A 57,551-nucleotide genomic window follows, 5' to 3' on the forward strand; every position below is an offset into this window, starting at 1 on the left:
TAGGTTGACTTATTGAACGCAAGTTTAAAGGCTAGAGAAACAGGTAAGAACAAACATTTCATTGAACACTATTGATTTTAATTGCACACCGTTTGCTTTCTAGCTCGCGTTTAACGATCAGGCTGAAAGGGAGTAATGAACTTTAGTAGGTTAAAACAAAGAGTTGTTGAATTTCATTTTGTCATATCTCATACTCTGGGCAGTCTTATGTGATGTGAGAGATCATCATGGGTAATAAACATGTGCACAATTATTCTTATAAATGGAAAGGTGATCGAGGGGTGCAATTTCAACGCACTCGACTTAAAACTCAAATATCAGTTTGAATTTTGTGTGATACAATCCTCCTAGCATAGCTTCGGACAGGCACACATGGATCTTATTATAGTAACGGTTTCTTCAAGAGAACTCTAAACTGTGTCAATATTTGTGTCCTGCCTTTATCTTGCCCATCGGCAGGGCAAGATTTCAAGCGTCGCAAAAAGTGAGTTAAAGTTATTAGCTTCATCCTCAACAGTGTAGTGTAGCATAAGTAGAATACGGGGCTACATCACTGTAGCCCCATATTCTGTAGCATAAGTAGAATATGGGGCTACATTACTGTAGCCCCGTATCAGTACGTTCTCCAAACATCTTCAAAATCATCTCTTCAAGTCAGAGTTATGCTCTCGTGATTACTGTTGCTAGCTGCAATATAATGCTAATTCTAGTTCTTTTGCTTCAGAGTTTATCATCAACTAGTAGTTAGATCTTCAATGCTTGGTGTGGGTGGTACAAGTAGTGCTTCTCGTCATCAGCACCAAATCACTGTATTTAAGACTAAAAGCTAAATATTTAAATGTAATGCTCAACATGACATGGTACAGAACAGGTACATGACATGGTACAGAACAGGTACATGACATGGTACAGAACAGGTACATGACATGGTACAGAACAGGTACATGACATGGTACAGAACAGGTACATGACATGGTACAGAGCAGGTACATGACATGGTACAGAACAGGTACATGACATGGTACAGAACAGGTACATTACATGGTACAGAACAGGTACATGACATGGTACAGAACAGGTACATGACATGGTACAGAACAGGTACATGACATGGTACAGAACAGGTACATGACATGGTACAGAACAGGTACATGACATGGTACAGAACAGGTACATGACATGGTACAGAACAGGTACATGACATGGTACAGAACAGGTACATGACATGGTACAGAACAGGTACATGACATGGTACAGAACAGGTACATGACATGGTACAGAACAGGTACATGACATGGTACAGAACAGGTACATGACATGGTACAGAACAGGTACATGTCATGGTTCAGAACAGGTACATGACATGGTACAGAACAGGTACATGACATGGTACAAAACAGGTACATGACATGGTACAGAACAGGAACATTACATGGTACAGAACAGGTACATGATGTGGTACAGAACAGGTGAAGGAAGCTGTTCTATGTGTAACTATAATGCTTAGCTAATTTCATGTGAGATATGAATATATAAATATATATATAAATATATATATATATACATGTATGTATATATATATATATATATATATATATATATATATATATATATATATATATATATATATATATATATATATATATATATATATATATATATATATATATATATATATATATATATATAGACAGCAATCAACCAACAGCAATCAACTCAGGGGAGTTGCAAAAAAGTGCGCTATTGGGAACAGCTAAGATCTTGAGGCAAGTCCCAGGTCTCAAACTCCCAGGTCTCTGGTAGGAGATCCGAGTTAGAGCAGAAATTACCACCCATACGGGGTATCCGGGGTGAGGAAACCATTTTTTTGACATTGTGTTGGTGTTATGGTGTTATTTTATAATATAACAGTAACTTCTATTATCACTAATATAGTAATACTATAAATATTATCACTATATTAGTGATAATATACATATAAAATAACTTGATTGCAATCAACAAAATTAATCATTCTGTTAGTTCAGTGTGGATAAAATAACAGAATATTTTGATAAAAAGTAGCATTACTTTTGTTTAAAAACATAAAACTAAACAATGGAAAAATTTTGCTCGGTGTTGACAGATAAATAAGTTTAGACCTTCCAAAACAACAAAATATATTTATGGAATGTCTCTTCTGTCATTACTTTTCTATAGTGTAATTCTATAGCAGGCTTATAACATTTTTTCATTATGCAAAGATATATTATAAGATTATAATTATTATAATTATGTTATATATAATATATTTAATTATACAAGAGTCAGTCAATAAATAATGAGAATTTGGTCATAATTTCCGTTCTAGTTTATTTAGCAATTTTATATTTTCTAGACTTTTATAAATGAGAGTTGTCATTACATACCCGAAAAAATTTCCCATTTTAGCAATTCAACTTTTTCAGATTATTATAATAAAACCGGCCACCCAGCTGAGAATATGTTCTCTCATAGAGGAAGCGCTGGTATAAGATTTTTGATAGCTCAAGGTACAAAACCAATTGTCAAATATAGTGGAATGAATGAACAGCTGTATGGAGAAAGCTGTCACACCCTGCTATAGATAGTTGATGCATTAAAGAATGGGCGTGAAGACATCATTGATGAGCCAAGAAGTGGTAGACCATTGAATCTTTCAACACTCACAGTAGCTGAGGTGGAAAAGCTGACTAAGTCTTATAGAAGGTTCACTATAGATGATGTCGCTGAAACCATTGACATCTCACATGGAACTGCACACAATATTATCCATGATAAGTTCGCCTTCAACAGAGTCAGCTCACCCAAGATGCAGACTGACGATCACTAAGCGCAGCTGTTATGATTGCCATTTGAGTGCATAAGACTCAGGCTGAAAAGAGATTTTTCCTATCTAGCTATGTAACCACAGATGAAATTTGGGTAAAATATCACTACAAACCGGAATTAAAAAGGCCATCAATTGAGTGCAAGCAAGCAGACTCTCCTGTAAAGAAGATGTTCAAGTCTCAAAGGGCGACGTGAAAATTAATGCTCATGGTATTCTGTGATAGAAGAGGTCCTACAACTTTGGATTTCAAGAACCAATGTTACATTGTTAACTCTCGAAATTACAGTGAGCTCCTGACTGTGGAGAAGCATGACTTAAGAGGAACAAGAAAAGAGACCTCCTGGTAAAAGGTGTTCTACCAGCCTACATATGGCTGCCCATATGATGACCAAAATTGAGGAACCGGGCTATCTGGACTGCGCCCTCCTCGTATTTCAGATCTGACACCAACCGATTTCATTTGTTGAGCCACGTGAGAGGCAAGCACTTCACTGCTAATGCAGTCATTTAAGCAGTGCATAAATGGTTCAGCCACCAAAATTTTGTTCTGCAGGAATTGGAAACCTTGTAGGAAAGTGGAACAAGAAAAAAGAACCATGTCGGAAAGTGACTAAAATGTAAAGCTTTATCTTATTATAATAAAATGTTACGACACAACTTCCACTACTGATTCACTGATCGTCATATATAACAAAATAGAACATAGTATAGCACAATACAAATCAATATAATATAATATTGTATAGTCACAACAACTGTTATATAATAGCAATTATATAATAACAGTTACGCTGCAATAAATATCTTCATTGTATTCTATTTTGCTTGATATGAAATCAGAGAATTAATAGTATTGAGAACTTTATAGGCAGGCAGTAGGCTAAAGATTATTATCAAAGCTGAGCCCAACTGAGTGAAATATAGAATATGTATTTTTTGTAAATTTAGTGAGTGAACCTATATTTTGTTTGACCAGATTTGATTTTGGCAAATGCGAGAGACTTGATTTTTAAAACAATAGACAATAATTTACAGTTCAGATTCGATTCATAAAGTAATTAAGAAACATGTTTCCAAATGCATGTAATGCAACCTAATTTATTGGTTTTAGAATAAAGAAACAAGTAAGTCCAGCAATGAATAGAAAGAACTAATAATGATTTTATTTTTAGATTATCTACTTTGTTTCCTGGGTGTTTCTGTTCTCAATAATTAGTTATTTTTCCAAATTATTATTTGATAGTGCAGATAAAGTTCGGGAGTACATTCTACAAGCATTATTTAAAATGCACAGGTTATTTGTTTTTAGTCAAATCAAATCAATTAATTACATTCGCCCCACAAAGGGTGCATTAGAGCAATATCTTTATTAAGTAACATGAGTAGATTACTCTTAGTTTGGGTTTTTTATTTTTTTATTGCGATTTTTAAATTTGGTTGTTATCAATGTTGAGGGTAGAGATTATGTAGAGATTAGGGCAAGAACTTTCAATAAATATTGAAAGTTTTTGGTGGAGGTGCGTGAAAAAAAAGGGTTAGCTGTTAAGGGTCCGCACAAAAAAGGAGTGTTTTTTAACATTGGTGTTGATTGCACCTTTAGTGCTTTTGTGGCGTGTATTGTGTAGGTGGGCATTTGAGAAGAAATGGGTTGGTATTGCAATTTCTTCATTTATTATTTTGTTTTTTAGATTTTGGTCGGCCGTCCTTCGACGCTCTGCAAGGGTGGCCCATGACCACTCAGACATGAGGTCAGAAATCCTCTCTTTTTTTTAAGTTTAAACACCCACCTAAAAGCTTTTCCATTCACAAAATCGAGAGAGTCTATGCGCTTGGATAAAAAGGGAGATCAGACAGTTGATGAATGTTCAAGAACTGGCCGGCAGATGGTTTTAAAAGAAAGGGTTTTTGTTTTGGGGGAGCAACTTTTGAGGGATCTCATGAGCATGTATAGTGTTGATAAGGATTTGGTTATAGTCTTTTCTATGTGAAGGGTAAAGTTGATTTTAATGTCTACAATGACTTCGAAGTATTTAAAGCGATTGACATAAGTTAGTTGTTGCCCTTGCATAAGATATTTGTGAAAAAGGGGCTCTCATGAGACCTAAAAAAAAGAAGTTGTCTAACATTTTGCGATGTTAAATTTCATTTGCTATTTATCAGCCCAGTTTATGAGCAAATTAAGATCTGCTTAAAGATTTGCACAGTTGCTGGCTGACTCAATCTGAGAATAGAGGAGAGCATCATCAGAAAAAAGTCTGGTTCTGGAGGTCTTGATAGCCGCTGGAATATCATTTATGAAAATCAAAAAGAGCAGAGGGCCTAAAACAGATCTCTGGGGCACACCAGAGAAAACTGGACATAGTTTGGAGTATGTTTCATTAATAAAACTGGTCTGTGTGCGATCCTTCAACCAATCCTCGACCCAGGTGATAATTGTTCTGTCTAGATTAGTTTGGGTAAGTTTGAATAGAAGTTTGCTGTGGGACACTTTGTCAAAGGCCTTAGGAAAATCAAAAATAACTGCATCAGTTTGTATTCTAGTATCAAGTGATTCAATGAGTTCATGAGAAAAAGGATTAGCTTACTTTCACAGCTTCTCATCGAGCAAAAACCATGTTGGCAATCATAGAAAAAATCAATGAAGTCTAAAAAGTTGTGAATGGCGTGTGCAACTATGTGTTCTGTGGTTTTTGACAGTACACATGTCAGAGATATTAGCTGATAGTTAGTTGGCAGGAGCCTGCTACCTTTATTTTTAAAAATGGGTATGACAGTAGCTGTTTTCCAATCCTTAGGAATAGTATGGTTGTATAAAGAGTGTTGCATTATCTTGGTAAAAGTGGATGCAGTATAGGAGGCTAGATGTTTCAGCAACGAAGTGCTCAGCTCATTTGGGTCAGCAGCCTTAGAAGAGTTAAGTTGTTTTAAAAGTTTTAAGACACCATCGTTGGAAACAGTTATTGCTTTGGCCTTCTGTTTGGTGGAGTTTGCTACAGTTTCGTTTGTTGGGGAAATGAGATAAGCACTATTATCAACTGTGAAAATGGAAGAAAAAGTGTCAACAAAAGTGTTGGCTATATTATCAGTTGGTTTGCCAGTGTTGTCGTGCAAAATTTTGACTGCGTTACTGGATCCTCTTTTTGAAGATATGAATTTAAAAAGAGGTTTTTTGTTGCCTTCCGTCAATTCATAACAAATGAATATTTAGAAAGTTATTATAGTCTTGTCTATTTAGTTTGAATCTAATCAGTCTAGTCAAATCAGTTGTTGAAGAACTTTATTATAAATTACTAAAAAGCCATTTGCATAGAGCTCTGGTTCTTTCACTCAAGTGAATGTACTCAAGAGGGACTCAAGAGAAGTTTTTTAACATTGGATTTGACATACGTATGTGTATGCTGTACGCTTATGAAATGGAGTTGTTTTCTCGTGCGTTGCATTTAAAATCACGTGACAAGAATAGCCTGTTGTCGTGCAGATCAATTGTAGCAGATTCTTGCGGGACCTTATTAGCACAAGTAATAACCAGCTTTTCTTCAGAATTGATACGTCTACCGGCGTTTTAGCGTAATTTCATTTATTAAATTATTCCTTCTAGGATCAGTTGAAATTTGGCTACACAGGAAGTCAAATCTGTGAAAAGAGAAATTGGTGCGGCCAGTTTTCTACTAGAAAGTAGGCTCACGGTTCTCCACAGTGCTCACGGAAGCTGCTTGTCTATTGGTTCTACCATTTTCTATTTGGCAAGTTTTATATATGGTGGTAGACTGCTGAAAGTTATGTCAGCCTCTGGACAAAGCGTAACGGATAGGATTAACGCTGCTAAACACAGTTTGACTGGTCAAGGGTTAGCAAAAGCAGTATGTAAATCTACTACAGAGGAGGTGGCTGGTCCCAAAAGAAAACACCTCGATTGTGAGTCATTATTTATGAGCCATTAACCAATGTTTAAGTAGCTATTTGTTAGGTTTTAGTTTTTGTCGAAGTCTTTAAAAAGCAATTGTTTACAGAACGTATCAAAAGACTAAGGATGTTAGTTAATCACTTAGCTGCTGATCGTTTCACGATTGTTTAACTTTTCTTTTGTTTACTGCTGGGATTTGTTAAATTTATCTCATAAGCATTTTTTGCTGTAATTATGCAAACTATTAAAATGTTTAGTGAAAACTAATTGTTGAAGTAGGCGTCGATAAGCGACAAGTTAGTATTGATAGTGGTATTCCGGTAGTTCTATGAAAATCCCTGTTTATGCGAATATGACGATTTGCACATTACATAAAATAATATAACGTTGCACTTTTATCTTCAGCTTTATGAACCGTGGTAATTCGTGATTAATCATACTGATTCATGGAATAATGTGTGAGGTATCATACCAAGGTTTGCGTTGTGTCATGACACACGGGTATATACACTCAATACTAATCTGACACATTTTAAGGTATGCTGTTGTCATAGGTTTGGAATTTGCCTAGATAAATTGCTTTTGCAGCAGTATAGCATCTTGCTAGAGGTTAGAGATTACGAAGTTTGCACTGGTTATCTCAAAATGCATTATGCCCAAGTATGGCGAGTAAAAATAGACCATTTATTAAATCTTTAGACCTAATGATAACTTAGTTGCCATCTTGCAAAGTTTTTGCATAATGTGACTAAGCATGTCATAAAACTGTAAGGTTGACTCTAAAGGATGCTTCTAGAAAAGAATCTGCTCATAGATTTTCTTGACTGCTAAACTGAATGTCAAGATCAGTATATATATATGTATTCCACTATACATATGTACATGTATATATGTATAGTGGAATCTATGCAACCAGGTTAGATAGAATTGTTGATCATGCAATAATGGCGGTGAATTATAGTAGCTGTTACACTCTGGTTAACATAAAAGCAAAGAAGCTTATAACTGAACTCAACTGGTATGAGCTGTTAGTAACTGGCGTGACATTAGTTAAAAGAGCAGTTCTCGCTATAATGCATTTATTAGAAGCAATTGTCTATGCTCACTCGGATCAATACCCTCTGCTATTACTATTGATTGTAAGTTACTAGCACAAGCTTTATGATGCAAGCGCTCTGGTGCATATAACAATACCAAGTTCTATGCTCCAGATATGAAGAGAGATTTTCAAATACAGCTTATATTTGTGATAGAGTAATGGGTGGTCGGTCACACATTGTTTCCTATTTTTAAGCAGTTATCCAAAAAGTAAATCTGGGGCAAAATAACAGATGTCCTTTAGTAGCGAAGTTGTTACAGTGACCCTTAATAGGCTAATATTGGATTGGTCTATTTAGAAGAAGCCATCATTTTAACAGAATCAACTGCTGGGTTTTAAGTCTTATTTGATGTATTTTATTACTAACATGAGCTTCTTCCTCGCAAGCACTGAATCATGGATGTGTATTCAAAATACCGCTGACCAAAGGAAACGGTTAATATCTGACACTATTGCTACACATTTTCAATTACTTATATCATTGCTAGTGCCTCATAACACAAAGATCAATAGAGCACTCTAAGCTCTTGCAATTGGCTGTTAGATGGCTCTAGGCAGTTGCTTGTAGCAGAGTGTTAGAGTATAAGTAAACGGTCTAGTTGTTCATTAGATGGTAGGACACGCCCATCTGATAGTATATTAGATGGTAGGACACGCCCTTCTGATAGTATATTAGCTGGTAGGACACGCCCATCTGATAGTATATTAAATGGTAGGACACGCCCACCTGATAGTATATTAGCTGGTAGGACACGCCCATCTGATAGTATAATAGGTGGTAGGACACACCCATCTGAGAGTATATTAGGTGGTAGGACACGCCCATCTGATATTATAATAGATGGTAGGACACACTCATCTGAGAGTATATTAGCTGGTAGGACACGCCCATCTGATAGTATAATAGGTGGTAGGACACACCCATCTGAGAGTATATTAGGTGGTAGGACACGCCCATCTGATATTATAATAGATGGTAGGACACACTCATCTGATAGTATATTAGCTGGTAGGACACACCCATCTGAGAGTATATTAGGTGGTAGGACACACCCATCTGATAGTATATTAGGTGGTAGGACACGCCCATCTGATATTATAATAGATGGTAGGACACACTCATCTGATAGTATATTAGCTGGTAGGACACACCCATCTGAGAGTATATTAGGTGGTAGGACACACCCATCTGATAGTGTATTAGCTGGTAGGACACGCCCATCTGATAGTACCCTACAGGATGAAATTATTCGTTGGTCATAAAAATTCGCGATTTCGCGAACAGTCAATCCGCGAATTATTAAATTCAGTGTATAATTAGTTCTATTTTTAATCACAAGAGAGAATAACTACTGCATCAAATTGAAAAATAGTCGCTAGCCTAGTTTTTAATGTAAATACTAAACGTAATTGAATTCCAAAACATTTTTAAAATCATTGCCTGAGCTTTGAGCTAACACCATTGGCAATGCATCACATTTATTTACAAAATTATTCGAGGTTGTCACAAGATATGCAGAATGGCGTCATCGCGAAAATAGCCCATAGGCATAAGTACTAAACGTAGCCGAGTTCCAAAACTTCTTTAAAGTCATCGCCAGGCTTCGAGCTTTATTGCCATTGCGTCAAACTTTACAAAATTATTCAAAGTTTTTTGGCATGGCTTCAGCATAGCAAAAAAGCTCTCCTAGTCTTTCTACATTAGAATCAACTTCATCAATCTCAAATACCGAAGTCAAGGACGATCATGATTCTGATCTGGACATTATGGTATGTATTTGATTTGCAGTGCAGATACGTTTTTCCATTATCAACTGCATTAGTTAATTCTTTTGTTTAAAAACTGATTGCTTTCATCAAATACTTCAGCTATTGTTTTTGTACTTCCTCAACACTCGTTAATATTTTTTCTTTTTTGTGTTTACTGCAGATTGAGAATGAAACAACCTACTCCGATTACGAAAACTTGAGACAAGTAGTAATATTCATCAAGACAGGAATATCGGCAGAGAGGCAACCAGTCAACCTAGAAGTCAAGTTGCTTCATCGACAACAGCTCCTTGATATCGCTGTAGCAAACATGATTAAATTATATATTTTATTTCATGTATAGATATATTATAATTTATTACAAACTTTAGTGTACAAATAAAATATATCAAATACAAATAAAATTTTACAAACGATGAATGGAGTAAATATAAACAGTTTAGTCTACATGGCAGTTGTCTAGCAATAAAATTAAACTGGTACTCTTGATATGTGAATACTAGCGTGTAATGGTGCTTTCTGACTAGTTATTTTACTAATAGCAGATCTGTCGCTGTCAATGTTTTGGGTAGGTGTTGAAGGCGATTCTCTCGCTATTACATGGCTGGTAAGGAAGTTATCATCAGAACTCTCCTCGTGGCTTACTATTGCAAAGTTCTGCCGGTTGGCCAAAGATTTGTGCTCGTAAAGGCGTTTTTGTTCCTTTTTCAAAAACAGATATATTCTTTTCGTAAGTAGCTGCGGTCACTTCAACCTCAATTTCCAGACCTCCCTGAATGATTGGTGATCTTCTAAGAATGACATCTACCAACCGTGCAATCATTGTTCTTCGGTGTATGATGAAAGATCTCTCTCTCACACTAAAACAAAATATGAAGCAGTAGAGATGGAAAAAAAATACGGTAGTATTGCAGTTTACCGAAGAACCAGAGTAAAATTCAACTAATTTAGTAAATGTAAAAACTTATTACTTACCACAAGTTGTTGGCTTATCAAAGGCCTCTAAAGCGATGAATATTCGTGAAAACCTCTGGACGCAGCAAAAATTGTTTACCGTAGAATAGCATGATCGCCCCGCGGTTGTAAGCTGAATATAAACCGGAACACTCGGTGTGCGCATGCGTAGTAATAACTATTATTAGCCGCAATAGAGTTAACTTTTCCTAGAGAGCGGCAGTTTTCAGCCGCGAATAAATTCATCCGCGAATATGCATGAAAAGACAATTTTCGCGAAATATAACTCCGCGAATAAATTCATCCTGTAGGGTATAATATGTGGTAGGACACACCCATCTGATATTACAGTGCACCCTCGCGATATGATGTTAATCCGTTCCAAAGCTGGCATCGAATGGGGAAAAAATCGTATGTCCGGGTATAGAAACCATTGTAATTATACAATGAAAAAAAAGGTAAAAGTCGTCCAAAATTTTATAAAATCGCTGTACATATTGAAAATTAGTAACAAAATGGTATGTTAACTTTAGTAACTATAGTTACCTACAGTAGCTGCATTGTATTAAGTGCACCTAGTGATTATAATCTGCAATACCGTAAAATTGTAATCTGTGTACCAAATGCAGATAGGACGGTAACAAGTTCTTACTCTCAAAAGGTACGCATAACATAAACGTTGAATTCACTTAAAATAAGTTTAGCTTGCCAAACTCACCTATAAAACCAAGTTTTAGTATGTATTTTGAACTATTTTAATGAATTTCAACTGTTATCACGAAATTTTATCCTTCATAAGTTTCTGTCTTCACTTTCATTATAAAATTTAGCGTGTCTGGGTGAAACCTTTTTCAACTAAAATTCAATAAAAAAGGCCGAGCGATGCAGTTATCGAAAGCGGCCTCTCACACACTTGACCATTTAATGGCTACCGAAAAGAAAAATGAAATTTTATTTACTACACAGGACGTACATACCTTTAGAGCAACTTGACTTTAGCTGGTATATTGTAGTGAATAAAGCAGAGAGGAGGCAAAAACGTATCAATGATAATTATGTTGCTGTACACTTGAAGATTAATTTAATACGTAATAAAATGGAATTTTTAGCAGGCTAAAGAAGGTTGTCTAGTCCTGTCCAATTTTTTTTTCTGGTTTAAAAGAACAAATGCTGGTGCAATGCAGAAAACTGCTAGCTAGCTAAAGCTTGTAGAAGGATCCAGAGAAGGTGCTGCAGTAGTTTTTCTTGTATGAAATATGCACAAGAATCAATGTAACCATACGTACAAAGTTTGTACTTATTTATACCCTAGGGGAAAGGGCTTTAACAAGTTTCAGAAAGTAATGTAAATGCGTCAACTATCTTGAGTAGCTAGTTATATGAGTTACATACCTACGATGAATTGTATTCACGTAGGAAATAACAGGCCCACCTGCAAGGACATGGTTAAACAAGAAAATAAAACATAAAATCAAAAGGAAGCAAATAAAATATGAACAACATGCCACACAAAAGATAAATAAATATATTATACATGCATTATTTTAATGTACCAGTCCACATCAGTAAATTAAACACTTGAAATATTTCTGCCAATGTGGGGTTTTCTGTATCTTCTACTTCCTCGCCTTTACTAAATGGTTGCTCCTTTTGAATGCTGATCGTGTGCATGACCTAGCTCCTTCAAATCTTCAATCTGAAGCTCTTTCTTGTGCTTGCTTTAATGGAGTTCTTTTTTTAATAATAATTGCAAATGCTGATTGCTTGCGAACTTGCGATCATATTCCTTGATAAATAATACGTTGCCTTCTTATTTACGACATCCAACTTTGTTGACATAAAAATCATTTTTCCTTCGTTTTGTAACGTTTGTATCGGTCTCAGATTCTATAGCTAACGAATTAAATGTAGATACTTGTAGTTATATACGTATGCTGACCTAAAAGTTTATAGTAAAAGATATAATAACCCTACAAATGAATATTTGCTCTCGCTTGTGTATGTTACACGAAATTTTCCACGCGGAATGCTGACATGAGAAAAGTCGATCATCGTCTCTTCTAAACGTTCTGAAAATGTTTTCGGCAAACTATATTTCGGTGTCTGTTTTATTTCGACGTGCGTTATGAGCACACCGACCGCCAAATTTTAACTCGGGTGAAACTTTTCTCAAATTCGTATGGTGAAATAAAAATCGTATGGCGAGGTGAAGATATCACAATGTTTGACTTCGTAAGGTGAAAAATCGTTTATCAGGGTAATCGTATCTCCAGGGTGCACCGTATATTTGCTGGTAGGACACACCCATCTGATAGTATATTAGCTGGTAGGACACACCCACCTGATAGTATATTAGCTGGTAGGACACACCCATCTGATAGTATATTAGGTGGTAGGACACACCCACCTGATAGTATATTAGCTGGTAGGACACACCCACCTGATAGTATATTAGCTGGTAGGAGACACCCATCTGATAGTATATTAGGTGGTAGGACACACCCATCTGATAGTGTATTAGCTGGTAGGACACACCCATCTGATAGTATATTAGCTGGTAGGACACACCCACCTGATAGTATATTAGCTGGTAGGACACACCCATCTGATAGTGTATTAGCTGGTAAAACACACCCATCTGATATTATATTAAGTCATTTAACGCTGCTTCTTTAATCATATTGTGTGAAAAACAACCCAAAGCGGTGGCAGACATACAAGTCAAAGGCAATTTGTTCTACCTGCTATCCCTCTAAAGCCCGGTTGCCATATACGTCGCAGAGCACCGGCGACAGCACCGCAGGCTATTAGCGATGAAATGGGAACCTACGCGCCGGGTACCACCGGTAGTTGCCGGTGGCAATGCAATGTTTTAGCGCTGTTCAAATTTCGCCGCAAGCAAAACCTTCCCGCAATGCATTGTACGGGTGAAGGTCACCATTATAGAAACGGCATGGCGAGCGAACATTTTATTTGGTTACGCGATTATGTTTAGCGATGCAGCTTTTATGTGAACATATGCCGCCGAGCCTAGCGTCGCAAGCGTTTTGCTGCGCAAGTTACCGCCGGAGTCTCGCAATCGATATGGAAACCAGGCTTTACAAAGATGGTAGAGGCAGTTATTGGCCCTTTTTAGTCACTTATCTATAACAGAAACTCGATGAGCACATACACAATTATAGTCGAGTCATGTGTGGGAGGAGCTGTACAATTAGGTATCCGCAGTGCTATAATGCGCTGCCGGTACCTGGTGTTGCGGATTAATAAAAAATGCTTCTGTCCTAACAATTCGCCAGACTAACCATCTATGAGCTGACATAGTTTGAACCTTGTTACTCTGGTTTTGCTATTACATGTCTGTCTTCTTCCTTGTGATTTCAAAAACACTCGTTTACATTATCAAAGAATATATATTCACCACGCTTTATGTGACCTCTGATGCCTGCGAGGATGCTGCATTACACTTCTATTGAAGTATACATCTGGTGTTATATAGAGCCAGACATATCTGAATATGCTTTTGATGTTTACATTTCAGTATGAAGAAGAAGGTTCACATCACTTTGTTTTCAGACAAACTAATTTGGAATAGTCGTATTTTTTGTGGCGGCTTATCCTGACTAAACTGTCATTTTTAGGAAACTCATAGTTTTCTTGGCTTCTTTATTGGAACGTCTTTATGGAGACTCAGTAAAAATATCGCAATCTGTTGCATGAAGCAGGGTTGAAACAGATTTTCGTATTTGAATGTCTAATGATCTGTTGATGACGGATATCAGTTAGTTTTACTTTTGTCCAGTGTTTACAGGTGAGCCATAATAGTAGCAGCATGGTGAACACCGGTTTCTGGTTACAGATCTCCTGCAATGTACCCACGAAACAAACGTATCAGTGCCGCAAATGGCCGATCTGCTCATTCAGAGAACCCAGACTACCAACTGGGTCGTCGTTTTCAAGTCTCTTATCACAGTTCACAATGTGATGAACTATGGCAGCGAGGTAGGGGCAGCGGCGTAGTAACTTGTCTTTATCCTTCGTGTCACCTGTCATGTATATTTTTGATATTTGCTTGAAATTTGAAATGTTTCATGCTTTGAGTAGTTTCACTTTCTCACAACAATCTCTGTATTTGTCCACAAATTGCAATAAATGATATGTTTTGCAGCGCTACATGCAGTACATGGCATCCAATACTGTTTTCTCAAATTTGGACAGTTTTAATGATAGAACTACACCGCAGGGTAATTATATGTGCCACTGGTAGCGGTGTGGGGCTGATAACTCCTACATCAGGCTAATTGCTGAGACTTGCTATCTCTAATACCGCTCTATCTACACTGAACACGCGTGTCCATGTTCGATCGCTCATGTATGGTGTAGAGTGCTACCACCTCCTCCACTTTAAAAGTGGGAGTCATTGATCCTGCTGTTTCTGATTACTCGGTGTGAGTGAAGAACTTGGACACGTTTGGTTCGCGTCATTTTATACCGAGATCTAACAGTTTGCTGTAATCTCTAGACGGGGGTCTTCATGCCTCCCGCTAACTTCTGACTATCTCTGCTTGTTATAGCGTTTCTACCAGTATCTTGCCTCGAGCAACTGTTCCTTCCGCCTAGATAACTTTATAGACAAAGCGCATCCACAGGGTAAGCTCTACACCACCTATAACCTTTGATTTATCTTCCCTGATTTATCTCCCACGTAAAAAGATTTCCTATTAGCCAATCTATGTGTTATAATTAACTAAATGTGTGGGTTTTGTTGGTGAAAAAAATGTTTCTGATCATTATGACCAATACAGCGTAAGTAACATTATGCTATGTAGTAGGTGTTTAAAGGGAGATAACTCTTTTGTTATCTAGTATGTGTACATTTAAAATTGCCTAGTACACGCTTCTTTTTGTGTTCTTGCTGCCACCATCCTAAAGGCCTGTCTACATGCTGTAATTTTGCTTGAAGTTTATGCTTTTTTATCAAAAAAATGTATGATCATCATAACATTAAGACGTGTGGGTCAAAAATATTCAGCGTGTCTGATGTTTGTTTGTTTATAAAACTCACTCACTTATGGTTGACATATGGTGACATGTGCTTGTAACTGTAAATGTCACTGACTTTTGGTTGGCATATAGTGACAAACACTTGTAACTCTAAAACTCATTCATGGTTGACATGGTGACATGTGGTTGTAACTCTAAATGTCACTGACTTATGGTTGGCATATGCCATATAGTGACAGGTGCTTGTACAAATCTGGCTCTTGTTGAATTATAATATGCTGACTATCCAATATGTTTTATCAATTTATTTTAAATTAATTAGTTTTTATTAGTTATTGATAAATCCTCTGTGATAAATAATAATTTTATAGTTTACCAATAAAATTTACCAGCAATGTGGAAACATTCAGTTCCACATGTAAGTGTATGACCTCCATAGATCAAATGTGCTATCGTCATAACATAGCATTGAGAATGGAAGCAAATACTGCGAGGTGTAGACTGGCTTTCATCTCTCACTTCCTTTAAACTTTCTTTTGTTTCCTTGAATTGAATGTTTGACTCTCTCTGTCCAATCCAAAGTTGCGAACTAGGTGTGGTGTAGCAATACTATACTTATACTAGGTGTGGTGTAGCAATACTATACTTATACTAGGTGTGGTGTAGCAATACTATACTTATACTAGGTGTGGTGTAGCAATACTATACTTATACTAGGTGTAGTGTAGCAATACTATACTTATACTAGGTGTGGTGTAGCAATACTATACTTATACTAGGTGTGGTGTAGCATTACTATACTTATACTAGGTGTGGTGTAGCAATACTATACTTATTTTAGAGTCGGCATTTACCATCCTTTTTTCATAAAGTGCCTTTATATTGGAGGCTTTAATTAGGCTGCACATCCCTATTTCCATGTGTGATGTACGGTAGCCTATCAGAGAGGAAGAGAGAGATTGGTAGCCTATCAGAGAGGGAGAAATAGATTGGTAGCCTATCAGAGAGGGAGAGAGAGATTGGTAGCCTATCAGAGAGGGAGAGAGAGATTGGTAGCCTATCAGAGAGGGAGAGAGAGACATTGGTAGCCTATCAGAGAGGGAGAGAAAGAGATTGGTAGCTTAGCAGAGACGGAGAGAGAGAGATTAGTACCAAATAATGCTGGAGCTGTCTGCTCCTTGGCACACATAGATTTGTGTTTAATTATTTGATAATTATTCGACTTGCGTAATTTAGACCAGAGATTTGATTCTTTTTTATCAATAGATGGTCTTCACCTATTTTTAAGCGCCAAACATGTGACATTCTGCCAGATGTGACGGTCACCATGTTCGCATCGGCCTCCTTTCTTAGCCAATTTGTGGTTTGCACCATACGTCTCTTAAGAAATTCCGTAGTAGCATAATTTTCGCCACGTCTGTATTTAATTGTGTTGAAGGTTGGTTTTGGTATTCTATGTTATTAGCTGACACATGACCGGTACTATCGGCACATCTAACTCTTCGGAACTACTGTTGCATTCTTGCCAACTCGCAGCGCTTGGAGGGGTCAAAATACATGCCATCATATCATATGAATAGCGAGAACTGTGATGAACAGAAACTGCTAAAAATATGGCTGAGCTTTAAATAAAGATAGCTTCAGTCACTGGATGCATTTCAAAGGCATCATAACAGAAGCTGACAGGATTTGATTGTTAACATACGTAGTTTTAGTAGATGTATGCCTGTCTTACAAAAGAGACAGGAGGTTTGATGAATGACTTAACCAATGCTAACCCTCGGGACATCGAACACCGGACATCGGACAGATTTACCTTGTATTTAAAGAATTAAGGCTAAATATTCCACCCTCCTTGAAGCACTTATATACTGTAGCCGATGTTCTCTAAGTTGGATTTTCATCATTTTATAATGCGCCGAAACTCATCTGATTATGCAAATAGTTTTAATGTAAATATTGGCTGTGAGTCTATTATTCAACTTACTGACTCTTTTAAATTTGAGAATTCTACATAAAAAGTTCCACCCATCCGTCAGCAGAGTGTAAATCAATTCTGGTTGTGAATTCCAAAAATCTGTCTGTCGTGAGGAAATATTGTAGATTTGTACTAAGACTTGGCAGCCGTCAGCGAAGCTTCGCACGCTTGTATGTGGACAACCTTTATTGAATGTATAAAAAGTAACGTAGTTTGAAAGGTGTTAGTGCAATATTCAGTGTAAACGAAATGTAATGCCTTTGATAGGAAACGTTGTTGTTTGTAGTCCAAGTTTAGTCAATCCCTATGCTTGATTGTGAAATGCTGTAGTCCAAGTGTAGACAATCCCTATGCTTGATTGTGAAATGCTGTTTGGTTGCAGGAAGAGTAAATAAAAGTGATGTCAGGCACAGATTCATCCTTTTAGTGTCTGCCTCGAATAACTTAGCAGTTTACCATTTATATAACGTAGTAGCATTAGATTGGGCGTGGGGCGGAGACACTCACCCTCGACCCGACAGACCACCACTAGTGGTTTATCGCTCGCATAATCTGGTGCACTATCCAGCTTAGCCGGTCCTTACATACATAATCCTGCTGGTCTCTGCCCTATGCCTGCACTCCTTAGCTTTGGTCAAGTGGCATGCATTGTTGAGACGAGGGCTTGTTGTGAGCCGAGACATGGTGATTTATTGCAGGCTATGACATGTCAACATACATCAGAAAGTATGCCAAGTACATCAATGAAAAGGCAACGGCGTATCGGCTAATGGCCTTTGATTTCTGCAAAGTTAAGAGAGGCAAGGATGATGGTCTCCTTAGAACGATGGTTCCTGAAAAGGTGGGCTCATCAGCCACTACCCTTTTTCTCTAAAAGCCGATTTCATGAGCTCTTGAATAAATCATTGGCTGTCTAAAGATCTTAGCTTGTGTTCTTCGTGAGTTTATTTGACTCGCTTTCTCTTTGCAGTTACTAAAGGCCCTGCCTGTCCTGCAGGATCAGATAGATGCCCTGCTTGAGTTTGATGTGAGTATTTTATTGGCAGCGCTTAATTCTATTGATTGTCTTTATACCAATTGCTTCATATTCAACCTCCCTTCTGCCCTAGTTAAGCTGGGAGTGGACAGGCAGTGGAGCCAGCAGCGTGATGACCTTTTAGCCGTGTTTCTCGCTTTGACTCCCTTAATGCCCTTGTTCAGTGTTTCATGTCTATAATTCTAACTTAGAATCATTTGATGCTGGTTAAAGCATATTATAAGCTTGTTGGGGTGGTATTGCAGCCGACCCTCAATGAGCTGAACAATGGCGTGATCAATGCCGCCTTCCTCTTGCTTTTCAAAGACTTGATTAGGCTATTTGCCTGCTACAATGATGGTATTATCAACCTTTTAGGTGAGTCACCTCTATTAGACCTCTACCTTAGACCTCCACTTCCGTAGACATCTGTATTATATATACCTCTGTAGTACATAAACCGCTGTATTACTTAAACCTCCGTATTACATTGACCTCCGTATTACATAGACCTCCGTATTACATATACATCCGTATTACATATACATCCGTATTACATATACATCTGTATTACATAGACCTCTGCATTACATAGACCTCTGCATTACATAGACCTCTGCATTACATAGACCTCCGTATTACATAGACCTCCGTATTACATAGACCTCCGTATTACTTAGACCTCCGTATTACTTAGACTTCCGTATTACTTAGACTTCCGTATTACTTAGACTTCCGTATTACTTAGACTTCCGTATTACTTAGACTTTTGTATTCCTTAGACTTTTGTATTCCTTAGACCTCTGCATTACACGGACCTCTGCATTACACGGACCTCTGCATTACAGGGACCTCTGTATTACACGGACCTCTGCATTACACGGACCTCTGCATTACAGGGACCTCTGTATTACACGGACCTCTGCATTACACAGACCTCTGCATTACACAGACCTCTGCATTACACAGACCTCTGTATTACACAGACCTCTGTATTACACAGACCTCTGCATTACACAGACCTCTGTATTACACAGACCTCTGTATTACACAGACCTCTGTATTACACAGACCTCTGTATTACACAGACCTCTGTATTACACAGACCTCTGTATTACACAGACATCTGTATTACATAGACATCTGTATTACATAGACATCTTTATTACATAGACATCTGCATTACATAGACATCTGCATTACATAGACATCTGCATTACATAGACATCTGCATTACATAGACATCTGCATTACATAGACATCTGCATTACATAGACCTCCGTATTACATAGACCCCCGTATTACATAGACCTCCGTATTACATAGATCCCCGTATTACATAGACTTCCGTATTACATAGACTTCCGTATTAGATAGACTTCCGTATTACATAGACTTCCGTATTAGATAGACTTCCGTATTAGATAGACTTCCGTATTACTTAGACTTCCGTATTAAGCCGTGGTCACACGGGCACCGAACCGAACTAAATGACGCAAAACGACGTCGTTTTCAGCTCTAAAAAGTTCGGCTGAGGACATTTCTGGCCGAAACGAACTATTTCGGTACTGCTCGAAATTTCGTGCCGAACCCTTGCTCTTATTGGCTGGTTAAAATTCTAGAATTCTAGCGAGCACGCGTCACATTTCTTCTTACGTGCGTGTGAGTAAAGTTAAAAAAGAAATGGGACGATACTTTTATTTCGTTAAATAAACAACATGAAGCAATTTACGACAAGGTTCACCCGGACTTGTGATTGGGTTGCATAAATGTAAGATGTTGCACTTAAGTTTTGCATAAATGTAGGGGAATGGTTGTGATTTTCTTTCGTGTAGAATATAAGTAATGTGTCATATTCATCCTGATGAACTATCGTTGACTGATTTATTTATGTAAAACCACAGTACTATGATAAAGACTGTTTTTGTTTGTTATGTACTCAGCATAGAAAAACATTCATATGTTAATAAAAAAAATATAATTATGTTGATGGGAAGGGTTAGCAAAATATTTGTATCGAGTGATTTACTTTGAGCAGCCGAACGATCTTCTGATAAATCTGCTGTGTAATTATAATTTATAATTGTTCCTCAAAGTTTTTTTGTTTACAATAGAAATATTTAACTCAAATACATAACAACTACTAATGAAACCGTGTCCTGTCTCTATACGTATGGTATCTAGGAAGCGAAGTTACTTCGGTGGCCGTGTGACATGTGCCACGAACCGAACCAGCCTCCGAACCGAACCGATCCTACGTCGGTTCGGTGCTCGTGTGACCACGCCTTTACTTAGACTTCCGTATTACTTAGACTTCCGTATTACTTAGACTTCCGTATTACTTAGACTTCCGTATTACTTTGACTTCCGTATTACTTTGACTTCCGTATTACTTTGACTTCCGTATTACTTAGACTTTTGTATTCCTTAGACCTCTGCATTACACAGACCTCTGCATTACACGGACCTCTGTATTACACAGACATCTGTATTACACAGACCTCTGTATTACATAGACATCTGTATTACATAGACATCTGTATTACATAGACATCTGTATTACATAGACATCTGTATTACATAGACATCTGTATTACATAGACATCTGTATTACATAGATGACATCCGTATTACATAGACGACATCCGTATTACATAGACGACATCCGTATTACATAGACGACATCCGTATTACTCAGACATCCGTATTACATAGACTTCTCTATTACATAGACTTCTCTATTACATAGACATCTGTATTACACATAGACATCTGTATTACACATAGACATCTGTATTACACATAGACATCCGTATTACACATAGACATCCGTATTACACATAGACATCCGTATTACACATTGACCCTATATTACACATTGACCCTATATTACACATTGACCCTATATTACACATTGACCCTATATTACACATTGACCCTATATTACACATACCCCTATATTACACATTGACCCTATATTACACATTCCCCTATATTACACATACCCCTATATTACACATACCCTATACATATATTACACATACGCATACCCCATTACATTGTCTCCATTACATACATATGATATTAGTTCATTTTCCCAAGTCATGCATTGTTATTTCACATTCATTTTAACAACGCTCAATGAAAATATAAGTCGGTGGTTATAGTGAACCCAATAGCGATATGTTTGCAGACAAATCGTGGAATGTAGTTTTATCAGGGTGACACAAAACAGGTACTTCAGAAAATAACTGGATTCAGGAGAATATTCCATACAAAAGTTGATAAACCAATCAATAAACAATAGACACAGTTCTAGTCTCATTGAGTTATCATCTCTTGAATATAGCATTTTCCGAAGTGGACAACTCTAATGATATACTTTTGCACCTCTAAAGTGTATTCTACTTCTGTCCTGTCCACACTTCTTTGGTACGCATATTTAAAATCGGCATTGATTTCATACCTGCACATTCCATTGTTGTCGATGTACGAGTCTAATGTGTTCCGCAACTGAGCTCAAATGCCAGTTTGCTCGTCTCAAGGCGCTGTTTCCTATTTAGAATAACTAAATATAAATTAAAACTTTACTATAGTATGGAAAAACCATGTAAAACAGGATACTTCGGTAGAAAACGTGTTTTTAATCGTTGTAATTGAGTAACTACGCTGAGAAAAAAAACAAATAGCGATTTAGTTAAAAAGAATGTAACATTATGTGCACCACTGTAAGTTTTTACCTTTGAGACAGACAGACGTATTGACTGACGGCGGTCTGAGAGACAGATCTGATAGCAACGCTTTCGGTTAGCTAAACCGAAACCATATAGTGACCATATAGTGACCATATAGTGGCCATATAGTGACCATATAGTGGCCATATAGTGGCCATATAGTGACCATATAGTGGCCATATAGTGGCCATATAGTGACCATATAGTGACCATATAGTGGCCATATAGTGGCCATATAGTGGCCATATAGTGACCATATAGTGACCATATAGTGGCCATATAGTGGCCATATAGTGACCATATAGTGACCATATAGTGGCCATATAGTGGCCATATAGTGACCATATAGTGGCCATATAGTGGCCATATAGTGACCATATAGTGACCATATAGTGGCCATATAGTGACCATATAGTGACCATATAGTGACCATATAGTGACCATATAGTGACCATAGAGAACTGGTTCTCGTATCTCAAATATTACTCTTATCTCGAGGAAGAAACTTCCTCGAAATTCTTGACCGTCTTGATGTTCTCACATGTCGAGGTGTGACTGTTCATGTAATTAGCTGCAGTAGTCATGAAGGAAGCAAATTAGATCTAGGAGCTGTACTCTGTGGTGGGAATTATAGTTTAGTCTTCTTATGGGATTACTAAATGTTCCTGCCACTTGTTAGAGCAAGCATTGCTCTAACAAGTGGCAGGTTGTGACAGGTTGAATCTGATCTTGAAGCAAATTAACATAGTCTGTAGAAGTTTGACTGTCCCTCTATCATATTTGAATCTCTATCAAACATGACTCAATCGATACAGTCCAACCTCTAATTACGATTGCATTAACACATAAAATATATGACATCAAGCAACGCAGTGTCATAAATAAGTGCATGTGTATGCAATTCTCTTTTACATATTTGGTTTTCATGCTACTTGAATAATATTCAGCTCCATACCTCCTCATTTTTTAATTTAGAATTGTGAATCAGGAGACTAGTGAGACTGTAGCAGCAGTGAAAAGCATGGGAACAGTTTTTTGAAGAAATTATATGTTAAAAGTTAGACTAACTCCATCTCTATCACTATGTCTACCCCCCAGTCCATCTCCTTAGCGCTAAAGCTATCCTTCTCTTCACCTGTCTTTTTATCTTGTGGCTTCGTTAGTTTAGGTTCCTACATATAGTTTAGGTTCCTACATATAGTTTAGGTTCCTACATATAGTTTAGGTTCCTACATATAGTTTAGGTTCCTACATATAGTTTAGGTTCCTACATATAGTTTAGTTTCCTACATATAGTTTAGTTTCCTACATATAGTTTAGTTTCCTACATATAGTTTAGTTTCCTACATATAGTTTAGGTTTTGTATCTAATTCTAGATATAGTTTTATACAAAGCATTGTTTTAATACTATATATAATTACCTCATATATTAATCGTTACGTTTTTAAACTCTGGCACAGATTAGATAAAGTTTGATGTGTTCTTATGATGTTATCTGTTCCAACATACCGTACTGTGGTTTGACATACGATGGTTATTTTGGACTGAATTAACATTATATGTACTTTTACCGTATAAATAGATCTATTTGTGTCGCGGTCACAGAACCCACCCATGGTCAAGTCGCAAATTACGAAGTTGAGTTATCCGACTTTGAAGCTGCACTACCTGAATTTATAATATTGGTATTTTTGTAACACGTGCATCTGGACCAATCAAAGAGTGATCTTTCTGAATCTGAAGTCAGTTTAGCCAATAGAAGTCTTTAACCGTCAGAAAAAAAACCTTAAAACCGTTGCTATGCTAAACAGGAAGTACTGAAAAATGGCGTCCGATAAAAATAATCATTTCTTTTTTGCCGATTTTAAAGATAATTCTGACATTTTGGGCACTTAGAATGAGTACTTTGGTATTCCAACTGATGTCAAAAGCAGTGAAAGTAAATTGAATGAGGATGATATTTTCCTAACGATTCTTATAAGAGTATTACAATATTTAATTAAAAGAATAATTATTCGATTTAATAAGATTATTATAATATTTAATAATATAGAATAATTATTCGAATTTACATGATCGAAATATATAGTGACCGATGCTGTGCATGCAATATGTTACTGTTATTATTTTTCTAAAGATTTTGTTGATACTACGGCTGTGCCCAATATCGCGGTACTGCCAAGCCGTTTTTAATATCTGCAAAATTAGGTAATACATTATCCTATAGAAATACAGCTATTTTTCGAGTCAAAAGCTAAAATCTGTTTAGATTTTTAAATTCAGCATAGTTTTTTGGATATAAATACAGAAATCTATATAAATTTCACAACTTCTTAATATTGGTTGCTATGACGTTTTGAAGTGTAAACAAAATTATGCATTGGTTTTCGTTTATCAAACTTTACCACCAGTTTTCTCAGAACTATGTTTTTGCAATAATGGTAAGCGTGCATTCAGTTTATTGACCATAAAATCTTCTGTAATTAAGCTAAAATCAATTTTTTTGCAAAATAACTGAGAATTTTCTCCTGCTAGTGTAGATAACTCCAAATCTCACACAAGTTGCTCAACCATGGTTTCTAAGATTATGACCCATTTTATCTTTCCTCACTTCTATCACATACTTACCTCACTTCTATCACACACTTACCTCTATGATATCATCACTTACCTCTATCATAACTTACCTCTATCGTAACTTACCTCTATAATATACTTACCTCTATAATATACTTACTTCTATCATACACTTACATCTATCATACACTTACATCTATCATACACTTACATCTATCATACACTTACATCTATCATACACTTACATCTATCATACACTTAATCTATTATATACTTACCTCAATCATACACTTACATCTATTATACACTTACATCTATTATATACTTACCTCAATCATATACTTAGCTATATTATATACTTACCTCGATCATATACTTCTATTATATGCTTTTATCATATACTTCTATCCTATGTATTCCTACATTTTATACTCTGTCATGCATGTACCTTTCATTCTTTGTCTTTTATTCTTGACTATAATTGAGTCTTGTGTGTTTCTATGGATGTCTATTACATGTTCACAAGTTATGACACCTTACCCTTGTCTATTGTAGAGAAATATTTTGACATGAACAGGAAGCAGTGCAAAGAAGCCTTAGAAATCTACAAAAAGTTTCTTGTGCGAATGGACCAAACTGGAGAGTTTCTTAAAGTAGCTGAGGTAATCACTGTTCAATGTACTCTATTAATAGAACAGTATGTCTACGGTCATTTGTGTCTATGGCATTCACCATTCAGTGTATTGCACAGGTACAACATAATGTTTATGATAAATTGTATGTTTTTTATACATGAGTCTTTCACTCTATTGCAACTGTATTGATATTTCTAGTCTATACAGATGATACATCTATGTTCATACATGTAGTGATAACTCTCTATTTCTCACCATTCTGTTGTGACTGAATGCGCTTTAAAGGTGCATTGATATAGAATGCTTGTGAATAAATATGGAAGTCTCTGTATAGATTGGGTTGTGGTAGCGTGTATATTGCTAAAAGTATTCTCCGTGATAAGTTGATAACTATGCAAGATAAGATCCTACAGATTAACGATGATGAAAGTGTGAGACGGTAAATGAATAACCAATGATTTCCTTTATGTTTTGTAGCCTTGGGCTAAGAAACAGGTTTGCTTATTACGGCTATACATTCGGTATTGTATCTCTCACAGGATGAAACCTTCTCCAAGATTTCATTGGAGAATGTATCACTCCAACATAACGTTTTATTTTATCAAATATAATATAATATATAAATGGTAGCGTTATCTGAACATTGCTTGGTCTGTAATTTGTTCACATATATAACTTGTCATTTGTCTTCCCTCTTTAGAATGTAGGTATAGACAAAGGAGATATCCCGGATCTGACCAAGGTGAGTAGGCGACTCCTAATATTTGTTGATCTTATTCAACTGGTTGGTCATAGACAGTGTTTTGATATTAGATGACAATAATATCAGGGATCTGGTGGACATACAGCCTGTAGCCCTAGTTCTATGTTCTCTCTTTCTTGTCAGACTCTCGTCTCTTCTTTCTATTTAGATGATGAGGAATAACTCTGTTGGTGTGAGTTGTCTGCTCATGTGATTTTAGTCTTTGGTTCCTGCTGTTGATTCTCTCTTTCGCTTGGTGTCTCTGGTTTCTAGTTACTCACCCTTTACTGCATGCTCTATTGAAATATTAGCGTCGCTTGCGTCTTCCAGATGTCAAGTCTTCAGTCTAAAAATACAGGAAATTGGATAAGTCTTCTTTGACCGTTGCATGAGTTGGTCAACATTTTAGCCGGTTGTTTTCAACTAGCCAACTATTTAAATGCTGCCGGCAGACTATTTTTAACTACTTGCAGGTTTTCAGTCTTCAGATAGAGACATGACGGAGGTGGTTTATTCATATAGCATACGACTATGTTTTTTATGTTCACCTCAAGGAACAATACTAGTATGCATTTTCATTAGGAGGTACAGAATAAATGCATCGCCTGACCCCTAGCGAAACTCATCATTTGCATGGCTGACGCGTATAAATGATAATGTTGGGCATTGTTGGTATAGTAGAAACTGAAGACAGGATTGTTAGGAGTCGCTTCCCCAATGGACAAAGTTCTGATTCTATTTTATTCATTTTCATGCAATATATTTTTGTTTGATATCAAATTTAAATGGCAACAATAGCTAGAGACAAGCAGCTATCTATATATATAGTCAAAGGTCTGCTCAGGTGTATCTGGTGTTTGAAGGCTGCAGGAAATAATCTGAACTACTCATGAAACCTGTCAGTGTAGTTCTTTACTCAATTAAATCTATTAAAGGCCAAAGTTCCTTCTCTCTTTTTATTAATCTCATGAGCCAAAGTTCTTTTTATAGCTGGATGATTTTCTCTTCAAACACAAACGTAACATGTACAAGTAACTATTCCTTGTTAATCCATGATAGATAACATTCCGACAATGCATCAGTAATGATCATGGAAAGTACAGCGTGCATGCAACTACCTTCTTCCCACCGAGATCAATTCTCATTGGTTAATATATTTACGAGTGCAGCATATTAAGCAGCATTGTTCTGCACAGCCATACTAGATCTCTATACTACCTTCAAGTTACCCGTTGGCTATGGAATTCATAAGTGTGTGTCTGTGTGTGTATATCCTCAGCTTAAATCGATAAAAAGAATTTATTGATGCGGGTAGAGACAGTCAGCAGGTAATATAGTTCTGTAGTATTGCAGTAAAAGGGAATATGTATTAAGAATGAAATGTAATATAGAAGCTTCTACCTAATTTAACTCAATGAGAAACAATGAAATAGAACCGGATTCCATTCCTCCCTTTTATAACTGTCAATGAGTTCCTCATCTCTGTTCTTGTTTGCTAGGCTCCAGCGAGTCTCCTAGAGGCCTTGGAAGCCCACCTCCGATCACTTGAGGGTAGAAAAGCGGCCAAGTTGTGAGTAACTTTTTAGCTACCAAATTTAAATCAGGTCGCTCTACTATTATTATGGTTGCTTACTTTTTCTCTCTGAAACACTCGTTTTAATCCATAGAAAGTAATTATATGTATCAGGAAATAAATGAGGCTTTTGATAAGAAGAAGATGGATTAGGGTAATATGGCGCTATCATAGAAAAAAGATACGGCAAAAGGTGACACAGCGGAGAGTAATATGACGGAGAGTAATATGACGGAGAGTAATATGACGGAGAGTTGTACGACGGAGAGTTGTACGACGGAGAGTTGTACGACGGAGAGTTGTACGACGGAGAGTTGTACGACGGAGAGTAATATGGCCAAGGGTGATACGACGGAGAATAATATGGCCGAGGGTGATACGACGGAGAGTAATATGGCCGAGGGTGATACGACGGAGAGTAATATGGCCGAGGGTGATACGACGGAGAGTAATATGGCCGAGGGTGATACGACAGAGAGTAATATGGCCGAGGGTGATGCGACGGAGAGTAATATGGCCGAGGGTGATACGACGGAGAGTAATACGGCCGAGGGTGATAAGCTCTGGGACTGCTCTGTATATCATTTAGTTTCACTCGGACTCCAACTGATATTAAAATCTGGAGAATCCTGCTTTGGTCAAATGAATTATAAATCACAGTTGAGGTGTTGTTTGTCCAATAAGTTATCCACGTGTTACGGTTTAAAAGCACTGTCTTCCTTAGTGTTCAATATCCACCAGTTTGCTGCAACATCCATATATCTTTATGTTGCATTCTTTTCTGTGAGAGAGAGAGTTCACTCATGTCAGTAACTAGCATGCCACTGGGCATGTCTTGCTATCACTGATTGTATTTCCTGTTCAACTGTTTCACAGTTAATTATCAAACCTTTGATAATTAAGGTTTTATTGTTAGGCCCGCTGGAACCCAAAAGGTTGGTGGCGCCATACTCAATGAAGAGGATAAGAAAAAGCTGCTTGCTGAAGAAGAAAAAGAACTTCAGCGAATGAAGGTAAGGAGAGGATAACTCTTTGTTGCAGCCATCACACACACTAATATGTCAGACGTACAATGCTGGTTGTATGTTTACTTGGAGGCAGTTTATGGAGTGGAAAGGCTCTTCGCTGCTGAACTGTCTTTCCAAACCAGTTATTGTTGTTAGATGAATGACGTAATATGTTTCCCTTTTAAGCGTTGCTCAGTTCAAAGCTGTCAATTGGTTTGCTCTATCTGTTGCTATCACTCATGTCGCTGTTTCTGCTGCATTTAATTCTATTGTCATCTGTCCCTCAGTCTCCAGGTGACAAGCCTAAGAAGGCTAAGAAGAAGAAGAAGGTAATGTACAGTACCGGGTGCAGACATCTTATAATGTCTTTAAGGTTTCTGCACCCGTCTCTGCGTGTCAGTTTTCTTATGTGTCTGTTGGTATAGTAAGTCAACCAAATATAACAGATCTCTATCACAACTTGTTTATACATGCCTAGACTTGTTAGACACGTATGGTATGCCATGTACTACTTATCCATGTCCAACGCTGTGCTTCACTCTCCTATAGGAGAGAAAAGAAAAGGCACAGACACTTTCGGCTCACATGGAAGCAGCCTCTCACGTGCCAGCCCAGCAGACGACACAAGTGATTCCTCCACAGGCTCCAGCAGCCGTCGCACCAGCAGCACCAGCTGTTGTTGGGGCAGCAGCTGCCGCGCCTGCTAGTGATGACCTGCTAGCTTTGGATATGAATCCCTTCCAGGCCAAAACCAACAACGTTTTGTCAGTGGTGAATAGCCAACCGCAGCAGTGGATGAGCAACCCTCTCGATCCGATGTGTGAGTTAGTTTATGCTTTCTTATACTGCTGTCACAAGCGCTTGGTTATGTGTGCTGTCACAGGCGCTTGGTCATGTGTGCTGTCACAAGTGTCTTGTCATTTGTGCTGTCACAGGTGCTTGGTCATGTGTGCTGTCACAAGCACTTGGTTATGTGTGCTGTACAGGTGCTTGGTTATGTGTGCTGTCACATGTGTTTGGTCATGTGTGCTGTCACAAGTGTCTTGTCATGTCTGCTGTCACAGGTGCTTGGTCATGTGTGCTGTCACAGGTGTTTGGTCATGTGTGCTGTCACAAGTGTCTTGTCATATGTGCTGTCACATGTGCTTGGTCATGTGTGGTGTCACAGGTGCTTGGTCATGTGTGCTGTCACAGGTGCTTGGTCATGTGTGCTGTCACAGGTGCTTGGTCATGTGTGCTGTCACAGGTGTTTGGTCATGTGTGCTGTCACAAGCGCTTGGTTATGTGTGCTGTACAGGTGCTTGGTTATGTGTGCTGTCACATGTGTTTGGTCATGTGTGCTGTCACAAGTGTCTTGTCATGTGTGCTGTCACATGTGTTTGGTCATGTGTGGTGTCACAGGTGCTTGGTCATGTGTGGTGTCACAGGTGCTTGGTCATGTGTGCTGTCACATGTGCTTGGTCATGTGTGCTGTCACAGGCGCTTGGTTATGTGTGCTGTCACAAGTGTCTTGTCATGTGTGCTGTCACAAGTGTCTTGTCATGTGTGCTGTCACAAGTGCTTGGTCATGTGTGCTGTTGCAAGCGCTTGGTTATGTGTGCTGTACAGGTGCTTGGTTATGTGTGCTGTCACATGTGTTTGGTCATGTGTGCTGTCACAGGTGCTTGGTCATGTGTGCTGTCACAGGTGCTTGGTCATGTGTGCTGTCACAGGTGTTTGGTCATGTGTGCTGTCACAAGTGTCTTGTCATGTGTGCTGTCACATGTGCTTGGTCATGTGTGCTGTCACAGGTGCTTGGTCATGTGTGCTGTCACAAGCACTTGGTTATGTGTGCTGTACAGGTGCTTGGTTATGTGTGCTGTCACATGTGTTTGGTCATGCGTGCTGTCACAAGTGTCTTGTCATGTGTGCTGTCACAGGTGCTTGGTCATGTGTGCTGTCACAGGTGTTTGGTCATGTGTGCTGTCACAAGTGTCTTGTCATGTGTGCTGTCACATGTGCTTGGTCATGTGTGGTGTCACAGGTGCTTGGTCATGTGTGCTGTCACAGGTGCTTGGTCATGTGTGCTGTCACAGGTGCTTGGTCATGTGTGCTGTCACAGGTGTTTGGTCATGTGTGCTGTCACAGGTGCTTGGTCATGTGTGCTGTCACAGGTGCTTGGTCATGTGTGCTGTCACAGGTGTTTGGTCATGTGTGCTGTCACAAGTGTCTTGTCATGTGTGCTGTCACATGTGCTTGGTCATGTGTGGTGTCACAGGTGCTTGGTCATGTGTGCTGTCACAGGTGCTTGGTCATGTGTGCTGTCACAAGTCTCTTGTCATGTAGGCTGTCACAAGTGTCTTGTCATGTAGGCTGTCACAGGTGCTTGGTCATGTGTGCTCTTTCTCTATCATCACTTGTATTCTACAGCCCTTTCACCAAAACCCAATCAGCCCGCTCCTGGATCATTCACTAGCGAGATGAGCTTCGCTTCAGCTTTTGGTACAACACCCTCCGGTGCCATGCCAGGTAAGTGGCTGACCTTTATTTCAATACTTGTTGAGTGCTGCTGCCTCGAGGTTTTTTGTAACGATGAAAAGTCATATTGAATGTCTCTCAAACAGACATCAGATTTCTGTGCTGCCTGTTTGCGTACTAATTTGAATAGTTTTTGTTGCCGTGTTCAATGCGCATTTGCTATCAGTTGGGCAGAATCCAAGCGCAAAATAAATGAAGATTGACGGAAAAAGCGTGTCGCATATGAAACATTAAGTGATGGGTATTGACTGTACAAGTTAGTACCTGAGGCGAGCATCTATTAGCCTCTGGTCCTTTTCCGTAATAATAATATACACGAATGATATTTGCATTTAGCCTGAGGTTTACTGTTAAGACTTGGGGGACAATGTGTTCTATCTGCTTTTGTAAGGGATGTTACATCAGCCAATGGCTATCCCAATCGCAACTTCATCAGCCAATCAACAAAAGATTCAAGGTTTGCTGCGAGATTTCTGCTTAATTTAATGACGCGCTGCTTTCGTCTGTGCTATGGTAGTTCATTAAACTTTCGTTTCTAGTCACAAATAGTTCTCATTGGCAGCGAGTGATAAAGTACTCTGCTCTCCTTTTTTATGTGAGTGCTTGGCAATACTCAGTGCCGCTCGGACTCTCATAACTTAGCAAGTTTATATATTCATCCATCAACTGGTTTCAGCTGACCTCATCGGACTCGATATTGATGCCGCTGTCTCTAGCGACGTTGCTGCCGATGAAAAGGCTGAGCCGTCAGCGTGCAGCGCAGGTGCTTATGATATCTTTTTGTGATATCCTTATTTTGCCTGAGTTGTTGTGTCACTGGTGGCTTAGTTCGTCTCTAATCGACCTGGCAGTAAAGTGAGAAATACTATGTTATATAGAAGAGCCGCCTGCCACCGCTCCAGCTGAGCAGGTAGAAGCTACAACAAAGGAAGAGGTAGTAGCGGAAAGTTGCGAGGCGGCGATCACCGCTGAGCCAGTACCAGACTTGCTCACATCCGATGACAACATCCTGTGTGTAACTATCGGAGGTCAGAGCATCTCCATCAATACCCGTCCATCAGGGCAGTCGGAGAGCGGAGAGAATAGTGTGGAGGGCAGTCCAGAGCCAGGACGACGCTCTCCGTCCCCCAATGATCTTAAGCCAGATGATGCGGGATCCAAAGAAGAGAAACGGGCTGACGCCCCGCAAGTTGCTGATCTTCTCGCTGACTTTTCTCAACCTGCTGAGCCAGAGCCGGCAGCGGAGCAACCTCTCAATGCAGATATTATGGACTTGCTGGGTGGTCTGGAGGTTGTGGCGCCTCCCGTTTCTCCGTCACTGCAGGGTGCAACTGGTAACATCACTGTTGTAGGGTGACACCAGTGTTGTTCTTTTACTTGATCATCGCTATAGTTTTGTTGTTGTGCTTCATTTTCTAGTTTTTTTGCCTAATAGTTTTCTAGATTTGCTTCTTTGCTTCAGTTATGTTGATGATGGAAATGTTCGTTTCCCAGCAGAGGTTTGGCAAATCATCAGAAATTATACATCATTTTCGTCTCTGATTTCAAATTGTTTTGAGAGGTCTGTTGGAAGCATTCCATCATCCGTTGTGTATTTGTTGCGCTGTACCTTGTTAGTCCAGGTCACTCCCACTCCTCTAGTAGCCTATTTCACACTTGGCCAATCTTTATTCTTTCTCTGAGTTTTATACCAGGAACTCTTTATCGCAGGTGAGCTGTTTATCATCTTACATTCACATAGCGCTAAAGTAGAAATTCGTTTGGCACACAGCCAATATATTTTGCTTGTGGCCTGCGTTTTCATGTCCTAAATTATGAATGGTTGTTGAATAGTATTGTTTTGCTTTGCTATAGACGTCGTATCCATGGAAGACAACTCTCCAGCAGTAATGCTTCTTCCAACCTCAGGTTGGTTACCTCTTTCCTATGTTTTCTCCCTCACGACTTCACTCATATGCATATCTCTAGCATGGCTCGACCATTGTTGTTGTTGCTGTTCTTCCTTATATATGGTAAGCCTGTGCGGTCATTTTAGAACGCAGCATAACTCCATCTCCCAGCATTGTCAACCCAAACCAAGGTAATTCTGCACACGGCATCGATGCTATACATGTTGTAGTTGGACAATGAGTTTGATTAGATGTACATAAAGTTGTCTCTCGCGTCTCGTTGTTTTTTCTCTCTAATCTCTCGTTGTCACACTTCCCTCATTTTTTTACTTTGGTGTGGACATCACTGTGTGTCGCTACCTTTTCTATGAGTTTGGCGTCTTATCAGTTCATCTCTCGTGTTGAGTTTGTCTGCCTCTCATCTTCCTAGCTGGTAACGAATTAACTGATCTGTCGTCTGCTGATCCGAATGGAGGGCCAGCGAGCATTGAAGATATTCAACCTTCCCCAGCGTACATTGTTAAGTCTCTGGATGCCCCGATTTCTCCTCAATCATCTCCTCAACTCTCTCCTAAGCCTTCGCCTAAACTTACCCAGAATCCACCAGCACCGAAGAACTCACTCGAGGCTGCAATGTTCAAACAGCTTTTTCCCGAGGAAACCAAAGTTGTTGTGAGAAAATCTTTAGCTGAAATGCGGGCAGAGAGCAGTGGAAAGTCGAGTGGATCTTCGCCCGCCATGAGCCATCGTGATAGCCATGGCGAACAGAAAGCAGGTTAGGTAGATTGAATTGGTCAACCATTACCTCTCAGTAAGTTGGACGCAAATTTCACCGAGTCACTGAGTATTGCAAGCATTCACTAGAGAAAATTCTATCAAATCAATAAGTGTAACATTTCAACCTTTTTGCTTTAAAATGAATCTGTGTCAAGTTGATTCCACTTTCAATTGGCAGACATTCATCTTCATGCTCATTAGACAGCTTTGCACTGATTGCTATGTGTGATGGATGTCAGCAGTCAATGCTGAATGTTGCCAGGAACAGACAGGTGCTCCCAGTTTTGTGTAACAGAACTAAATAAGCATCCCATCACTGAGGTTTGACATTCAGCGGTTCAATACATTATTTGTTATGTATGGTTGTAGGACACGTATTGTTGCCCGAGAGGAAGGAAGACCAGGGTGTAAGCAATGATAAACTACTTAAGAACGACTTGGATTCTAGTCTAGCCTCTCTCACCGACAGCAAGCTTATAGTTTCATCAAGTACAATGAAAAAGTAGGTTAATACATTTACCCGTTCGATGAGCCAGCAGCTAGTTGACATAACATAAAACATATTGTAAAACTCTATTACATAAAACATCATAGTCAAGTTAGCGTGTAAAATATAACCGTGTTTCATAATGAATGTTTTGTAGAGGCAATCTCCAGTGGGGACCTGAGCAGCCGAAGAAGATGACTGGTGGACAGAACTACAACCCTGGAATGACAGCTGCCACAAGTACTTGGGTGCAGCCCCAGCAGCCTATGGTGCGCATGTCCAGCAAGCCCCGCATTTGTTTCTTTTTTTCCTGCCATACGTTCCTTAGCTTTAGTCTTTGTGTTGTATTTCTATAGAGATTTATGTTGTGAAGCCATTGTGTGAGTAATTCTATTGTTTCTAGAGCCAACCTATGTTTATGCCTATGCAAGCCCAGCCGCAGTATCAGCCCTATCCACAGTATCCTCAGCAAAACTTTACTCCTTTCATGCCACCTGTAAGTGCTTTTTGCACCGCAATGTTCACAACTATCAAGGTTTAGAATTCATTTGATATAATTGTCTCATTGTGATGGAGTTACCCTCTAGAAAACCTTTGTAATTGACATGTGTAGAGTGTGTACGCATGTACTAGTGTTATCATGATTTGTAGCCTACATAATATTAGTGAAGGTCTCAGCAGGTATCATGTGTTTTACTGTTAGACTTGTCAGCATTCCTGTAGTGATGTGATTCATAAACTTGTGCACAATGCATCACATATTTAGGTCTTGAACTATGAATCATCTATTCTTTGTCAGTTTTAAAACCACCTACGAAAGCCTTCAATGTCTTGCAATTCATTGCAGCAGATGGCGCCACCTGTCTATCAGGCTCAACAGATGCCTACCCTCCAACCCACTGCACAGCCACAGACATCAAACACCCAGCCCGATCTGTTTAGTATGTAATTCCATTAGTTGCCTAAGAAGCCGAGCATTCCAGACGTTGATCGCTGTCAAACAGACATAATGACGACATAATTTGATGTTCATGATGACATCTGGCAGATCAAGCTGTCTTCAGTGTCATTGGCGAGGTTGTGATATCATTGGTTTATCAAGGTCACTATAGAAGCATCATTGCTGTCTCATTCAATGGAGCTATTTGTCTGACACGGGGTATTAATTTATTGGCTCTATGAGACGACTATTCAAAAGACATCTATTATTTGGTAAATCATTCATGTGTATCTACTACTGCAAATGTATTTCTTTGTATCACTTTTGTTATATATTTTCATGTCATTCTCGCCTACTTATAATTCGACATTGTCTTTCCTTGTCTATTTTGGTTATAATGTACACCAATATTAGTCTGTTGACATTATAGGTGATGAATAGTACATGTATGGGCTTATCAAATTATGGCTGACAGCCAACTCAAATAGTGGCTAGGCAGCAATACCGGTACAGGAAATGACAGCAAGCATAAAGGATTTAAAATGGTGTTTATTATGTACAATAACCAAGAAAGCAACTCATTGCGCCGGCTCGTGGAATAGCTATTCCTAAAGTAGATCCTGTCTCTTGAGATCTTCATAGACCTTCTTGTTGATTACATTACCCACTGAGTCCTCGTACTCTTCCTGCAATCAAAACATATTATCAACAACCATTCTCGAGGGAAACCAACAAGCACTCAGGGAGAACACAACTCCAAACAGGCTACTCTTCCAGCTGCATGCAGCTGATCTATGAATGCCAATAAAGTAAAACGAAAATAATAGCGTGGCTCAATCAGGGATGAGCTATTCTACCACAATTGGGTTTTTTTCATTGTCTAACCTCGGCATCGGGTTTCCATCTGTCGGACTCTTTGTTGACTTTAATCTTCTCCCACACTACAAAGATGAACAGTGCTATCACTTGTCATGGAAACAGCCACATATTAAAGCAAAAAGCACACTGAATCCTTTAACTGACTCAGGGCGAGTGGGGGCAACTTCACTTACATGTTTTTGCATCTTTAATACTAGTGACATTGGCAAAGTGGGCCGTGTTGGGTATCCCGAGACACCTCATGCCATGAGCGTGTCGCCATTCCTGCAAAAGTACAAATACTACAGTATAATGATCTTCAATCATAAAATATACACATTCTATATACAAATTTGATGTACATATGAAAGTGCATCTGTGTCCCTCCCAAAGATGATTGACAATGCTGTGCTACTCTTGTCTTCGCCTACTAGCAGATGTGCTCCTGCACATTGGCTAGTAGGTGCTGCTAGTAGATGTGCTAGTGCACATTGGCACTCCAAAGCATATTCAACACCGATAAGGAAATAATCTGAGCCTCAGAATTGAAGCAGTCCTTGGCAGTATAGAAAGTGAAGCAAAGTGCATTTCTACATGTACTCAATACTCATGAGTTTACAAATGCACTCACTTATGAATTTAATTATTTTTAGAATGCTATCACCGACCAGTGAAAATGGATGCACCAAATGTGTTGTCAACTTAACGCGGTAAATGGTAATAAATCAATTTCACATTTATTCAATTAAATTGTTTAAAAAATACTTTCAAGTGGAACCATAATGCTTCTGCTTAAAATTAAATTTTTCGTGTATCACTTGAATCACTCTTGTAGTTATTATTGTAGTTAATATTCACAGCTATATTATATGCATGTATAATATTTACAGCTATATTATATGCATGTATAATATTTACAGCTATATTATATACATGTATAATATTCACAGCTATATTATATACATGTATAATATTCACAGCTATATTATATACATGTATAATATTCGCAGCTATATTATATACATGTATAATATTCACAGCTATATTATATACATATATAATATTCACAGCTATATTATATACATGTATAATATTCACAGCTATATTATATACATGTATAATATTCGCAGCTATATTATATACATGTATAATATTCACAGCTATATTATATACATGTATAATATTCACAGCTATATTATATACATGTATAATATTCACAGCTATATTATATACATGTATAATATTCACAGCTATATTATATACATGTATAATATTCACAGCTATATTATATACATATATAATATTCACAGCTATATTATATACATGTATAATATTCACAGCTATATTATATACATGTATAATATTCACAGCAATATTATATACATGTATAATATTCACAGCTATATTATATACATGTATAATATTCACAGCTATATTATATACATGTATAATATTCACAGCTATATTATATACATGTATAATATTCACAGCTATATTATATACATGTATAATATTTACAGAATATATTATATACTAAAAATTCCCCTGTCATACAGCCCACGACCAAAGTGATATTGGAAAAAAGAAAGGGTACTGATGGTTGAGAAATGCAATATTAGCAGTCAAATGGCACTGCAGTGCAATAGGATAACTGCAATGGTAGCTGTAATGTACTGGGTGTTATTATGTGCAACAAACAGCAATAATGAAAGGAAAAGATTATGTTTATATCTCTTCCCCCAATAGGAGAAATACAATATTAGAAGTAAAATGCACTGATATTATTAGAATAACCAATATTATTAATATAGTAATACAGTAATAATAAAAAATTAATGCACAATTTTGTTTACATTTCAAAACGCCATAGCTAACAATATCAAGAAGTTGTGATATTTATATAGATTTTTAGAAAATCTATTCAACAAACTATTTAGAAAAATAATAACAGTAACATATTGCCCAACATCGGTCACTATATACTTCGATCTTGTACATTCGAATGCTTATTCCAATAATTAAATCTTATAAAATTGAATAACCATTCTTATAATAAATATTGTAATAATCTCATAAGAATTGTTAAAAAAATATCATCGTCATTTCCTTTACTTTCACTGCTTTCGACATCAGTTGGAATACCAAAGTACTCATAAATGTCCAAAATGTCAGTTACTTAGAAATCGGCAAAAAAGAAACGATTGCTTTTTCAGTACTTCTACGCCAATTACAGAAACCTTCTGCAATTCGACAATGCTATAGACTGGTAAAAAGTGCACGGTTTTTTTTTCGTGAAATGCGCACGACTTAATGGTTCTATTCTCTGTCGCTCGGCATTTCGTTTGCCGGTCTTAATTTTGATAAAAATAAGGCTTGTCAAGTTTTAATAACGATTTCAGGCCGAATTAATCTGTCTATTTATGTATAACCCGATCAGATGGGTAAGGTTTAGAAAATTTTCTACAAATAATAAAGACTTGGTAACATATTTAAATAGGTTTATATGTGTTTTGTATCGTTATTATACTTAAACGACTCCATTGAAAAATGGTTAAATTAGTTGATGGGATTTCGGTACAAGGGTTTGCGACGTCCGTTGATGAATAATTTTTGTGAGTTGTGTGCACATATGCATTCAACATAAATCTCTCAAACAATCGTTTGGCTCGTGTTTGGTCGTGGGAATAGTATTATAAGACACTATTATATAATACCATTGTATATACTATTATATACAATATTCTGTGAATAATATAAAAAATATAGGTGAGAATAATAACTACAAGAGTGATTCAACTGATATACGAGAAATTTTATTTTAAGCAATATGAATATACAATATAATAGTATATACATATAATAGTACCCTACAGGATGAAATTATGCGCGGAGTTAATTTTCGCGAGAATTGTCTTTTCATGCATATTCGCGGACTAAATTATTTGTGGATGAATACATTCGCCAATAAATTAATCCGTGAAAGCAGCTAGCAATAGAGTAAAACCTTCACGCGCGTATACCATGTGTTTAGGTTTCTATTTAGCTAAGAAATTTATGTCGATCATGCTAAGCTATAAATTTTTGAGTGAATCCAGAGGTTTTCATTAATATTCATCGATTTGGAGGCTTTTGGTGAACCAACAGCTTGTGGTAAGTTATGAACTTTTTTTAAACGTAGCCGCAGGAAAGATTTTGCGATGATGACGCCGTGCCGAATTCTGAATAACTTGTGATAACCTTAAATAATTTTGTAACGAAGTGTGATGCGTTGGCAATGGGCTTAACTCAAAGCCCTGGCAATAATTTTAAAAGAGTTAGGAACTCAGCTATGTTCACTAACTCTGTCTAGCTGCTAGTTTTTAATTGAGGCCTTGAGGTAGTAGTTATTCTCTCTTGTATTAAAAATAAAACCAATTATTCACCGATTTTAATAATTCACGGAATTGAGAGTACGCGAATTATTAAATCCATTGAATAATTTCATCCTGTAGGATATATAATAGTATTATATCTAATATTATATTATATATGATATTATATATTATTAGAAGACTAGTTTAATAAAGAATAATCGAGTCAGAGCACTCAATACATTAGCACTACTACTGTACGTGTACTACTACTGTATGTGTACTACTACTACTGTATGTGTACTACTACTGTATGTGTACTACTACTGTATGTGTACTACTACTGTATGTGTACTACCACTGTATGTGTACTACTACTGTATGGGTACTACTACTGTATGTGTACTACTACTGTATGTGTACTACCACTGTATGTGTACTACCACTGTATGTGTACTACTACTGTATGTGTACTATTACTGTATGTGTACTACCACTGTATGTGTACTACTACTGTATGTGTACTACTACTGTATGTGTACTACTACTGTATGTGTACTACTACTGTATGTGTACTACTACTGTATGTGTACTACTACTGTATGTGTACTACTACTGTATGTGTACTACCACTGTATGTGTACTACTACTGTATGTGTACTACTACTGTATGTGTACTACTACTACTGTATGTGTAGAGCGAACTATACTATCAAATAATATATAGAGAGAACTAACATGTAGTCAGCAAGCTGACTAACAGCTCAGTAGATTTTATATTTTCCATTATAGTATAACATCATATATATACAGCTGATGCTCCTGTAACGCAAACCTCCCTTTACATATATTCCACCAAACATAAAGAATTTATGCTAGGCTTTTGCTTCAGATTACTTAAAATATTCCATATAACGTAAAGTGTCAAGTCGGTGCAAGTTCTCCAATTCGATTTGAATAATGAGAGTCTCCTAGTTAACCTTAAAAATATTGTTTTGCCTCATTGGAGAGAAAACGATGTATAAAAGTATATCTATTATATATACTAGTACTATGGTAGTCTAGTGAGTCGTGAGACTGTCATGCGTGCCGTTAAAGCGCAGAGAATAAGTAATTGTACAAATATTCATAAATATCTAAAGGTGGTCGATTGATGACGGTGTTAGAGTGTTGGTCTACCAATCTTAATGTCATGAGACGGAGTCTCGATGAAAGCTTTTCAAACCTGACTTCAGAGAGACAGACATTAGTGAACACGTGAACAAAAATTGATTTAAATTAACATAGTAGGTGTTATGCTCTCCTTGATTTAACGCGAAGTTGCATGTGTAAGTGATTTGTAGAGTCAATGAATAAAAAGTTATGTCTAGTTTTTTCTTTTTGAAAGGCCAATGGGGTGAGTTTGGGAAAACCTTAGAACGGATTATACAAGTTACCACATATCCTGCATATAAGCCGACCTTATATATCGTAACACACCATACGTGACTATCAGAGCGAGCAATCAGAAATGGAGCGGCATTTGCTGGCTTAGCACAAAACGTTTCTGAGTGATTAGTTGTATAATTAGTGTATCGAGTCTCCGCTTAAGGAAACAATCATCAGTTTTTTAAGCATCTTTTTCGTCATACACGGAGGCACAATGACTGCAAGGGTGGTAGATGTCATTCCTAGAAGATCACCAACAATTCAGAGAGGTCTTGAAATTGAGGTACATGTAGAAGCGACCGCAACTGCTGACGAGGAGAATATATCTGTTTTTAAAAAAGAACAAGAACGCCTTTATGATCACAAATTTTTGGCCAACCGGAAGAACGTTGCAATAGTGAGCCACGATGAGAGTTTTGATGTTAACTGCCTTACCAGCCATGTAGTAGCGAGAGAATCGCCTTTAACATCTACCCAAGGCAGTGACAGCGATATACCGCTGCTATTACCAAAATAACTAGTCAGAGAGCACCATTCCACGCCAGTATTTACTTATCAAGAGTATCAGTTTAATTGTATTGCCAGACAACCGCTATATGGACTAAAGTTACTAAACTGTTTATATTTACTCCATTTTTTGTTTGTAAAATTTTATTTGCATTTGAAATATTTCATTTGTACCCTCAAGTTTGTAATTAATTATAATATATTTATACATAAGCTAATTCATAAGCTAAGCATAATTCATGTTGAGCTATAAATTTTTGGCTTCATCCAGAGGTTTTCATGAATGTTCATTGATTCGGAGGCCTTTGGTGAACCAACAAGTGGTAAGTTGTGAATTTTTTCAACGTAAAGAACTGTAGGAGATTTTTTCGATGATGATGATGCCTGCCGAATTCCAAATAACTTGTGACAGCCTTGAATAATTTCGTAAAGAAGTGTGATGCATTGGCGATGGGGTTAACTCAAAGCCCCGGCAATGATTAAAAAAAATTTGGAACTCGGCTATGTTTGCTAGATCTGGCTAGCGACTAGTTTTTAATTTGAATCAGTAATTATTCTCCCTTGTTTAACAATAGAACTAACTATTCGCGAAATTTAATAATTCGCGGAATCGTCTGTTCGCGAAGTCGCGAATTATTAAATTCATCGAACATTTTTATCCAGTAGGGTAGTTTGCTTGGACAAAAGACAAAGAACATCGAACTCCTTGCCAATAAACAAAGTACAAAGACACTAAGAGGGAAAAGCCTGAGATAGCCCACTAACTTACTGCAAAGTGACGTTGGAAAGCCTTAGGACCACGATAGGTCTGGTTCCCACAAATCTCACATGAATAGTATAAGTTTAGCCCGTGTAACTTATATAACCAGTAGGGAATAGGTTTGCCGTCCCAACCGAGAGGCAAGTTCTTGGGATTATACGGCACGTCATCATCGTCGTCATCACTGTTATCTGATGCGGCGCGTTCGTCGTCGGAGTCTTCCCTCTCCTCCCCTGAAACACGAGAAAAAATAGCTGCAATCAACAATAGCAGGAGATGACGACTCCTACAAGGAGAAGTAACTAAGCTAACTCTATCTGATGGATTGAGAGAGCCAATAAATGAAACACAAGGAGACTTAAAACAAAGTAAATGTGAATTAAAGGAAAACCAGAGACATAACAGCAAACTGTCGCAGAGATAAACAGAGGAGTCAAGGGTGTGCATACCAGTCCTCGCCTGTTTCCTCTGAATATTATCTCTTGTCGCTGCCCGCTGCTCGCTCAACATGTCTATCAGCTTGTAGGCCCACGACTCCAACTCAGCTATTTCCCTCTGTTTGTCAGCTTCCCTACCAAATAATGCGTATAGGCTAGTGATACGTGAGCCACAGACCTCTCTATATAATGCGTATAGGCTAGTGATACGTGAGCCACAGACCTCTCTATATAATGCGTATAGGCTAGTGATACGTGAGCCACAGACCTCTCTAAATAATGCGTATAGGCTAGTGATACGTGAGCCACAGACCTCTCTATGTAATGCGTATAGGCTAGTGATACGTGAGCCACAGACCCCTCTATATAATGCGTATAGGCTAGTGATACGTGAGCCACAGACCTCTCTATATAAAGGCTAGTGATACGTGAGCCACAGACCTCTCTATATAATGTGTATAGGCTAGTGATACGTGAGCCACTGACCTCTCTATATAAAGTGATACAGAAGGTATGAGCTCACAGAGCTCTACAAATGACTTAAAGGAATAGAGATCCTCCATGGTATGTGAGCATCTAAGGTTACATAAATTGAAAAACAAAACTATACAAAAATAAGTACTAAGTTATGCGTAGAGTTATATATAGACTGAGAGTTGAACAGAGTTGTATACAGATATAGAGTTATGCATAGAGTTGTACATAGACACGTATATGGTACAAAGACATGTAATGTGTGTGAAGCGTGTTAACATACTTTCCTTTACTTGACTTGCCAGGTTTGTTCCTAGTGAACATGGCTGGATCCAAGTCCTCTATCTGCTTGCCTTTAGTATTATACAGCCTCTGCGCCCTCTCCACAAGAGTCCTGCAAGTACAGTCATAAGGATGAACTAATCCTTAGTTAAATTCACCATAATCAACGTGCAAGATTCTCCACAAACAACTTCAACATACAAATCACCAGCTGAGCAGTTTCTAGTTCTTCAGACAAACAAGTACAGTAATGCGAGTTAATTCAGTCTATGAAATAGACTCAGATCTCTTTGATCAGCGAGTTAAATTCAAAACTAAACAGTAGTGGGCCCTAGACCAGCAAGGAACAAGGGAACACAACTAGACCATGGCTCATCATGAGATTTAGGAACATACGAACCCGCCACACTTGAGGTTGAGTGCCATGAGAGCTGACTTGAGTCTATCTAGGCCGAGGGAAGCCAACTCCTCAGCTGAGCTGAATGCAGAGAGATCGAGGTAGGCGCCTGTATGGGCGAGTGCGCCGGAAGTCTCCTTCGGCCAGCCTGGAAAGGTGCCTGCCTCCCATTGCTTGTCAAATTCTTCCTTCAGCTATGGTAATTTTAAAACATGGTCACAAACAGTTCTATCTAGGTTCGCAATATGTCATCTCCGAGGTGACCAGATCAGTTTTCTTTTCAGCAATTTCATTGAGTTAAAAACTCTGATGATGACAACTGAATGTTAAGGAACTTAGGCTATACTGTTCCATAGAAAATACAGCTTTAGGAAATACATTGCTCAAGTTTCTTTCAAGTCATCTATTTGATGTGCCTTTATAGGATAGGCTGATAACATACAACAGACGATGGTAAAAACAAGAAGTGCTTGACGTAGAGGAGTACCAATGCATGACCCGAACAGATTTATACCATGGAAAGATTGGAATTTTAGTTTGATAGGTATTATCTAACAAAATCCATTTTAGATGGTTGTTCAGAAAGCAGAGTGTTACAATTCTAAAATTATTTGCTCCAATGCATATTTTCTAATTTTAATCCATTCAATGACTAGAAAAAACTTTTTCAAGCATTGTTACATTATTATACGCTATCAATTGTATATTAAGGCAGATAATACAGTAAGCACTCTGAATTTCTCATAAGTCTATATTAGGGAGTGTATCGCTGTATTTGTAGCAGCTTGTACCCGCCCTCATCTCCTTAATCTACCTATAGCGTAGACGGTCTACCTATAATGTTCACAGCCTACCTGTAGTGTAGCCAGCATACCGTAAAACCTCTAATTGAACGCCACCGCTATTTGAACGCCACATCTATTTGAACGCCACCTCTATTTGAATGCCACCTCTATTTGAACGCCACCTCTATTTGACCGCCACCTCTATTTGACTGCCACCTCTATTTGACCGCCACCTCTATTTGACCGCCACCTCTATTTGACCGCCACCTCTATTTGACCGCCACCTCTATTTGACCGCCACCTCTATTTGACCGCCACCTCTATTTGACCGCCACTATGAGAGAAGGGTTGAAAACTACAACCGCCACCCTCTATTTTAACGCCATCTCCAATTGACTGCCACTATTATAATAGAAGGGTTGGAAAATAGAGCGCTATGGCATTCAATTAGAGGTTATACGGTCTCTGTAGTGTGGGCAGACAACCTGTAGTGTACACAGCCTACGTGTAGCGTTACAACTGCAATGCATACTCCATGCACAACAACTCACTATAGGGTTAGTGACCAAATATCTAAATAAATACTAAGTAGAAGAGGGAAATCACCTTTTCAGTCTGCTCTTGTAGGTCAAGGAGAGGCTTGATCCTTGACATGTAGCTCTCGAGGTAGAAGATAAGGCAGAGTATATACTCCTTGTAGGTGGCATTCTTTGTGCTCTTTGGAATATCAAACATCTTATCGAAGGTCGTCAGATAGGTGATGTAGTCCATCTTGGGAATGCCCTTCAGATTAATGAATCTTTCGTAGCTTTCATGAAGGTCCAAGTACTTTCCATAACCTTCTTCATCCGTAAAGTCGACCAGGACTGCAATAAAGAGAGTGCTTAAGGCTATATACAAAGGCTAATACCTGAGGCTATTGCAGCAGAAGTACTGCGAATGTTGGAACGTTAAACACTGCCATGAGCTGTAGGCGATAACAAACTAAAGTATTATGTACTAATAACCGTAGTAGCAAGAACTGTCTTTGGACATATCTTTCATAGCATACTACTGGTAACTTCCTGCAACTTATTCCAGCTACATATAAGCGATGCGTAGCTGAGAAAACGGCATTCCAACACGCCATCAGCAAAAACACAGTGCCTGTTTTTGTGCCATCGGCAATACGTACAACAACTAACAAAAGAATGAGAGACGATAGATCTAGTGAGAACCACAAGGCAAGAAAAACAATACTACACCATCGTATTGGCCTGCTTCGCCAACAGAACGAAACTACCGTCTTTGATAATATGTACGTTTTTAACAGAAAAGCCATGCTGCAAGACAGATTTGTCAGGAATTGTGATTCCGAGACAAGAAAAGGATGAATGACAGTGAATGTGTCAAATGGATTACCGAAGTTTGGGCTTGTAGGCAGATACAGTAATACTTCAACTTACAAGTGCTCCTACGTACGAGAAACTTGAGATACGAGCCAGCTTTTAAGCAAGTTTTAGCACCAGCATATGAGCCATGTTTGAGATACGAGCACGTGAGTCAGTTGCCAAGTATACCGGAAGTGTTTTATGACAACAGCATCAATCTGTATTTTTCAACTGCTCAGGTTATACTTTTGTACCGTGTTTTTGTGTGCGCTCTTCAGTGCATAATTATGTGAATTAAAAGTACTGTGCGTAGACCGAAAGTTTGCCAGTAAAATGAAAAATAATGCAAAAAAAAAGCAAATGATAAAAATTGATATTAAACGGAAAATTATTGAAAAATATGCGAAATTTGTATGCGTGATTGAGCTAGCTTAGCAATATGACAGAAATACATCCACAATTATTAAACAGAAGCATTATATTCAGGGCTTTTAGTTCACAAAAGGACTAACCATAGTTTCTAAACGGCGCAGCAATCTTCACGACCGCTGATAGAGAGACCGCTCAGGCGTTGGATAACAGATAAACAATTGGCCGGTGACAGCATAACTGAAACGACGCTACTTGAAAAGGCCGGTGCTATCTATCAAAACTATAAAAATAGACTTTCGGACAAGTTGGCTAGTGGTCGTGCATTAAACCTTTGTGACGACACTTGTGTTCGTCCTAATCGCAACATGTTGAAAGGGCGACAAAGGCAAACGTCCTCAGATAGGTTCATCTTAAAACGGCTGGCTAGTCGTGAAAGCGAAACAAAGGAAAAATTAGCTAACCAGCGAGAAACTTAAAACTATGAACGTCGAAGAAATTTTAATTACGTTAAGTTAAAAATGAAAGTTTGCTTTTAGGTTTGCTTCTTAGTTTGTTTTTTAAGACTGATAAAATCCCAATTTATCAACGTCAATTGTTGTAATGAAGGATAACTTGTATCTCCCTCTCTGGCAAATGCTAGCGTTAGCTGCTATTGTATGTGTTTAATTTTACATTTTATTTTATCACAGTTCCTTCCATTATTTTTTATTTGTTGCTTTTTGAAAACATGTGGTAAGTTAGGACAATAACCAACATGTTCTTTCTATTACAATATCTTGTTTTGAGTGTTTTATTTGCATTTTTCAGAGTATGGAAACCAATCAATATATATTTAATTGTTCTATATATAAATAAATTGCACCAACATGCGAGTAAATTGACATACGAGCTCAATCTCGGAATGCATTAAGCTCGTAAGTCGAAGTATGACTGTACTACAAAAAGAATTAAATTCAAAAAAGCACATTATTCCAGAGGAGAATCCTAACGATGACAATTTGAATGGTGAAGAATGTGACTTCGTGTTTGATCTCAACTCATGTTGAGTAGGATTACTAGTATTTTACTATTTTATAAATAAATCCCTCTATGTCATATTATGTCATATCATGTGATTTTGATTTGTGATGGCTGTTTGAATTTGAATTTTACTAGAATTCGTGCCATGAAAAACATGACCGCTGTATTATAAGTGGAGGATGGATTTTAAGCTTCCAATTTAGTATCTTGAAATTTAATTTTAATATAATGAAAAAGAGAGCAGACAGCTTCAATGTTGTTTTCGTTTATGTGATGATGAATATGTTGCTATTTGTACGATTATGGCTCAGTTGCCAATTTTACTCTGATTTATGATATTTGAGATATTTAATAAAAAAGTGACCAAGTGGCAGTTGACGAATTTTGTAAAACTCATCACTTGACAGACAATTTTAATGAGGAGTAATCCCCTCATGCAACGATTTATAACTGTTAGTCATGCTTGTGTGTCAACTGTAACTGTAGGTCGATGATAAACATTGATTATTGTTATAGTTATGTAGCTGACTACCTACTCCACTAACCAAGAGAACTCAATCCTATAAGCAATACTTTATTCTCACTTCATTTTCTTTTCTGCTCTTGTAGAGCTTTCTTTAAGACAACCTAACATTCGTGATAAGACAACCCTGCCTAAAACATTCGTGAACAACTTACCTAAAATCGTTATGTATGCATCGTTGTTGAATTTAATTTATCCAAAGCATATTTCTAAGGAGCTTATAACTATTATCTGGTGCTGTTCATCAATACAATCAATAACATATCGCAGTAGCTCAGAAGTCAGCAATGTATAACATTACTTACATTTGTGTCTATTTCTATCAAACTTGTTCAAACACCATAAAAACATGCAAAATTTTGTATTTCAGCTCCTCTAAAAATGAAATCTGTCAGTTTTTCCGATATCTTGCAATTTACTGTAAGCATATATGAAATATGGCATAGCTAACGCTTGCTACATACCGTAAGCATATATGAAGTATGGTATAGCTAACGCTTGCTACATACCGTAAGCATATATGAAGTATGGTATAGCTAGCAGTGAAGATACGTAGCAGGCAGTATTTAAACGACTATGGCGTGAAAGGTAGACTGAGAGAGAGACAAATCTGAATTCAGCTTAAACATGAACTTAAGGGAGGAACTTTTGTGCAAAGCTAGTATAATTCTCATGTTACACCTCCTTTAGAATGTGTGAAACTCCATGGAGATCCGCGTACTTTGCTAGTAACCAGAACACACCAAGCTCTGACACAAAGATTTTCCATGAATGACTGTTGCCAGTCCAAGTCAATTTCCCCTCAGCTAAATACATGGACTAATGGACTATATCTAAATTTTAGACTGGAATTAAAAAATGTTTCTCCACAACTACAACGTGTTTAGTGATCAATTCTTATGTTTGAAATATATCGTTTAATTAGATTTGAAATCACAATTGGAGCTATATCAAGTTTGTACCACATAAATGGTAATAAGAAATTGTGCTCACCTAAATGGGAAAGACAACTCTGTTGTTGTTACACCACATTACGCACTAACATATAGTATGTATACTATGATACAAGGGTTTCTCAGGGTGCTGTTATATGTATGCATAGTTGAATATCTCGCAATCGCAACGACTCCAGGAGCATAAACACATTACTCACTTGTTTTGTCATCCACTGTTTCCCGTGCCTTGTCTATCTCTTCAAACTCCACAGACATGGGGATGGATATCTGGAAGCATAATTAGGCACCGCCTAAGTTCACAAACAAACTACAACATGTCGAAGAAGTGCTCATTCAACCCGATTGAGAGTGATAACTCTATGAAAGCTCTTACCTCATTTGGATGTTTCCTGTGAAAGTCCCGAATGTTCTTAAGTCGAGCATAGAACTCTGAGAACGCGTTTGGTCCGTGTATCGTCTGCATCTCATCAAGCCTCTGCCGATCTCTGTCTTCATACAGCTCAAGTAATTCAGCAGCATCCTGAGTGGACCTCTACAAACAAGAACTAGAAACTTGGACTCACTGCATCTGAAGATCTCTCTGCAGCTCCTTGAACTCAAAAATATTGCATGAATGTAATTTAACCAAACATACCAGTAAAGATGAACTTCCACAAAATGGTAGCAAATTTTATCAGAAAATATCGGTATTTTCCTATCATTTGCGAGTGTTTGGATGTTTGAGAGAATCTGACTGCCAGGATGTTCTAAGATTAAAATCGATAAAACTTGATCGTGGTTAAAACAGTCCGATCAAACGAAAGTGCGATTATGAGGTCTATAGTTGCAGAGACCGACAGAATAAAGAACAGACTAAAGAAGTGTAACCCTGCAACTTGAACGCGTAATATTGATAGTCGATAACAACTATTACAACGATAAGAACTAGTGTCGTCATTTTGCACATAATTTTCTTCTAAGGATTACAGTCGCAGTGAACCTTTGTCGATTGTAGTGTTGAAACATCCTGGCAATCAGATCACCTCAACCATCAACAACCAGCTCAACAAATATCAATACTTTCTGATAAACTCCACTAAAATTTCGTGTAAGCTCAACTTTAATTCGTTTGTCATTTTGCAGTCAGTGGCAGTCAGTGGCAGGTGATCAAGAAGCTACGAGTAACTCTCCAGATGCACTCCATCAGCAGGATGACCTCACTGCCTTTAGCAACACTTCAACAATTACTAGCAGACGTATGACTCAAACAACCTTAGCATATACCTACATCCAAGAGCAGTTTCAGCCTCGTGTCTTTGTTAATCTGATCTCGTTGCTACAAAAAGAAAAAATGAGATGCATGTGAGTGTTACAGTCATAGACCTATTAACTGTACTTAATAGTTAATATATATTATTATTAATTAAATATACAGTCAAACATGGATAACTCGAACTTCAAGGGACCGAGCAAAAGTGTTCGAATTATCAGAGCGTTCAAGTTATCAGAGCACTGTCACAAGTCCATGTATTTACTTATTTATTAGTAGATACATGTACATATGCAAACTATACTATAAATCAAAAGCACAAATAGCTTGTTTCAAATTAAATGCTTCTAATGTAAAGTTTAAAACGTTTTTATCAAAAAGTATAGAGATTTTTCTATCACTTGAGATTGGTTTTATGTTTGAGGTGATGTTATTGCCAGGACGTTTTTTTAGATTGACATTGGCAAAACTTGATCGTTGTTGAAATGCTCAAAAGAAAAGACATCTTTTTCTTTTGAGCGTTTTACCCACGATCAATTTTGCCGATCTTTCTTGAAGTTTATGCAACTTCAAGAAAAAGTTACCAAATAAAAATCCCTTACTTTACCTGGGATTCGTTAAGAGCAACACTCCGAGGCAGTTCAATTAAAAGTTTTACGAGGTTTAACGGTACATTGTATATCACTCACGCTTTTTGAATGGATACTTATTGAATGTACACACGTATTCTGTGTTTAGGTCAAACGATGAATAGTTTTTTTAGCTAAGACACGTATACGTTTAATAAAAACAATTCTTAAGACGTTTTAAACATTCAACATTCCGACGTTGATTCAACACGGAATCAACGTCGAAAAACTATTCGTCACGGGCTAGCCGGGTCACGCACTCAAAGATTTTCGCCACGCACATACAAAACAACATGCTGTTTTTGTTTTGTATGTGCGTGGCGAAAATCCTTGCGCGCGTGACCCGGCAAGCCCGTGCTATTAATCGTATAGCAGTATAAATCAAATTTGACCAAACCTTTAGAAAAGTCGTTGACAAAATTATTTTGCCGATGGTGGTAATAACAACGCTTATGAATTACGAAAATATGAGGTTTACTTCTATGGCTTTGAATAAAGTGATTTTCTAAAGCAATAACAACCGTTTCGGTAGCCGTTGGGCAAAAAAACAGTTCGAATTAACAGTGTTGAGTTCGAGTTATCTATAGCAATTTATCATTACGTGGGAACGGACCAAAGAAACTGTTCGAATTAACCATGTTTTCGAGCTATCCGTGGCCGAGTTATCCATGTTTGACTGTATATATATTATTAAATAATAGTCAATAGTTATATTAATTGTCAGTTAATATGTTAGTATATTAGTAGTAAATTAACTGTTAATATTTATATTAATTATTAATTAATATGTTAGTATATTAATAGTTAGTTAATTGTTAGTGGTTATATTAATTGTCAGTTATTATATGTTAGTATATGTATAGTTAATAGGTCTGATTACAGTGAAGACAAGAGGAAACAGCTAGGAACCTATACCAACAAAAATATCCAATCAGCCAAAGGGAAACATATGATCTTTAAAGGCATGATCAACTGCCTACTGCAGAGAGTAAGTACTAGCACTAGGAGAAACTGCAGAGACGGATAAGGATATAATGTTTATGTCAGTCCATTTGTTTCTGATACGCTTATTAGTTTTATAGACCTACAGTCCATGAACTTTAAAGTCTGTGAACTTAGGTACGCATTAAAGTTGGTGCATTGACCTCTTTTTAAAGTAACCAAAATGATGACTAAAATAAATGATTATGAGTTCTAGGAGTTCTAGGAAAAATGAGGATAAGTTCAACTGGTTACCTCAACATAGTTACATTCTGTGCGAGCGTTGGTCTTCATGGGGTGTTTAATCCGTATCATTATAGTAGGCTATAGTTATCTAGCTGGGTATGACACTAGAGAGCGCTACAACGGCATAATTGTCTTGCGTTGAATGATTTGTTAGAACTTATTTTCATATTGGCGAATATCCATCCCGAAACTGAATCTTGTTACAAAAAATAGCTACAGCTGCAAGTTTATCTCGCTTACGTTTTTGTATGATTGCTAAGCAATTAATGTCTATCGCATGCTGTTGTTGATCAATACACAATCGTATCGCCATGTTACCAGATAGAATGTAAGCCGAGTGTTGATAACAAAGCCATAACTAGCTGTGACTTACAAATGGTGCAGACCATGATTGAAGGTAAACTTTTTGTTTGATACAGACTCTAGCGTGCAGTAGATCCTCGTTGGCAGCAGAGCTGTGTCCAAATAAATGGTGGTTTGAATACCCTAATATTTGAAACAAATCTCCATTGTAGTAATTCAAGTCAGTTTTCATTCGATTTTATTTGAACAAAAGAAAACGTGTTTGGGTAGGAGTTAAATTCTTGTTGAGCGATTTGGGATTCGACTTCTGCGCAGCACGCAAGTAATTTGCTAGATATTATTTAATCCAAATAGATTTTATTTTATTCAAATCAGCTTGCAATTGATTTGATTTCAATTAAAAAGTGCTTCACACCAAGCTCTAGTTGGTAGTCATCATAATGGGCCTTCTCAAGGCTATCATTTGGGAAAAGATATACCAACATGTTGTTTTATTATTGTTGCTTATATCAATAATGACAATGACAGTGACAAGCCTATACACTAATTAAATATTAATATTCAAAGTAACGTAGTTTTTGGCAGTTGCGTAATAAAACGATTGGTAAAAGAAAGAAGTTACAAATGGTCTAGTCTACATAATTTAAAAATAAACTGCTGCATGTTTAAATGGCGTATTCTGCATTTTCCACCATCTTTGTATCAGAAATACATTGAAACAGCGTGACTAAACTTCCTCGATTGCAATTTACTTCGATGACCATTTTATCATATGATAACTATGGCAGTGCTAACAGAGCGTAGTGTTTTGCATTTAGGAACGAGAACCAAAAATTACATTAAACAAATATTTCTAAATTTACCAACTATCAAAAAGAAAAGTTACACAAAATGCTCAACCTATCGTTTATTTACTTGGGTTTGTTCTTGGGCTAATGTAACCTGTTTAATTTAATAACCACAACTTCTGTTAAAGAACAGTCAAGCTGCTCTATACTTGAAACAATATTTACAGATTTGGCATTATGAAGAGTTTCTTTGACCATAGCATCTGTCAGCCGTTCCCTCTCTTCGTGTATTCTTCGTTGCTGTTCTAAAATGGTCTCCATCTTTTATTTTATCTTTAGCGATTGCGGCTGTCGAAGGCGAAACGAAGTTCTTAGCACGCCGATTGTAAGACCAATCAAATTGAATGTGTAATTATTTCGTTCTATAATTGGCTTGTAAAAGCAACTATGCGCTAGTTCTATTTAAACCTTTTCTTATTTTTATTCGTATTAACGTCGTTACGCCGACTTGGGATTCAAAGACCGGTACTTTCGTAGTTTTCCTTACACCCGTCTACTAATGCAGAATTGGTCGACATGGCGGGTAAACGAAACGAATTGCTGACATAATGCATTTGCTATCCTTCCTTACCTAAGGGCCTACTCGTGTACGTTTGGATTGGGTTTGGGGAGAGTCCGAGAGTGTTCTTTCTAAAAGCCCTCACATGTGTCATTTTAAAGTTTGCAAATTGCTGATAAAATATCTAAATGTTTCCTTATATGGTATAATACTTGTGAAGTTGGCTCAGTAGACGATCGAATTTGCGAATGTACATGTGTGAGCTAAGGTAGACGAATTTGAAGTGCGCAGAATTGTAACAGCATCCTTTGCTATTAGGTTTTAACTCAAGTGTTACTCTAACAAAATATTGAATTTGTGGTTTTTTGAAATGATTATTTTAGTCACTATAAAAGCATTTCAACATCTTTAACTGACAAACAAATTGTCATTCATATAAATTTCAATTCTTATCTTGCTTTTTATTCCTCACACATCGTTGAGACACTTATTTACGGCTGGTTTTGTTTGTGTAGATTGTGCCTTATTGTCTGAATTTTTGCTTCTCATGCTGAATTTTTGCTTCTTATGAAAAATCCTTGGTAAACTAACTCTTCAACGTGATTGTATTGAGATCACTGAGTGATGGATGCTCTTCCACTGGCTATAAAATTATGAAGCATGTCATTAGTCAAGCTTTTCTTATGTGCTTCATGATTTTGTTCATATAAAAAAGGTTATTTGATTTTTTTTTCGTAGTAGCTGATCTTTTCAAAATTTTGAGAAAATTTTTCGCTTTAGCTGTTAAGCTAGTTCTCGCCTTAAATACAAAAATAACTGCATCATGCTATTATTTTTATGTAGGTTTTTAGATAATCTGCTGTCATAGTCTCCACAGCTGCAGTATATAATTTTATATAATATCTATCAAGACTATTGTAAGTAAACATTATTTACTAGCGGCATTGCAAAGAGCTGGCTTCATTATTTGCTTATCTTCATTTGAATAGGACTGTTAAACTTAAGGTTATCCTGGAGTATGCCCCGAGATGTTTTGTCTCTTGTTATTGAAATTAGTCTATGCACATCCATACCCATTAGCAGTAAATTGTCACTCTCAAAACTGTTGTGGACAACCTAGTGGGATAATCAAACAAACTAGTGTTGTGGTTTGTATCACCGGTACAAGTTAGAATTTGTTAGTCCCAACACTGACGCATGGGGTACACTTGAGATTACTAAAAGCCTATTTAATAGTTCACACTTTATCATTTCATCTTGCAAAAAGTCATGATTATTTTCGGAAAAATAAAAGAGTTATATCTTTTTGATTTACCTAAATCTTTTCGACGTTTACAATTTTGTGATAAGTTTGATTTTTTCACTAATTGTGTAGTCACTACTGGATAGTCAATCAGATCTAATGTCAGCATCTTCACATCTTCAACAAAATTATCTCCACCTTATCTCCACCACGGCCGCACATAATTATGGAGACTCAACTTTAGGAAACCACGAATCCTTTACCAACCTAATAGCATACATTTGTTCTAAGTGTTCACCAAGATGGAGAGCTGACCATGCATTTAATACCTTGTTTCATGTGCTCTAAGATATTCCTAAGCGTGTTTTTGTCAGATGTGGATTAGGTATCATGGTTCACATGTAAGCCCACATGGTTTATATGTACATGTAGATAGCTAAACCCTGTGGGTTTTTTTCTTTTTTGATATATGAAACCTCTATAAATGTTTGTACCCACTATGTTTACTGTTACTCTATGAAAGGGTGTAATATCTATGAATTGGTGTAAATTCTATGGTTGTATACTAATAGCTGTAATGAGTGACTGTTTTCCCTAGCATAATAAATTGCAATGGTGGAACGTCGCCTCTCACCTATGATATATTCACTCACGTTAACAAGCTATCTCGAATTAGAAACATTATTAGCTCACTCCAGATCTTCCGTTAATACACTATCACTGGGCATTTGTAAAATTTTACAGTTATTCTGATATGCATAGTTTAGATTGGCTAACATTCTAAAAATAGGTTTCTCATAGTGTTTCCAAAATTTGGCCGCAAATTCTAGGCAAATGTCCACACAATGTGCTAATATTAGACATACAATCAATATTGCAACATGACAATTATTTTTTATCGAAAAGCAACCATTAAGTGATTTTATAATTTAGATACCTTATGTAAATTTTATTTTCAAGTCAAAAATTCACAGTAGGTTGTTATATTTATCCTGTTCAAAACACTCAACACATAGTTGGCATCACATGTTTTTCTTTTTCCGTATCAATAAATCAATTTTTATTAGTTTAGGATTTATTTTTATCTGTTCAGAGAGTATTTTAGTGGCAACCAGGTAGTTCTCATACCAACTGTAAATGTGTTGGCTCTTAAAGATATTTAGGTATTTCGTTGACCCGCCTGCCGAACCTTAAATATGTACTGGTGATGAAATCACTTTTATGTGATGCATGGCTACTTCTTGGCAATCATCTAATCCAAGACCATTCTGGAAGTTGAAAGGAGCTTTATATAATCTGTCTGGGTTTGACAATTTTTTCAGTTTCAGCCATCATCAACAATCTTAGCAATAAGGCCATTTGTACCAGAGTTTGAGACTATATAAACTCCCACACAATTAGTTTGACTCAGCTTTCCTTGACTTAGATTGAGGCTGCTGTACAACCTGATTATTCTTTTAACTCGTACTAAAGATGTCTGTCCTGTTTCTGTAAGCTGGCTGATACATACCCAACCCATAAGAGCTGCTGGCCGTATGCAAGTAATACCTAGCTAGTCTCGGCTCGTAGCGCTCGCTCTTAATCTGCACGCAGTGCATGATATAAAAACACGCGGATCAATAGAGCAAATGTCACGCTCGGCTCACGCGCTGTGAGAAGACACCGTGTGAGAGAAGTGTCAATAACTAGGGGCGGATTGCTATGTAGGAATGGTTGCCTCGTGACCTACTTGTTCTGCATGACTGATTATCACGAAATAATTGAACGCAGTAATGTCTCAGTAGTGTATTGTTGTGGAGAATATAACGAGGCTGTCTGAAATAAAAGGGCATATGTAATCTTTAAAAATTTTGTGTTTGGGAGGTTAACGTGTAGCATGGAAACTCTTGTCAGCAGTTGTTATGGATTTCCATACGCAGTTTTTAGTTCAGTTGTGTTCATATAAACAAGTATTTTTGTTATATCCTGTATGGAATTATTAAACTAGCTAGTGAAACAATAACTGCATTTGATACAAACCATTTTGTCTCTTTTGTAATTCTTGCTATTTTTACAACATAACTCTAATTTGTATTGGAAGAAACACCCAATTGGTAATAGTAAACTATACACAATAACAAATAATAAAATAAATAGTGAACAATAAGTAATAAAATAAATAACCTTTTCTAGACAGCTGGACTCAAAGGAACATGGTTTGTATGGTTTAGTTACAGGTCTAACGATACAGAATTGTTACACAGAACAATACACCTTGCAAATAATTGCAAGCTTGTTTTCAAATCATGAACCTATCAACTTATATTGTGTTTATTGTTAGGCTTAGCAAATCCGTAAATATTATTGTTATAACATGTGAAAGTCTGCTAGGGTTACCCATCGAGGCTGCCCACTTTCTTCATTGTATTCTACAAGGATATTGTGTTTGCGTCCCCTTTTGTTTAACTCACAAACTCACCACTGCGACTTCTTCAATTGGTTTTTCAGCTATCGTTATGAAAAATAATGATAGCTAGCGTTCACACGCTAGCTATCATTATTTTTCAACAGCGATTACATAACAGCAAGAAATTAACTTGCTAA

General features: G+C 37.4%; 3 protein-coding genes across 7 annotated transcripts; 2 read left to right on the forward strand and 1 right to left on the reverse strand.

Annotated features, from left to right (window-relative positions):
* Positions 1–6,483: 6,483 nt before the first annotated feature.
* On the forward strand, positions 6,484–35,894 carry LOC137405378 (phosphatidylinositol-binding clathrin assembly protein LAP-like). 5 transcript variants are annotated; one of them, XM_068091611.1, is made up of 17 exons: positions 6,484–6,766; positions 14,435–14,577; positions 14,744–14,819; positions 18,256–18,398; positions 18,528–18,584; positions 18,839–18,950; positions 25,440–25,546; positions 26,220–26,261; positions 26,431–26,454; positions 27,761–27,831; positions 28,751–28,847; positions 29,391–29,661; positions 31,251–31,349; positions 34,394–34,526; positions 34,669–34,780; positions 34,915–35,007; positions 35,359–35,894. In XM_068091611.1, the coding sequence occupies exons 1-17, from the start codon at positions 6,631–6,633 to the stop codon at positions 35,458–35,460; spliced, it is 1,818 nt and encodes a 605-aa protein (XP_067947712.1). In that variant the 5' UTR covers positions 6,484–6,630; the 3' UTR covers positions 35,461–35,894. The 5 variants fall into 5 exon arrangements, with proteins under 5 accessions (XP_067947712.1, XP_067947716.1, XP_067947713.1 ...); XM_068091615.1 differs by having other exon boundaries at positions 35,362–35,894; XM_068091612.1 differs by lacking the exon at positions 14,744–14,819 and adding an exon at positions 15,150–15,225.
* Positions 31,596–34,180, forward strand: LOC137404032 (uncharacterized). Its single transcript, XM_068090187.1, has 5 exons — positions 31,596–31,614; positions 32,035–32,121; positions 32,237–32,692; positions 33,213–33,266; positions 33,678–34,180. The coding sequence occupies exons 1-5, from the start codon at positions 31,596–31,598 to the stop codon at positions 34,025–34,027; spliced, it is 966 nt and encodes a 321-aa protein (XP_067946288.1). The 3' UTR covers positions 34,028–34,180.
* Positions 35,895–35,982: 88 nt separating the features above from the next.
* Positions 35,983–53,523, reverse strand: LOC137405379 (splicing factor 3A subunit 3-like). The gene is made up of 12 exons (XM_068091618.1): positions 53,392–53,523; positions 50,238–50,285; positions 49,344–49,502; positions 49,168–49,237; positions 45,336–45,595; positions 43,948–44,138; positions 43,549–43,659; positions 42,804–42,925; positions 42,364–42,587; positions 36,504–36,594; positions 36,337–36,392; positions 35,983–36,137 (listed from the first exon to the last, which is right to left on the reverse strand). Exons 1-12 carry the CDS (start codon positions 53,485–53,487, stop codon positions 36,060–36,062), a joined length of 1,506 nt encoding a protein of 501 aa, XP_067947719.1. The 5' UTR covers positions 53,488–53,523; the 3' UTR covers positions 35,983–36,059.
* Positions 53,524–57,551: the final 4,028 nt, after the last annotated feature.

The sequence above is a fragment of the Watersipora subatra genome, chromosome 9 (assembly GCF_963576615.1).
Source record: "Watersipora subatra chromosome 9, tzWatSuba1.1, whole genome shotgun sequence".
Lineage (NCBI taxonomy): Eukaryota > Metazoa > Bryozoa > Gymnolaemata > Cheilostomatida > Watersiporidae > Watersipora > Watersipora subatra.

What these genes read in the sequence shown, in the direction of transcription:
- LOC137405378 (XM_068091611.1), top strand. Translation starts at nt 6,631, where the DNA reads ATGTCAGCCTCTGGACAAAGCGTAACGGATAGGATTAACGCTGCTAAA. An exon ending in TGGTATTATCAACCTTTTAG is followed by an intron (nt 18,951 to 25,439) that starts GTGAGTCACCTC and finishes TGTCTATTGTAG; the next exon opens with AGAAATATTTTGACATGAAC. An exon ending in TGCAGCCCCAGCAGCCTATG is followed by an intron (nt 34,781 to 34,914) that starts GTGCGCATGTCC and finishes TATTGTTTCTAG; the next exon opens with AGCCAACCTATGTTTATGCC.
- LOC137404032 (XM_068090187.1), top strand. An exon ending in GCCGTCAGCGTGCAGCGCAG is followed by an intron (nt 32,122 to 32,236) that starts GTGCTTATGATA and finishes TATGTTATATAG; the next exon opens with AAGAGCCGCCTGCCACCGCT. An exon ending in AATGCTTCTTCCAACCTCAG is followed by an intron (nt 33,267 to 33,677) that starts GTTGGTTACCTC and finishes TCATCTTCCTAG; the next exon opens with CTGGTAACGAATTAACTGAT.
- LOC137405379 (XM_068091618.1), bottom strand. Translation starts at nt 53,487, where the DNA reads ATGGAGACCATTTTAGAACAGCAACGAAGAATACACGAAGAGAGGGAA. An exon ending in CTCTTCATAATGCCAAATCT is followed by an intron (nt 50,286 to 53,391) that starts GTAAATATTGTT and finishes TTCTTTTTGTAG; the next exon opens with CAACGAGATCAGATTAACAA. An exon ending in GGCAAGTCAAGTAAAGGAAA is followed by an intron (nt 42,926 to 43,548) that starts GTATGTTAACAC and finishes ATTATTTGGTAG; the next exon opens with GGAAGCTGACAAACAGAGGG.